Source organism: Colius striatus, chromosome 8 (assembly GCF_028858725.1).
Source record: "Colius striatus isolate bColStr4 chromosome 8, bColStr4.1.hap1, whole genome shotgun sequence".
In the NCBI taxonomy this organism is placed as follows: Eukaryota; Metazoa; Chordata; class Aves; order Coliiformes; family Coliidae; genus Colius; species Colius striatus.
The window spans coordinates 21,402,369-21,474,457 of record NC_084766.1 but is presented as its reverse complement, the minus strand read 5'-3'; the positions used below and the strand labels follow the sequence as shown (position 1 = coordinate 21,474,457).

General features: G+C 40.1%; 2 protein-coding genes across 3 annotated transcripts; one reads left to right on the top strand and one right to left on the bottom strand.

Annotated features, from left to right (window-relative positions):
• Nucleotides 1-788: 788 nt before the first annotated feature.
• Nucleotides 789-1,964, top strand: FGFBP3 (fibroblast growth factor binding protein 3). The gene is made up of 2 exons (XM_062001616.1): nt 789-874; nt 1,290-1,964. Exon 2 carries the CDS (start codon nt 1,363-1,365, stop codon nt 1,855-1,857), a length of 495 nt encoding a protein of 164 aa, XP_061857600.1. The 5' UTR covers nt 789-874; nt 1,290-1,362; the 3' UTR covers nt 1,858-1,964.
• A 16,924-nt stretch (nt 1,965-18,888) lies between these two features.
• TNKS2 (tankyrase 2) lies at nt 18,889-49,646 on the bottom strand. 2 transcript variants are annotated; one of them, XM_062000812.1, is made up of 27 exons: nt 49,425-49,646; nt 42,899-43,123; nt 41,851-41,946; nt 41,510-41,546; nt 41,121-41,196; nt 39,753-39,847; nt 38,518-38,584; nt 37,490-37,676; nt 36,452-36,573; nt 35,877-35,968; nt 35,712-35,790; nt 34,547-34,718; nt 33,925-34,004; nt 33,356-33,501; nt 32,762-32,927; nt 32,251-32,470; nt 31,725-31,834; nt 30,829-31,017; nt 30,054-30,306; nt 29,336-29,418; nt 28,625-28,745; nt 26,670-26,767; nt 25,964-26,038; nt 24,852-24,957; nt 23,049-23,235; nt 21,431-21,587; nt 18,889-21,126 (listed from the first exon to the last, which is right to left on the bottom strand). In XM_062000812.1, the coding sequence occupies exons 1-27, from the start codon at nt 49,624-49,626 to the stop codon at nt 21,064-21,066; spliced, it is 3,504 nt and encodes a 1,167-aa protein (XP_061856796.1). In that variant the 5' UTR covers nt 49,627-49,646; the 3' UTR covers nt 18,889-21,063. The 2 variants fall into 2 exon arrangements, with proteins under 2 accessions (XP_061856796.1, XP_061856797.1); XM_062000813.1 differs by having other exon boundaries at nt 34,547-34,598.
• Between the last annotated feature and the right edge of the window lie 22,443 nt (nt 49,647-72,089).

The window sequence follows — 72,089 nt, the reverse complement described above, 5'->3', positions numbered from 1 at the left end:
CCGAGCAGCGGCCGTGCGGAGAGCTTGCCTGTCGCGGGGCGATTCTGGTGAAAGAGAAGCAATTTAGTTCTTTTTAGTTCCTCCGCTCTCCCTCTGCTACCGCGGAGGCAGCGGGGAGCTGCTGGTGACGCGAGGGCCCGTTGTCTTGGAGCATGGGGGGAGGCGAGGGGGTGGGGGCAGCGCGCTAAAGAGTTCGGAGCAGATGGGCCGAGTACAGCATCACCCATGGAACTGAAGCACCTGTGGATTTTGAGAGCCCAATTCCAACGAGAGATTTCTGAAGCTGGCGTCTGATCTCCCATCCCCAAACGTGCAGTAACAAAGATCTACGTTCTCCTTAAACTTCTTTTTTGTTATAATACACATCCTCCCTATATAGAAGCCTGTCCCCACATTAACAAAACATAACCATCCTAGAATAATCCACGCTGGTATTTTACTTCTGAAACGAGAATCCGGTTTTGTGGTCTAACTCCACCAGTTACAGAGAAAGCTAAATTGCTTCTCTTCCACCAGAACAGCCCCGCGACGCGCGGCTCTCCGCACGGCCGCTGCTCGGCACCCAGACCCCACTCCCCCGCCACCTGCCAAAGGCGCCGGAGCTCCGAGATGGTTTTGCGGTACCGCCGTGCCGTTTTCTCGAACAAGAGGCGAGCGGGGAAGGGGGGCGGGGAGGTTCCCTCAAGCCCGTGCCGTTAGGGGACACAGCTCCCCGCGCTGTCCCCCTCGCTGGCGACGGGCCGGGGAGGGGCGTCGGCGGGGGCAGCCCCCGGCCATTGATAACCCCCGCGCCCAGCCCCGCCGCCGACAGCCGGAGAGCGCGACGGCCGCGTACGTGTGTGCCCGGGCACTTCCACCCAACCCACAGCGCACCGTGAGTGCCCTCGGGACACAGCGGGGAGTACTGGGAGTGAGCTGGGGGGCAAAGTGGGCTCGAGGGGAAACGACGGGGCTTTAGGGAGCGGTTTGCAGGGAGCCCGGTCTGGCTGTCGAGCTGCGCTCGCTGCTTCGATGCCTCAGCCGGAGGCTGCGGGCTCATGTTGCCCTGGGGTTACGGCTTCCCGGCCGAGGGGGTGCCGGGGCGGTCCGTCAGCGAAGCCGGGCACAAAGAAGCTCAGAGCCTCAAGTGTTACCACCCTGGAGGGACGCGCCCGCTCTGCGCCCCTCTGTCGAAACAAGTGCCAGTGGGCTGCGCCTGGCGCTACCGCGGGGCCGGCCCTCCCGCCGGGACGGGCACCGGGGCGAAAGCAGCGGGAGCAGCCGCCCGCCAGCGTCCCGTGTCTCAGCAGGGCGCGGACGATGCGGCGGACCAGGACGCTCCGTCGCTGAGGGACCGGAGGAGGCTCCCGCGGTCCCGACGAGATGCGGGCAGCGCTGCTCGCGTTCCTGGCGCTTGCCGCCCTGGCGGGGGCGAGCCGAGAGGAGGCGGAGGACGAGGAGGAGCAGGCGGGGCGGTTCTCGACGCCGGAGCAGCACCGGTGCAACTGGGAGCTGCGCAGGGCAGCGGGCGGTAGCGAGCTGCGGCTGAGCTGCCGGGCGCCGGCGGGCGGGGCGGCGCGCACCTGCGCCTACCGCGGGGAGCCGCGCCGCTGCCCCGCTTACGCCGCGCGCCGCCGCCACTACTGGAGGCAGATCCTGGCGCGGCTGCGGCGGCGGCGAGACCCCTGCGCGCGCGGCGGCCCCCTCAGCGCCCGCCCGTGCGGCCCGGGCCGGGCGCCGCCCGAGGCGCAGCTCCGCCTGCTCCCGCCGCCCGGCCCCGCGCCCACCACGCAGCCCGCGCCAGGCCCGGACCAGAGCGTCTGCGCCGAGCGGTGGCACTCGCTCTGCAGCTTCTTTGTTGGCTTCTGGGAGGGCTGAGTCGGCCCCGGCCCGGCAGCGCCCGAGCCTCACCTCGCTGCCCCCACCCTCACTCTGTCGGCTTCCCTCTCTTTCCTCTCCAATAAAGTGTAACTATTTTATGAGAAGCTCACGTAGCTCTTTTCTCGTCGAAGCCCCGCAGTACCGTCAGCGGTGTTACATGTGCCAGCTAACGGAGACGGGAGAGACTTAGGGATGCCTCATGCATTTCGGTACAGGGCCGTTTTCCAAAGGCCAGACACTGGGTGACAGCTATTCCCTCCCTAAACACATTGCTGGAAGCTTCGTGGTTAAAGTTACACTGAAATTGCCCAACTAGAAACCAAGACCCTTATACCAACGTAAGGAATGACTGAGACTTCACTAAACAGTCCTAGAAAAAAACCCATTCTTCCTTACAAAGATTTCACAAGCTAAACAAGCTGGTTGAGTCCTGCTTCCACAGAGCAGAACATCAGAGAGTGACTTCCAACAGGAACATGAGCAGAGCTGGGTGAGAAACCAGCCATGAAAAAATTCAGGAGGTAGGAAGCAGCAAGGTGCAGAAACAGGATCTGGGAGATGAACAGTGTTTCAGCCAGCTAATGAGTCAAGGCTAGAGCAACAGTCGTGCTCAGACAGAGTGTTGAAATAGGCAAGTTGTTTTACCACAGGAGAAGAGGGGGTTGAAATGTTAAATATCCATGTACTGAAGCACAATTCTGTGGTACATTTTGGTGAGAAAAGCACAGGTTTTCTACAGTCCCTATTTCTCTCCTTTAGACACATCACACTGATGGTCTGACAAGAAGGGACTATGATCTCTACAGCCCTTACCTGACTGCACAGCAACACCTTTTCTGCCCCGCTGCCCAGTACAGCTGTACAGAAAGCAGGGCTGCAATTGAGGTAAATGGGGGAAGGAGCTGGCCCCTTCCTTCATAAAAAAGGAAGCTCCTGAGGAGTCACTTGTGCAGAAACTGAAACAATACTTGTCTATAGAGAGGTGTTTGATTAAGGCTTACATTGATTTAATGTAAGATTGAGATCCCAGAATGACCCCTGCAGTCCTGCAGAGGGCTGCTTCTCATATGTTCCTCTCACACCAGGGGTTGCTGGTGGCTGGAGCAGAGCCCCAGGCAGCAGCAGGGCACCCATCGTATTCCCCTCACAGAAGCACATAAAACCTCTGACAGGTGCAGTTAAACAACCACATAAACCACAAATAAAGCAGACAGAGAAATGTCAAAAAAATCAAACCCAGCTTACCTCAAACATGAGGGTTCCAAGGAGCAGTCACATCAGGAATCACCAGGTGTTTTAACCTGAAGAATCATTGGGAAAGCAGCTGGGTTAGAAGGGGAAGCTAGCACAGGTCTTACAAGGCTTGTGGTCACTGCCTAACCTACTCACTGCCTCAGGAAAACACTCCTCTGCCACAGCTCTAGCATTAGAAATCGGTGAGCATTTAGCCATGTCACACGTGTTCTTATGGCAGCATTATTTGTGTGCTGGATTACAGAATGTCACCTCTCCATAGAAGGGGAATGGTAACGATGTGTTGCAATAGTTTGAATTTCATGGCTAAGCTGTTGGTAAGCTTATTAGGACAGTGTTATTTGGCCTCATGGGTAACTGCAGCACCCTGCAGATGTGATGCGACTGAGCCAAATGAGAATTTAACCTATTTTAAATGGAGCTTCAATCAGAGAATTTGAGGCTGATGAAGTACTGCCCAGGGACAAATTCAGTGTTAGTTTTGAAATTATGTTTTAAGAGCTGAACTACAGAGTGTTCAGAAAAGTTATGCAGTGAGAGCTGCTTATTGCTAGTCTTAAAGGTGACCTCTTCAGACAACCTCTAACATGCACCCAACCTTCAACATAACATGCTTCAAGAAAGCCACAGGAAAAGGCAAAAAGCCAACAACAGCACCAGAACAGAACCATTGCTTATGTAGCTCTGTAAGTGCATGTGTACCTTTTCAATCTGTCCTTTAGCCTTTCTTTTGCACTGATAATCTGCATTTTTAATAGAGAAGTAGTATTTGAGTTGAATCGCTTGCTTGCAGTCTTCAGACCTGGTTCATACACTGAGTATGGTCTCAGCACAAGTGGGAGTGGTTGGGAGGGCAGCCCTGCACATGCCCTGCTCTGCAAACCAGCCCTCCTTAGCTGCCCCAGGCACATACAGGTGCATCTGTGACTGGGTGCACTTGATTTTAAGGATGGCTGTGAGGACGCCACCAAGATCCAATAAGGATCTACCCAGCAGCTGTCATGAGCATCTGGACTGGTACATACAGCTTTTAGTACCAAGGTATTTTCCTTCACAGCAGGTAGCTTGGATAATCTTTAGCAGCACTATGCAAAAGCTTCATCATCAGTATATGTAACTCACACTAGTAAAAAAAAAAAAACAGCTCCTTTTCTTTCCCAGGGTGCTGTGCAAACAGCCCTACAGCGAGCTGCTGGCCATAGTGTCACACAGGAGCTTCCAGTAACACACAGCTTTGTTTTACTTCCATGGCACTGGCACAGCAGCTTTGTGCAGGGCCCTCAGAGCTTGCATTTCACACCATCAGATGCAAAAGTGGAACACCATGGCAACTGATCTGATTACCCACATCACCCTGTATTTGAAAACCCAGCGAGGAACTGAACAAGTTCACTGTTTCACTCGAGAGGAAGAAGAAGCGTGGAAGTTGTTCCATACTTCACCACATTATTCCCCCAACTCTCCAAAAGAGCTCTAACTCCTCCCTGTAGCACCATCAAGTAATGAAACACAACAACCCAACAGATTGTATTCACTGCATTCACTGTGGTTAATAGCACCAAAGTGTTATTGCTGAATGGCAACAAATACTCCGTTTTTGTACATTGGGTATTGCAGATCCCAAAGGCTGGAAAACCACAGTCAGATCCTCAGATTTGTTTTGAAGTAGGAAAGGCTGTCTTTTCGCTTCCTAATTCAACATTTTCATCCTCTCTTGTAGGCAGGTGAAAGCTGACACCACCAGCTAAGCCAACAAAACACAGGGAAGCTTTGTAGCCAAGATCGTCACCTCCAACAGAATCTGTTCCAGCCCTATGACAGCTCCACCACAAGACATCCTTGTTACTCCTCCAGATTTTGTTCAGTCACCCACATCTGCCCACACACCCACCCTGCAGCCAGCATTACCTCCCACGGCAGCTGTAGTGGTCCTTCACTGCTTCTTTGATTTCTGGCTTGGCTGGCTCCTGTCGTATTGTCTTTCTGCCCTTCACTCCTCCTAGCCCCCCAGTGTCCTCAGCAGGAAGAGCAAGCATAGCCAACCTGGCAGGAACAAACAGACCCTGGCTGCTTCCCCTACAGCCCTGATAAGCTCTCCTATCCCAGAGGCAGGTGGCCCTGGGCATAATTAAGAGGGCACCTTCCCCACGCACAGCTGGAGGTTGGATGATCTTCTCAAGGGTGCCACTGGCTAAATGTATCAGGATGTCAGGGCTATCTCTCAAGGAAAAGCATGAGCTACCTTAAAAAGATCAACTGACTTTTGAAACTCTGGGAGCTCTGACTCTGGAAGAAAAGTAAAATCACCCTTGTGCCACATTGCACACAGAGCATTGTTTTCTTTCCTTTGGCTGCTCAGTAGAAAGAGATGGTAGCTACTTGGAATTCCCAGTTCATCATATATTCATGAGACCATGCAGACAGATATCTCAGTATCTGGAGGTTCAAACATAATCTCAGGAGCTGCCAATACCATGTCTTGATTTTGCTTTGGAGATAACTCAGTGTTGTTGAATCTGGCTATGTGTTTAGTGCAGCTGGCTTTAGTTTCTATTTTTATACATAGAAAACCCTTGACCTTATTAAACAGCAAACTAATCACTTTCACCGTGTTGTGAGTTTGAAGGGACAATTACTAAATGTTACTGCAATTTGTGAGGTTAAAGCAGGCAGTAAGCTGTCTTGCTGTTTGCAACAATCTCTTCCTATAAAGTAACATCACAAAATTAATAAATGAATTAAATCTTTCTTCACTCTGTAAGAAGAGATGAACTAAGAACAGGAGTCTCCAAAGGTTCAGCATAGGAGGTATACTCCCAGTGATGGCAGCTTCAGGCAGACGTGTCTCTGCATTTCAGCTTCTGTATATCAGTTTAAGACCTTTGAGTTATGCTGGACTGAGGTGAGGGAAAAGTCCAGTATCCTCAAAAGGCTACAGTGCTCGGCCCTATCTGAATGACAGGACTGGCTCTTGTCCACTGAAGGATCAACCATCCATCCATTTTTTCTTGGGTTGTAACGGGAAATTGAAACTGAAATAAGCCAGTGCATACCAGTATATGACCACTTACAGTACACCTATTGCATTTAAGGTGCCAGAGTGTGACTGAGCTGTCATAAGCACAGTTTAAATGCTTACAGTTTTGGCCTAGCAGGCACTGGCTGTTGTACATCCTCAGTGGGTTACTTAGTGCAGCAGAGCACGAGTACTCTCATACACACCTACATTACTAATAGTGACTTTTTATGGAAAAGGAGGTGTGGCTAGTATTTTGGGTAACTACAGATGGGTCAGCCTCACCTTCATCCCTGGAAAGGTGATGGAACGAGACATTCAAAGCCCACCTGGATGAGTTCCTGTGTGACCTACTCTAGATGGTCCTGGTCTGGCAGGAGGGTACAACTAGATGATCTTTTGAGGTCCCTTCCAGCCCTTGAGATTCTGTGTGTGATTCTGTGTGTGACTTAAGCTTAGCCTGGGTCCCCTCCCTCATCAAGGCTGAACATTACATGGGCTGAATGAGAAAGTTCAATTTTCTATGAGAGAATGAGACCTAAAGAGAATCTGGCACAAACTGAGTTTAAACTGTTAGGTGTTTGACACAAACTGGGATTTAACCTGCTTTCCTGCACTACTGTAGGAAGAGGAGAGCTATATTTCCACCTCATTCATGCCTTCACAATTCCTCTGAGCACTTCACAGTTTCAACAAGTGAAATCTGGTCAGGCAGTCTCATGTGAACTGTCAGCCCTACCGACTGTACATGGCCGTGTTTGCATATTTGGTGTTTCCACATCTGATTGTTTGACATCCACGTTTTCTACCTGAGTTTATGACCAACCTGTTGTGAGGGAGTTTTCAAAGGGATATTTTGCTTTTGGGGAGTTGGGGTGCAACTTTAAAGTCCTCAGGCAATTCACAATTAAAAATAATGTGGAGGCACAAGAAACCACAACAAAACATCCATTCAAGTGGGAGCTGTTTGGATAGCGGAACCTGACATCTTTGGGAATTTCTCTTTAAATGCCTCTGACATATTCTAGGCCCTCCCTTGTGCTGTGAGCCCTGTCTGAGATTCACTGTAAAGCCAAGCAACACAAGAGGCTTTGTTATTTTGCCAAACACCAAACCCCTTCCTTTGCAATGATTTGGATTTTTAAGAATTGCAAGCTTGGTTCGCAGTTACGTGAATGCAGTTACATGAAAGAGGCTTTCAGCCACACAATATTACACAATTTAGATTAACTCTCCCAGCCCTCATGTGGAAGCTCAGCTTCCTTACATGGAAGGGGTCTGTTAAGCACGGGCATGTATGAAATATCTATGGCTTTTGAAATAATTCAGCCTTTTGGGGTTTAACCTCGTGCAGTGTGGGCTGTACTTGATGAAGTGTGTGCAGTTGGCATGGGCCTCTTGGAAGGCAAATATTTCACCTAATTTATTTCAAGCACTCAGGAGGTTAATGATGCATGTTCCTCCGAGGGGAGAGAGCGCTTGAGAGGGGCTGCAAGATGCAGCCAGAGCTCAGCCCCCACTCCCACTGCCTGAATAGCAGCAGGGCCCATCCACTGGCTTTCGAGCTCCCTGTCAGCTCAGGCCTTCCTATGGGAGTCATCCCCCTGTGCTCCAAGCAGCCCACGCAACCCTGGCCCACCCTGGCCTCCCACACAGCCCCAGCCTCCCCCAGGCACCCACACAGTCCTGGCACCCCTTTCCTGGGCTCCCTGGATGGCAGGGACAGACACTGAAGATGGCCCTTCGCAGATGCACACAGAAGCACACAGATGCTTCACTGACAGAAAAAACCCCATATAAATATATCTATTGATATCTATTTTTATATATGCATTCTAATTTTTAGCTATATATTTCAGAGCTGTGTCCTTGCTGCTGGCCTTGCACCTTGGATGGGTACATGCTTTTGGTAATGGCTCCCCTTCAGCGTGTGCCCTGCCTGAGACACACAGCATCCTTGGCACGCAGCTTAGATACCCATGTCACAGCTCAGTTACCCATGTCACACTCACTGGCAAGAGCTGTTGGATCAGCTGGAAAAGTTATCTTCACCTCTCAGGAGAAATCTGGGAATAACTGCTCTTTGTAAAACAAGGCTTCTTAGGACTAAGTTGTAGTTAATTTCAGACATGACATCATCTTCTATTCAAACTGTCACAGAATGAGAAAATCTTTGATGAAAGTGTCATGGTGAACATAAAATTAAATAGTTTCTCATTCCATGTTCATAAAGCACTGAAGTTTAATGACATCTGTTAAATATGTGTTTAACAAAAGAAGCACATAGAACTAAATCTGGTCCAATAAAAGAGATCCAAATCCTAAAATGTAACATTCTGTGCAATAACTTCTTTGGCACATATTTTCAATTTAATAAAAAATATCTGAAAGCATGTTATTCTGCCAATTATAACCAGAGCCCCTGTGTAGTCTGACTACTGATGTCAGCAGGTTTTCTTGCATAAGTGAAGGTCTTAAGTCCCAGAATGTCTATAGGGTTTGAATTCTCAGTTGAAAAAGAGCAAAAGATCCTACAGTAATTTTTGCTTTTTTCAGACTGCACTTTTAACTAGAAAATAGATGAGTTGTATCATCCTCAGAGAAGTTTAGTGAAAAGCTGGAGAAGAAAACCTAGTGGCTGACTTTTTAAAGCCGTGTTTCTTTTCAATTGAAAAAAGTGCTGTACGCTTTACAAAGTGTCCATCCTTGGGAGCAGCGTGATTTGTACCAACAGGAATAAGTATAGCCTCAACCTCCTGTTCTTGCTGCTGCTTTTTTAATTTTAAGAGCAAAATCTTTCAAAATTATGAATAAATTTACCACTAGTATTCTTTTGATGAGAAAAGAGTAACAAGGCAGCCACACAAGAAAGTATTATTTCATGTTAGTGAGACAAGATGTTGAGGATTTAGAGCTGATCTTTTGTCTCTGCTCAAAGACAAATGGTATAAAATTTATATGCATGCTTCTGTCCTGACAGCAAAGGGCTTCAGCAGGACTCTTGCTGAGAGCTAATGGCTCTTGGGGATGCTGCTCTCTAAAGTCTCTCGGCATGAAATGGTCTCTTGTGATTCATCTCGTTAATAGCAGCTCTAAGACTGCAGTCTTTTTGTTGTGGAGGTTTTTTTTAAGTTCTTTTATCTGCAGCTGAAGCTGCCTGTGTTCTCATTGGAGCTGAGAGGGTGTAGTGTGAAGATTTTCTCTCCTCAGCTCTATTCTCTCGCAGCCCTCAGCAGACGTCAGGGCAAGCGGAGGGCCCTATGGGAAGCAGGGCCTGATGTCATCCCACCCAGCGCGGGGCCAATGGCCAGCCCCTAGCCTTGGCCCCGCCACACACGTACACATCCACAGCATCTTAATAGCTTCTGGGGGCTTTACAAAGCTTCAGGAGTACATAATCAATAGCAGTGGGAACGTGACAGTTTGTTTCAATGGATGTCTCTGAGGCAGGAGCTTTACAGTGCTAGAGTCACGTAGGAAACAGCACCAGAAAATAAAAAATAGTTGAGTTTGAGAAGTTATAGTAGATCTCAGGGAGATAAAAGCTCTTATTTTCATTTCTGGGAGATGAGGCAGCCTTGTGGCCAGGGCCAGCCATGTGCAGGGGGCACCTATGGGGATAACACCGAGAGGCACTGGCTGACATTTTCTGCCAGTGCCAGGGTGGTGGGAAGAGCCCAAATCACCTGGCACTGGCTGCCTTCATCCGTTTAATCTGGCCATGTGGCAAATATGGCTTAGGAACAAAATAACATCACAAAAATTAGGAGTATACAGCCAAGGTAATCTGTCACAGCTTGCTCTGCCTTTAGGTGGGCACTCACCTGCCATGATCATGTGTCATTGATTTCTCCGTGTTCTGTGCTGCCCAAGGAAATTCAACTCAGATGATTCTGTATGTTTCTGCCCACAACAACAGCATGGTGTTTTCTTTCTTTCTAGGTACTTTCAAGTTATTTAAACAAAGATGCCAGAGCAAGTAGCCTCCTCTTGGAAATTTGAAGCTAATTTCTAAATGAAGTTAATGAAGGTATTTCCATCATGCATCACTTGCAGCCAAAGTAATTTGCTGTAGAGAGAAGGCACCAGCTAACTTTAAATCAGAATGGAAGAGAGTGTAAAAAATTGGAGTGATGAAATCAGAAGATAAGGGTGGAAAAATCATAATTTCCTGAAGAAGAATAGCTTATTTACTCTTTGTTATTACGTAGGCTAGGTAAAGATTAAATACATATCAGCACTCTTTGTAAATTTGCAGTAGTCATTCCTTGCATACCCTCTTGTTCCTATGCTTCTTGGCAGTCCCGTTCACCATGTGCTAGTGCAGTTAACCCTGAGATCTTACCCTGAGCCCAGGGAACACTGCTGATGCCACTGGCTGCAGCAGCCAGCAGCTGCCCTTGCAACTGGAAGAGGCGGCCTTGTCCTTCTCTTTTTTTCTTGCTGTTGCCCATGTTTTTATGTCAACGCAAAGTGTTTGCACAGCCACAGAGCAGATGAGGTACGGCGACCAGTCTGGGTTGAAGCATTTTGTGTCAGGAGAAGTTTTGTCTGGGTCAGATCCCCCAGATGGTCATATCAGCATCAGAGAAGGGGTGGCACAAGAGTTGAATTGAGGGTCCAAAGGCAGGTCAGGGAAGGGATGGCACAGGAGCTGCAGTGAGAGTCCAAAGGCAGGTCAGCCTGGCTTTTTCAGCGACAGAACTGGTGAAATCTCATTTTAAGCAGCTCTATATCTACAGCATGAGCAGTTTGTTTCTTGCAACTGAATTCAGTCAGGGGGCTACAGAGATTCATTTTTACTATATTTCCCCATATGTGGTCTGAAGAAAAGGTGATTTCCAGCTAGCTAACAGCAGCGTTTCACTGAAGGCCAGTGAATCACACAGCTGAGTTAAGGCAATGCAGCGTAACTACCAAACTCCCCACTCACATTTGCTACAGCATTGCCCAGCAGCAGCATGGAAAGGCCATGTGTCTCTGGCTATAAAGATCACCTAAAGCCTGAAATCTATGCAGTTACATGGAATTAACTATAGTTCTGTTTGCCTTCTCTCTGTAAACGCTCTGAGCTGTATTTTCTGAGTTTGGGCCAGGCTGTGGGGCCTCCTGTTGTTTCCAGGGGCCTGCTGTCGTTGCCCCTGTGCAGCTGAACCCACCCTTCCAGCACCCTGACACAGCCTGTGTCACTTACGCTGCTTACTTCTACCTGCAAAACAAAGCTGGATGGCAGAGAAAGAGCTGTTAAAGGGGATGATCACTTGGAGAAGTTCAACCAGTTAGACTATGGAAGAGAACAGGATTATTTTTTTTTCTGGGATGGCAAAAGCCATCACACTGGCAGGAGGAGCAAATAGCTTCCCTGATAGTATCTTGATCCGAATTGGAAGGAAACACAGTCCTTGGCCATATATTTAACGGTGCTGTAATGGTCTACCTAAGTGGTATTTTATATCCCTCACAATCTCTCCTACCCGTACCAAAAGGCTAAAAGCCACCTTAGGGGCTTGAAGGGATGATGGCCACCCTCAGTGGTCTGTGCTTTTGTACAGCATCTTCCAGTACTGGTCATACTCTTCCCCCATCAGCCCTCACCTGCTTTGCCATCCCACAGGGCCCCACAAGCCCCCTCTCCCACCCCTGCTGTTAGACTTGCCCTAGTGCTGACCAAGGCTCCATGTTTCCAGTCCAGACCCTTCTCTGTCCCCCAGGAAGAGACTTTGTCCTGTGCCACCACCCAGCACCCAGCTACTGCCCAAAAAAAAGAAAAAAAGAAAAAGGTGGTTCAAGTCTTGTGTCTATTTGGGAGGAGAGATAAAGGGAAAGGAACAGGTGTTTGATGCTAACAGCGTTTTAGTTAATTTTTTATTGACTAAATTAAGCTTTCCAAGAATGTCAAGAATTGCTTGAGGCTGTAGAAAAGTAGCTTGGGTCAGATCTTCTGTCTGTTTTCGTAGATTCTAATAGAAGTGCATTAGTCATTCAACTTGGTCTGTATGTGAGCTCATTCCGAGTGAAGAGCATCCTTCTCTGAGTGAAAGAGCTTATTACAACTGCTGCTGCTCTTGATTTGCATTAAGATTATAACTGGAAGAAGTTAGAGCAAGAAGTATGATTTCTACTAGGTCTGTTAATGCAACATGGCTGTGTCACTTCCAGTAGTGATTGAAAACCAGTAGGATGTAGAGGGAGAATGTGTCCCCCTCCAATCTATTAAAATGAGCCACAAACAATACTAATGTGGTAAGTCCGGGCAATATGCAAATGGCTGCATGTCCCAGAAACCCTAATCCTATCAAGAATGCAGAAGATGTTTATTTGACCGTCTTTCACAGCTCATAAATCTATCTGTAGCAAAGCCAGGCTGCCAGATGTCATCCAGTAGCACTTCTTTGAGGCTGGCAGCCTCAGCATAGACGCCTGATCATGCCTCAGTAAAGACCAATAAAGAGCATTGTTTGTGTGGCCTGAGAGCAGCTTCTCACATTTTGCTACAATAGAGGAAAACAGTGGGAAATGTGAATGACTGATTGGCGGAACTGGTGGTCTCACTTGTGCTGCTTTTCACACACAGAGCTATAGATTTCACATGCGTTTTACATCGTTAGGATGCAGATTTATCTATCTTGGTCTTGACGGTGATGTATATTTTTCAATTCCTTGAATCTGAAAATACATACAAGCAAGCTGGATATAATTCCTTTTCTCTCAGGCAGATACTCCTTATTTACTTGAAATGACTTAAACCAGCAAACAGTTCTTATTATGATGCAATCGTCTCCTTATGACATTGAGAAATATCCTATTTCAAAGCAAGTAAAGTTCTCTAAATCAAAGACCTCAAGAGTGCAATTTAGTTTTTTAACCAGTACCAACCAGAATTCATCTAATTTCTATGATAAAGGTGGTGGTGAAACACTGGAACAGGTTGCCCAGAGAGGCTATGGATGCCCCATCCCTGGAAATATTCAAGATCAGGTTGGATAGGGCTCTGAGCAACCTAATCTAGTTGAACATCTCTCTGCCCATGATAGGGGAGTTGGACTAGATGACCTGTAAAGGTTCCTTCCAGCCCAAACCATTCTATGATTGTTATAATTTGCTTTAACAGGGTGCATATTAAAGGGCCACAGCAGAATTCCCAGAAATAAAAATAATATAGAGCTGCCTACTATCTATAGGTATAGAGATCCCCATGGAAACTGCTGTTGATTGAGGATGTGTGTATTCCTGCCACATGCCATCCATGTCACTCAAGCATTTAGATGATGAAGCTCCAGCCACACAGAACAGACTTCTAGTGCTTCTTCAGATTGGGTATAGAGCCTACAGCAGGGCAGGCTTTGAGCCAAGAGGCTGAAGGCCTTAACACCAGCAAGTCCTTGTGGTCCCTAACAAGGGAGAAGGTGCAAAGGGCCACTGGTGAGAGCCCTAATCTTTTGGGTGAACAGGGGCTGCCATACTCTTTGTTTAGTGACACCTTTGATGGTGTCACCTATAGCAGTGATGATGTGGAATGTCACAGGCAGCCCTTGGGATCGCTCAGGGAAGAGAGGCAGGTCGTCTGTCTGCCCAAACCCTCCTGATGTGGATAAGCAAAAGCGTAGTTCAGCAAGTAAATTGTAGAGACAAAACATGTACAGCCTTTTCCCTACAGTATTACATGTCAAACCCCATTCTGATCTCAGTATAAGGGAGGACTAGTGGTAATGAGGCGAGAGGTTTTTTAGGTATTCACAGTTAAATAAAGTAATTCTACTGGGTCAAAAGAGACAAAATGCTACAAAAAAGAAGAAACCAGAATAAAGCAAGTTTGAAAACTAAAGGACATGCTTAATGAATTTGCTTGGGAAATCCTGGCCATGTTTTACCTACAGAATTGGATACAAAAGGGGAGGATAAATTGTGTCTGAATTTGAGAAGCCAACCGTTCTGGTCACTAACCTTAAAATACCTGTATTGCTAAATTAGGGTACGTATAACTAAGTTCTGATTAACTTTTCTGAGAAGAAGAGAATTGTGATGGAAATACATATCATTTCATCATGTTTACAGAGTGAGAAAACTCATTATGCTAAAGTAGTAGGTCAGTGACTCCAAACCCAATATTTTAACAGTTGTATTTCAAAGCTGTTGGACCTTGAAATCCCCAACATCTGTACTGTAAAATCAGGGCAGTGAAGAAGACATATTAAGCATTATTTTAAAAAGGTTTTTCTTCTCTTTTTAAGGAAAATACATTATTTATTGATATTGCAATAAAATATCTGTAGTAAATAACAGTGCACTCTATTACACAATTAATAACATTTAAGCTATTAATTGTACATCATTACTTCTTCTTCTTTAAAAAAAAATAAACACAACCAAAACTTGACACACGAATTATTTAACTCCTACATCTTGTTAAAGTCCTTTACTGAAAAGCTGTCCTTTTCTGTGAATGGGGAGGAGAGCTTCAGAAGACAGAAAGCAGGCACACTTAAATCCATAGCTATTTGTTTATGGACCACCTTGTACGAGTCCTTGGCTCTTAAAAGTTGCCACAAGTACAAGGTTCTCATATCTCTGGCAAATTACTGTAGGGATTTCAGTATTTCAGACAGACTACTTCCCTACAGCAGACACACAGTACTTACATATATAACCATCCTAAACTGGCTTTAAAGCATGTCCCTGAATAAACCTTTCCATTTACAGTAAGGGTGAAATATTCCTTGTAATTGGTCCAGGTCTGAAACTAATGTCATTTCTTGCATTTCACAAACATCAGTTCCTTTTACTTGGTGTTTTTGAAATGACAATCGCTCAAGCGCACTTTGAAGCACCGGTGGTATTTCGAAAGAAGTGCCTTGGAATAGGGTCTAATACACAATTACATAAAACAAACAACTTTCCCTATTTTTTGTCCAATTGTGGATAATGGGTTATTCCCACCTGGGACTAGTCTGCTCTAAGTGCTGCTATTGAGGAGTGCCTGAAGTGTGGTGGCACCAGCTCATTGCTGCCACTCCAACTTGAGTCTGACCATACAAATGCTAAGAGGCTTTTAAAGCCATTTAAAAAGCTTACATAGCATAGATAAATAGAAGTTTCACTCCTATTTATATAGGACTTATATAAAAAGTTCACTTCTGAAGTGTTTTATTTCAGAAACTCAGCAGTTTCATTTCTCTTTCCCACAGCTGAGCAGCACTTTGCTCTACTTCTTTTCCTTATCATGAATTTAGTGCCTTTCATTCTAATTTTGTGTACACAACTTCAGGTCTTCTGGTACACCGCTGACCAGATTTTCCGTGTCAACTTGTCTGCCATCACTCTCAGAGCTGCTAAGACAATCCCCTAAACTCTTTTTTTAACATCCATTTTTTCTTCAAGGTCTGTCTGTTCTGCACCTCTAGAAATCCATGTTCCAAGTAACACATTAATCTGTTCTCCGTCCCTAGAGCCCTAGTCAAAGAGAACCTTTTCTCTTAAAATCTGGGTTTTGCAGCTTCTAGTATACCTTTCCATTTCTCACTCTTTAAAATCAGCTTTACTGTTAGTCCCTTTATTTTGAAGTCAGATGTATTTCACTGGTTTTAGAATCTTCACATTAAATAACACCTTCTGTACCCCACGCTTCTGGGGCCTCATGTTATTTCTAAGACTGTGCTACCTGTGAAACTGCTTCTATTTGTATAGTTTTCTCAACATTTGGGTCTTAGTAAGCTAAAGCAAAGTTCTCCTAGTTATTTTCCTAAATCCTGAATTATGTTTTATGAAAACACATGCTTTAATGAATATATGTTGTTCAAAATGAAGCCCAAATCCAAATCTAATTTATTCTACTGCACGTTTGCAATGCTTCAGTATAATACTCCTAAACAGGGAACCACTAGCTACGAGGCATTCATCATCACGTGCAGATTATTTAAAGATGACACTTTTGGACTGCTTGCTAATTTTTTCTTGGTTCATTGTATCGTAAATTACATCAGTACTTAATGTAACTGCTGTCACTTTGACTACTTCAATCATTGCAAACTATTACATACAATATCCTCCTCAGCTGGGTCATAAATATTATATACACTAATGGATTTACTAATTTTTGTAAGAAAATACACTTTTCCCTTTGTTCATTTAGTTGGAGTTCTTTTTACACATCAATCCTATTTACCTGCTTCATGTATTTACCCACTCCTTTATCAGGCTAGGAAGCAATTCTACGCCTATACCCATCCATCAATCAATGCTGCCCACCACCTCACAAAAATGAACACATTTCCTGTTGTGAAATAAGCTTCCAAATACATTGCTGGAAGATGATACCTCTTTGGAACCTGAGTAGCTAGATAACGTAAACCCATACACCACTAGCCTGGCAGTGACTACTTTCAAGCCCACTTCTCAGGCAATTTCTCTAAGCTTCACCATTCAACATTAATCCTTTCCCACATGTATCAAGCTAGATCTGTAAATAGCACTATCAGCTGACATGGGGCTGCTTTCCCAACTACAAAATGTCACTCGTGTTCTCAGACATTACTGCACTTCCTTTTGCTCCTTAAACAACTTGAATCTATTTTAAATAGTAAGCTTTGCAAATGCTCCTGCTATGATCTTTTGAAAACTCTGAGTGGTCCTGACTTAAAAAGGGCAAGTGTTGCCGTGTCCCTGGAGCTGCAGGAGGAAGCGCCCTGGGGCCCTTCCCCTTGGAGACCCCGCTGGAACCTGCTGCAGCAGAATACATTTAAGAAGCTTCATCAAGGTTACACATGGAGAGTTGGATCTGAGCTGCCCGGCTGCGTAGCTCACCTCCCCACCTCCATCCTACCCCTCGACAGAAGCCAGGCAGATCGTTTAACGTGACACACTTCAATTGAATTGGTGTGCTCTGTACTGGGGATTTCCTGCTCGTCTCTGAGTCAGTGTGTCACGACTCATGTTTTTAACAACTATTGTATAGGACCTTTGCCTTCAGTTTTTAAATCTTTTTCTTGCACACAATATTTCCCAGGTCTAATGTTAATGTTTTGATTGGCTGCCACTTTCTCTTCCTAAAGATGTGTGTTCTGCTCAAGAATGGCTATTTTGAAGCCCCTGGCATGTCTATCCCTCAAGGCATGGTTGCTTCTTTAACTCAAACCTAAGCTGTGAAGTTGACATACAACAATTTTAGTTATTTGTACTGCAACTTTCCCCTGCTTGTAGAACTTGCCCTTCATTCTTCATGGGTTATTAGGTCTTTTATAATCTCTCTCTTCCTGTCTGTCATCTCTCAGTAACCAACCTTGCCCCTTTTTTAGGGCAGAACATGCTAACTTCAAACCTGTCTATGTGCTTTTTCTTTTTCTCTTGCATTCTGTTCTGGCTGTCTGCAGGCTTTTTCCTCACCTCGTGAGTCACAGGCAGACACCAGAAACTCTGATACTCTCAGAAGTACTACTGCTCATGCACACTGGAGAGGGGGAAAAACAAAAAGAGGCAGAGGCCTCTCTCCAGACCCTCAACTACTACACTTCCCCTCCACTTCCCGCTGCAGTGTTGGGGCAGGAAAAGCACAGCTTCAAGGCCAGTGTTGGGCAGTGTGGGCAGGCTGAGAGGACTGGTCAGGGAAGGCAACACAGGAGCCTGCTCTGGGTGTTGCATTAGAGTACAAATCAGGCCCTGATATTGTTTTACTGGAAGGTAGAAGGCAAACCACCCATGGGATCCTGCTGTTCCTGCCAGCAAAAGAGAAGATCTGTTTTATTACATGAAATTTGGGAGATGGGCAGAAGGGGAAACGGCTCCTGGGCTGCAGCACACGTACATATAAACACACAGCATGGTGGTTAATGAGTAAGTTTAGGTAGAAAAGACTGGGGCAACTCCTCTTATAGTTATTTTCATCCAAAAAAACAAGTGCCAACATACCTCTTGAACATGCACCGTACGGATAACCTGAAGTTGTTCAGTTATCTATGATGGAAGAGTCTGGGCAAATGTTTTCATTTTGAAGAACTAATCCCTAAGTCATGAGTACAGTTTTAAAGCAAAGAAAAACCTCTAACACTTTCAGTTTGCTTACTTGCAGCAGTTGTTTTTATACTCATTTCTTAGTTAAAAAAAAAAAAACAACACAACAAAGTAATGCAGTATGGAAAGTTAATTTTTTTACAACCTCAGCTGGTAGCATGTTCAGTAGCAATTTTATTAGAAGTTGCACTCCCAAGACACTTCACATTTTCATCACCCTCAATCTTACTAAATATTTGCTTTCCTGCCCTCTAGTGATCGTATATATTTAAATCTCTACACAAGTCTGGTTTTGGAAACCTCCTACCCTGTAAGTGGTCCTACTGAGACAAAATTATTTACTTACTGCAATGCTACATGTGATCTGAGCAGTACTTTCATTGTAGCTCATGTAGGTACCACACTGCTACCTATACAGTTATCTGAAAAGGTAAAAAGTTTCAGGCGACTCTTCATTTTACAAGGCGGTTTCCTTTTGCAGTTTAGGACTGTGTAATGGAGTTTTTAACACCACAAACCGAGGCTTCCTTTGAGATTTATAATTAAAATATCTTGAGTGGTAGCTGAAGTTGCCAACTCTATACCAAACCACAAGATTCCACAGTATTTAGTTTGTCATCCACGTGAAAAGCTTTCCCAGTTAATGCAATCCATTTCCCCTCTAATGATGGAGTTTGTTACCATATAGTGCATGTGTACATTTAAAACAACGGTTTGACATGTTACACCTGTAATTACTCCCAAGCTACCAGAAAACCAGTGAATTAAATTTATTTAGTGTTAAATGGATATGGAATGTTACACAGTACATGTAAAGACATTTCAAGATGAGTAAAGCAGAACTAATTGCACAAGAGATTAAAGGTTCACCTCAATGGTCAGTATTATCAAATCATTACAGCTTCCATCCTCAGAGTGCAAGGTATGTCATGCAAAAGAACAGCTCAAAACATCCCCAAACAGACAAAACCAACATTGTGGTACCACTTAAAATGCTATCATACCGCAATATTTTACAAGACGTTAAGTAATCATTCATAGAGAATGAAGCATTTTAGCAATAACAAAAAAGTTTTAAACATACTTAACAGATTTTGCATGAACACCAATTCCAGCATTACTATACCTAAGGAAGAGGCAACATGCTGGGAGAAAATACCTAAAAAAAATTCAAAGCCTTTTTTATTCATAGTCAATATTACTTTCTCCAAGAGTTATGCAGTCTTATTACTCAGATTCTCCCCAGAACTGAGTGGGGTTCAATACATTTTTACATAGAGCATAATCACATAACCACCACACCAGCAAGAAGACAATTTCATTATCTTGACCAGTTACTACATTTAAAACCATGGTATGATAACATGCCCTGCTAACAACTTGTCTTCTGGGACAGTGTCCTGCATGTAGAAATAGAAACCAACTAAAATACACTCCTAACCACTTTAACCCCAAATGAACTATAATTTGTATTTACATATTTTAAAAATATGTAGGTAAATCCTGCAGATGGAAGAGAAGTAGAATACACAAGAAAGCTACGCTAGGGCTGATCGAACTGATCGGTGCTTTCAGTAACCCCCAAAGAGGCCTCAACAGTGCGGTCACACACGTTCTGTCCTTTTCCTCCACCTGAGTGGCCCTACCAGGGTGACTGAAGGCAGGTGCTGCCACGGAGCAGCTGCTCACCCTGTCTCCACAGCCCTGGCCCAGCACTGGGCACAGGGAGCGCCGCGCTGCACCTGACCGGCTCCACTCAGCCCCAAGTGCTGCCCAACATACACACTCTGCTACGCACTCGCTTCCACTACAGCTTCAAAGTGGACATGGAAGAAACACAGAGATGACAGGATGGTTTTAACATTTCCACCTCGCAATACTCATCCTGAGGGCACCAACAGGTAGATTAACTTACCAGAACAAGTATACAAAAAAAAGGCCAAGGTGATTGCCCTCATGTTAGGAATAAACTATTTAACTTCCCAGCTTAAATGTAAGCAAGAGGAACCCAGGAAAGACCTCCTTGAGGTTAATTTTCCAACTACACCCAAAGAAAATAACTTACTAAAACTGTAACTTGCAAGGTCTACTAGCCTTGAAGTGAAGATACACGTTAACTATATCTATAGTTAAATAAAAAAACTTCAGAAGACATTTTTCAGAAATAAAATATGCAACTCGAGGAAGTAGGTGGAAAACCACTTTAGTATTCAGCTGGAACGTGCTGTTTTCATAGCCTATCACTCAGGAATGCCTATTACATAAATAAAAATACCGAACAAAAATCTGCATATTCAATCTAGAGCTGGATATTTCTAAACCTCTTCAGATAAAATTTGCTCTCTCCCTCACAAGCAAGTGATAAACCCTGAAAAAAAAAATCTATTGTGCATGAGAAAACACAGATGAACAAACCAACATCTGGGAAAAACGTTTTGTACAAGGTTGCAGATCTAAAACACTTATATTACAAAGCAATGTAAATAAATACCAGGCTAGTACAAAAGCTCTTATTTACAGTTTTACAAATGAAAACGTTTTCAGTGTAAATGCAGTGTTTTAAAGAACACAATATTAGTAAAATGAGTTCCTGTATAGAGCATTACAATTTCTGCTAAATTTCAATGCAGTACTATATAAAACCATTGTTTCAAGTTAACCTTTGTTTATAATTTAGTACAGCCAAACCCCAGTTTATGCCTGGAATGGTATCTGTTAAAGTGCTGAAAAAGAGGACATTTCAGAAATTTTAGAAAAACATACTGTACACTATTAAAGCTTTATCAAGTCAAAAATGGTATCTTTTGTTCACATTTGCTACAACACAACCTGTGGATGAAAGTTTTTCAACAACTTGTTGGAATTAACAGGGTGGCAGCTGCCGGTATCTTCTCATCCAAAGACTGATGGTTTCCCACAAGTCGTTTATCTTAAGCTTCAGTGGTGGCTTCAGGTTTCATAATCTGGTAGGTAATCAAGTATTCTGGATAAGCCTGGAAGAGTGACACACATTCTTTACTATGATTTTATTTTCTGGATAAATTCAGAATGTTTGATAGAGAGGGGAAAAAAGTACCTATGCCAAAGAAAAAAAGACAAAATGTCCAGGTAAAGTGCTTGCAGCATTCTGAAAACAAGGATCCTTCTGCCTGCAACCACAGCTGGAGACTGTTTTCACACAAAAGCAGGTTCTAATACTTTAAAAGTTGGAAAAAAAATACCCCCCAACACTGCATGCTTAAAAAAAAAGAAAGTAAGAAAGAAAAGTCTGAAAAGCCCAGCCAAAAAGCTGTTTACCTGTTCCCCTCTGTAAATGACATATTCTGCCAATGCCAATCCATTTACGCTGGGTCGCCCAGTAACCGAGTGATGTCCTGGGGGGGAATGAGCCATTTTCATTGCACTGAACTGCAGGAATGACTTGCCCAGTGTTACACGACAAAACAGCAACTGCCTGTTTCAGAAGAGAAAAAACATCATCAATGCAAAACACTTGAGAAGCTCCAGAAAGACTCTCTTAGTAGTCTGAAACTTTCACTTGAATAGTGGAACTTTAAAGCCACTGTAGTCACACTTTGTAGTTCCCAAAATTCTAAAGTTTGGATTTGAAGGACAGAAGTTAAGCTCCTTTTTGGAAAAGCAATTTTGCCCGAGGAAGGGGTTGGTAATAACACTGAAAGACATCGATGTTAGTTACTGGAAACAGCATAGTTAACAGTGAATTCACACTGCCACTACCTCTGTGTGGATCTTTTTTGGTTTGATTTAAAAAAAAAGTCTCTGGGGGTGCCTCCTGACTCCCTCCCTTATCCTAATGATTCACCTGGGTTCCAACACTAGATTTGTATCCAACAACCAAATCTAGGCCAAGTGCAAACTCTACATCAACACAAAATACCTCATGCTACTCATTATTTTCAATATAAAAAGACAGAACAAGGATACTTATTTCACAGAATCATAGAATGGTAGGATTGGAAGGGACCTTTAGAGATCATCTAGTCCAATCCCACTGCAGAAGCAGGGTCACCTAGATCAGGTCGCAAAACATACGTTATTTCGTAACATATGTGCCACTGCAATGGCAAAAAACCCTGAAATTTTTACATCAATGTTTACATCAATGTTATGTGCCATTTTGCTCAGCCAAAACTTGTCCTTTTCTAACTCTCTGCAGAATACAAATGAAAAAAAATATTCAAAACCCTACGAAGCATAGAAAGACTCTGATGGTTTCCATGACTCCAGAAGATTATTCTCTTTGAGAGTGCCAGAAAAGACTAAGCAAAATGAAAACGGGCAGAGATGCAAGGAAGGAAACTGGCAGAGTAACCTTATCTGTGTACTAATGCAAAACGGTATGCAAACAAACACACAAAATATTCTCCTGGTTGAAATGACGGCCGCTACCACAATTAGCTCCCTGAGTAGAGGTAGGTAACTTTGTTCAGACATAAACACATGTTCTGCACAAATGTGGATTTAAGAATTCTGTTAGTGGTAGACAGTCCACAAACCCACATCTATTTTTTTAGAAGCAGCAGAGATGTGGGGACCGACTGCTACAAACTACTTTCTCCTCAAAGAAATACAGTATCACTGAATTACTCCTGTCTCTAACAGGTCATGAACTAAACCCTCATATTGCTGCATCTTTCACACAAGCATCTAGCAGATACTCTTCACTCTGGCTACCCTAGTCTGATTTTTAAGAGCAAAAGTTTGGCTAAATGTACTGATGATGCTTAAAAGCACTTTAACACTTAGAAGTTTTCAGGAAGTCTATTAAGCCCAGCATATGGAGTGCTGAGAAGGTTTGGTTACCAAGCAAATTGTTTTTCAGAAAGACTCTGCTGGCTTAATGGTCTGTAAGATAATATACAAAGGCAATATCAAGTTATTTTGAATGACTTACCTGTGGCAAACATAACAAGATCTATCTTTGTGAATTGGGCATCCTGTGCCACCTCCAATTCCATACACATATTGATTGCTTTTGGAAGAATTTTCAGCAAAATAAATCCCAGCTCCAAACATGCCACCTATGTAGGCATGTCTCTCATCAAAGCCCTTGTGAATAATTGCGTTCACAAATGGGGAGCCTAAAGGAAATGAAGCAAAATACTGAGAATACAGGATACAGATTTTAGTATGTGCCACAATTTAACCACCCATTCCTATCTTTGTTTTTTCTACAGTCTTTCTACATACACAAGGAAATCAATCTCCAGAAATTCTGACTTCAAGCCATTCTGACAGAGGTATCACACAAATGACAGCAGTTGGGAAGTGCACATTTTTAACAAAGACTTACAAAGGCTAATATCAGAGGCAACTCTTCCTGCAAGGCTCTATCAATTTGCACTCTCATTGGCAGAGTTTCATTTTAACTAAGACTTACTGAATGCATTGCTACACAAATCCCATCTTCTTCCTAAGTAGATTGCATCTATAGAGTAACAAAGGTAAAGCAATATTTACACACTTGCAGTGGTCATAAAATTTAGCCTTAAAGAATAATCAGTTCAAAATGGTTGGATTCTGCATCTCGATACCTGCTACCCATTGTCATGAAAATGCAAGGTTTTTTAGCAATGATCTTTATAACAGTGTGTATATATATATGTGTGTGTATATATATGTATATATATATATATGAAAGATATAAGAACATATTTAGAGAAAATATGTGTTCTAGGAGAACACATCATTTCAGAGTTATGTTGGGAATTAACAGTGAAAATAATCCAGAGCCTTATCCTTATCCTACAGCCTAAAGATGATAAAACTGTATCTAATGCAGAAGAACATTCCAGATATGGATGAAAATAAAATCCCCGATGACAATTGGCGGACATCTTCTGCTAGTGGCAAAAATGGTTAAAGATATATATTAATGCTTAAAAAAAATACATATAAATCAAAGACTTAAAAAAAGAACACTCATAAGACATTAATTGCTTCACTCCAGGGACAATTTTGTTATTATCTAACTAATTTAAAAGACTTTCCTTTTAAGATAGGTCATTTCATTAAAAGGCTGTTTCCTCTTACAGGGGTTCAGACCACAGTTGAAAGACAGGATTTACATACCTACAAGTTTGGGCAAGCAGTTCATTATTGTGTTACTGCTGTTTCCAACAGCAATGTATTATATTGGGAACTATGTAGCTTTCCTTGTAAGACTTTACCATGAACTTGCTGAATTTGCTTGTCAGGACAAACTATGTATTTGTGCACAGCAGACCTGTTGACTAGCTTTCATTTGCTAATTAAAAGCTAACTTTTCTGGAATGATGAACAAGAATTAACATATTAAGTTACAGAAACAAAAAAGTCCCACCCTAAACCCTAAGCAGAAAGAGTTTGAGTCTTAATAATTTTGGTTGTAACTGATAAGCCAAAATTAGTAGCTTAAGTAAGGAGGAGACACATCCCTTAATTTAATTTTATTTAACAATTCACAATTGCCAAAACGTTTTCACTTAGAACTTTGAAGTCTGTTTTAGGGAAAGACAAGAAGATGCACATTTCAGAAGAAAGATGCAATGTGTTTTATGTCCCTGTTGTGACATATAGAAACACCTGTTCATACTAAACTCATGCAAAACCTAGAACCTAACTCCACTGAGGTTTACTTCATTTGAGCCAGGAGAAATCCTCCAATAAAGAGTGTTGATGGTGAAATGAGTTCATAAGGTACATTTCAGTATCTTACCATGAAACAGCATCCTTTCATTAGCATGGTTATGATTTTCTTCAGAGACCTCTTTCCTCCTGTGAGTATACCTTTCCCACAGTTTCTTGTTGCACACTTTCTGAATCTGAAACAGTCAAAACATAAGCTCTGCTCAGAAAAATTGCTTGCTTTACCTGACAGACGTTTAACCTATAGCAGCTATACCACAGTACTTACACTGCCAACAAATACTTTCCTTAACTTGATGAAACATAGATTCTCTAATTTATCCTGCACAAGTTGACTGTTATAGAATAACTGAAGTAAAATATAGCTATATGCTTAATTAAGAATCAATTAATTTTAAAGATCTGTTGAGCAATATTTCTTAATTTAAATTAGCAGGCTTAGTCACAATTCTACTGAAGATCATTCCAAACTTAGCTTGATACTAAATCCTAGCAAAAATATCACCTGGTAAACGAAGTGTTTTCCATGAAGCCTTCTAGAACACTTTTAAATAAAGTAAATGATACACTTTCTGCAGAAGTATGCTGGCCAATGGCAAAGCCTATGTATGTAGATACAGCACAGTAATTCTCCTGGGGAAACTGGAACATCAGTTCAGAAAAAAAAAAAAGGTACTTACTTGTAAATCAAAATCTCTATAATTTTACTGAAAATGACCATTTATTCAGGGAAAAAAAATGAATGCAAACCAAAATTCCACTGTATTGTTTAAAGCAACATCGTGTCTACTGCCTGCTGTTTTAAGCTGCTTTGGTGCTAAGTCAAGCCAAAACACATACCAGTCTTACTTCCTTGCCTCAGCAGTTTTGCTTTCACTTCTTCCCTGCCATTCCCTCAACAAAACCCTATTTTCTACAAAACTTTCTGCAGTTTTCTGTGAGGTCCTTCTATATCAACCTGTCATAATGTTTGTTAATAACTATCAACCTGTAATTAGTTTTTCCATATAATCATACTCTCTGAATTTCCCTCGAAGATGATATTCTTCTTGTATGTGTCTCAGAACAGCAGTCTCTTATCACATTATTGAGGTCAACAAACAAATGTAGAACATTTTATGTATGTTGTACTTTCAGCCAAAACTCTAAAGATATGATCACTGAGCATAAAAACACAAGTACCTTTAGGATGTTGTATCTGTTGAAAACACCACCAGCATGCCCTCCATCTCTGTGCTCTCGCACAGTACTCTGCATCTGAAGATGGAAATTTTAAGGAGTATCACTTTGTCTCAGAACACATTCAAAACACATATCCTGTACTTTCACATAATCAAAAGAATTAATTCTGTCTTAATAAAAAACAGACAAGAAATTTTGAGGCAATGATTTTTGTGAAGTAATGCCAGATTTCGTGGCTGCGTGTGAACTCGTTTAATGACTTTATTTTTTAAAAACAACCCCATACCTTGAATAGTGCATGGTCTGGTTTGAAAACTGAAAAATATGGTCACTAATGTATTTAGAATATTGTTTCTTCAGAATTTTGTCCTGTAGGATTATGACACTTTGGAAGGAAGTGACTTAAAACTGTGTATAACAAACAGGCAAGTGGTAGCATAGAATTTCTATGTTCTGTCAAAGAGTACATCTGTACATTATATGTCTTAAAAATACTCCAAACAGTAACAACATTAAGAGAAAAGTTAGAATCCGTGCTAATGACATATGTTTAGTGGTGCAGTCAAAGCTGGAAACGTGAAGTATCCTTAAGCAAGATTTTCATAGGCTTAGAGACATTAGTTGCACTGTTGTTTAGCAAGACTTCTTCATCTACTTCTTTAGTAGGGCTAACAAAAATACTGAGAAACTACATAGAAAGACATACCTCCTCTTCTACTGACTGAAATTCCTTATCTTCAGTGGAAAGATCTATGAGAATGGTTCCGCTACCAGAAGTATTTAGAGTCAGGTATGGGTTAAGTCCTGTGAAAGTAACAAAACACAACAACAACCTGAGAAATTACTTAAGACTGCTGATTTGGAATGATCATCAGGAAGAGACTTTTCTTTTTAAAGTGATGATTTTCTCAAAACACAGTTTACAAGATGAAGAGGATAGCTGCTAAGGAAGGCAGAGATTTTTGCAGATGTCAAAGTGTGATCCTTCAAATCACTGCATTAGTTCCAAACAGGGCTTTTTTCCAGCATTTTTCCAGCACACCCATACATTACCACACATAGACCATAAATGCCACGAGAAACACAGACACAGAACAGTAATAATAATTTTCATTGATCTGTGGATACTGATCAATCACTCTCTCATCAAGAACAAACATTTCAGACACACTAACCTATTTGTCTGTGCTTAGCTCAGTACGTTAGTGTACACGGCAAGGAAACTCTATGTATGCAGTTGGTTACTTAAGATTTCATTCCATCATGAACAAGAGAACTGACCTGAAGATATTCAGTATTGAATATGCATATCAAAAATATTCAGTAAGGATATTTTTCCCATGGATCATGCAGAAAGAGCTGACTAAAGAACTAAGATAATCTGTGAACCTGAAAAGCCTGAGCCTGATACTGAACTTTTAAATGAAACTTCTGTCTCATTCCAAATTAACAAAAAAAAAAAACCTGGAATTTTACACTGAATCGATTGTTAATCTGCATACAGATTTCAATCACAACTGGCAAGTAATGGGAATTTAATTACTGGACATAAGAATGCAAGGACAGTATTTATCAGGTGGGGTTTTTTTGCCCACAGCCTTTCCAGACACTAGACAGGTGATCAAGAGTTAGATGCTGGGTCTGTCATCATCTCTCTAGAAAGGAATAATGCATAGATAAGAGAAATTACAGGTTCATGTGCAATCAGAAGCCTCATGTCAGCAGCATGCAACTGGAACAGAGTGTTCAGGAGCAAGAAAGCACCAAAACAACGGCCATACAGTGCTTGGAACAAGATGTCAAAATACCAATACAAACATACTTGACTGCAAGAGCACAATGGCAAGGTTTAGAAAATGGGAAAACAAAGCAAACAAAATCTTCCCTGTTCAAAAAACACATCCTAGGCAAAAAAATTAAGAGCTGTCAAATATTCAGTTTAAGTACGTATGCCCATGGTTTACACACAAAAAGTATAAGGCTCTTTATAGCAAGACAGCAAGAGTCTAGAAAGAATGGGAGTGGGAAGGGTGAAGGATTTAAATGTTTAACATTCTGTGTATCTACAGGATATTAAAATATGTGCAAATATATATCTACTAAAAAATACATCAGTCCTACTTGGAAGACAAAATCAGTATGTAATTAATTATTAGTTGTGTAAACTTGGAACTCAAATGGGACAGGAGGCTGAACTGACACCTTAAAAGTAGCTTTTATAAAAAATACCTAATTGATCTGTCAAAAGTCATCTGTCAGAAGAAAATTATGACTATTCACTTAAATACTTCATTACTACAGAAAGGATTATCTTATTGATTGCTTAATACTGCTTTAATTTACAGCTTGGTATTGTGACTCTCCTTACTATGGAGCACAGATTTTAGAATGAGAATTTACAGATTCTCAAGATGTCTTGAGGAAAAAAAATTCCTACCAATTCTAACTAATTTATTCAATTACTATTGTTTAGCTGTGTTTCATTGGAAGTTATGTTTCAGTGAGACAAGGAGAAAAAAAAAGCCATTTGAAGTGCTACGTTATAGGACAATTTTATTAGTTACTCTTTTGAATGAGACACCTTTTTGAATAATCAAAAGCATTTATCAAAATGGATTCTATAAAGGCAGTGTTATACAATAATTTGGAAGAAACACATACCTTGCTGTCCAGAAATGAGTCTTTCAACTCCTTTAATGATTTTATGCCTATGACCATAAGCATTGATTCCAATTTCCTTCAGTTCTTTGTGTCCCATTTCAACCAATACATCCAGTGTTATCTGTAATGAAACCAACACCTTTCTTTTGTATAACAGCATAAACATACTAGAACAGCTGTCAATGACAGTTAAGACGTACCACACAATAGCTGAGATAAAAAGCAAGTGTGAGCAAAACCAGAACACTGTAGAACTTAGTGTATTATTCTCATACTTGACTTTCAATCAGTTTTCTCCAAACTTTTGTCTTTATTGAATAAATATGCTACAAACTACAATGGCATAACTTGTAAAGATCAAGTTTCTAATCGAGAAATACAATTCTCTAGATGTATTCAACCCAACAGAAATAAAACCAAATCACTACTCAAGACTACTTATTTACTCCACCATTTATACCACTGAAAAAAACATAACATGCCTACACTCAAACTGTTACCACCATTACTGTCCCCCTTTATTTATATATACATATACTTTAATATTAATTTATATTATACAGTAATTAAAAAAAATCCAGTTACACTCCTTTCCTTTGTTCCACTTGACTTGCACACATTTTAAATATGTCTCATTACAATATTCTAAACAGTTAGTATTTATTCCCTTGCTTTATAGCTAAGTATCTGGAAATAAATACAGCTACTTACCTGTTCTCTCTCAAATATGTCAATTAGATGTTCAAGGCCGAGGTTCCGCACAAACTGATTTATGCTAAAATCCACACCTGAAACTGGGTAAGAGGAAAAACTCACAGTAAATATTCACATAAGTATTGTAAAATAAATTATACACATCTCACAGGGTCTGTGGCAATAATGAGATAGAAATTCTGGGTGTTTTGAAGATGGGGAATAAATATCTGTATCACTAACCAGTGGCAACTACTACTTAATCTACTGTAGTACTCTTTCTACCCATCTCAAAAGCAATCTTTCTGCTCCTGTGAGATAAGCAACTAACTAGCTATTAAAAATATATGTTTGAACATAAAATATTTTGAGAACTAAACAGTTATAGAAGTAACTTTTTCAAGATACTTGATTTAAGAACAGCCTCTTAGAAACCACAAACATTTTGTGGTAAAATACTGCTTAGTGTGGAGGCATTTTCATTTGACTTTTATTTTGAAACACAATTCACTATTTTGTTCTGTACAGCAAAAAAGAAACATTATAAAGATTCTGTAAGGGGAAAGTACTAAAATCATATGCTAAAAGGCTTTTAGACTTCTGTTCCTCGCTAAAGACATCACAGGGGATAGTGATACTGCATATGTCATAGTAACTGTGTGGAAAACTTCATACTGTGTATTCTTTTTACCATAGGGTAGAAAACGTTATTCATTCCTACCTGAGAGAGCCTCACCTTCTTTTTTCTCCAGAACAGTAGCTCCCTCTGCACTGTTTGTACCAACAACAGAAGGAAGTTCAGAAAAACTACCAGACAAGTTGTCAAGACTACTTGCAGCAGACAGACTGGATGGACTGGATGAAACAGAAGACAGGGCATCAGCTGTAGAACCCGTAGTCTGAGACACACTTATAACCTGAGGCTTGTAGCACGTTGGTAAGGCAGAAGGAGGCATTGCTGCTGTCAATAATGCACTGACATCATCTGCCTGAAGAGCAGAAAACAACTTATAAAACAGAGAAACACTTGGACACGACGTTTATTCCTAGAATGCATTATCATTATTCCAAACTTATTCAGTATACTGCAAAATAAACACATATTGGAAAAATATGCATTTTACAATGCACATTGCAAATGGCCTTTTGTGCCAACAGCATTCATGAAACTGTAAAATGTTTTGTTTAAGAAACAAAAGTTACTCTGAGAGTAGTTTATAATTTTATTACAGTACTTAGGAAAAAACCTGTACCCAAAACCTAACAGCCAGATAGTTTCCTAACTTTCTGTCGTTACAAAGTTTGCTTACACTTGACTGCCACATTTCTTGTATTGGTCAAATCATAATGACTTTTCTTACCAGGTATGTACAATACCAGAAAAACACAGTATTTCATATTTTGGAGAAGCTGCTATATGACCATTTTTTTAAATTAAAGGGTAGTTTTCAGACGAGGTGCCACAAACAGCAGGTAAGTAGAGATTTCCCAAGGACAGTCCCATCACTTACAGTGACCAGGTCCAATGGCGTTTGCCCTTCTTGGTTTTTCAGAGTAGGATCAGCCCCATGTGCCAGTAACAAGGCACAAAGTTGTGTCCTTCCTTTCTGGGCTGCTTCATGCAAAGGTGTGAAAGCCCATTTGTCTGTAGCATTCACACATGCATTATATTTTATAAGTAAAGCTGCTACATCAACATGCTGGAAAAGAAAAATTTCTGCTAAGTTCCAAGGTATCACAGTGCATTACTAATTCCAAGCTATTACTGATACTTTTCTGCAATCCTCACTTTGAATTTTCTTAGAATACATTTACTTTTGAATTATAATTTTAAAAAGGTATTTAAATAAGGTCTTTTTGCTGGTATGTTATAGACAAGGAAGAAAAGTTATGACTGCTTCTCTAGTGAAAAAAGGACAGACTAAACCAGAACCCCAGATCCAGGAGAATCTGAAGGAAAAAAGCCTGAATTTGAAGTTGCAGTTTGGAAACTACTACAATTGTTTTGATTAAAGAGTTGACCCAAGCACAAAGACCCAGGAAATCCAAAAAAACAACCAGTGCCTCAACATCAGCTGCGTAAGTGAAAATGAGATCTTGTTGATAAAATCTGACTGGCACGATTAAAAAATGCCTTTATGGAACACCTTTCAGGCTACTGCCTTTCTAAGCATTCATGTTCAGAAAACTCAGTTCTGTAAGCTACAACCATGACTTTATAAATTCAAAAGATTCTTCACCTATACAATGAGCTGGCTATAATACTTTTGTTTTCACTTTACAGATAAGATTACAACACAACTCAATGACAAAGCTCTCTAGGGAGTATTGACTCACAAGGCTGTTAATGAGATGTATCACTTTATTTTTTAAATAAATAAACCATTACAAAGTTTGAGATATTTACCCCATAAGATGCTGCATTATGCAGAGGAATCAAACCTCCTTTATCCTGTGCATTCACATCTGCTCCGTGCTGTAATAGGTATTCTGCAACCTCCAAATTGTTGTAACCAGCTGGGAGGTGGCAAAAAGTCAGAAAAAACCAGAACACATTAAAAAAATATACATAAACATTCAACAAGCTGTACAGAAGTAGTAATTCACCTAGATTGAAGTTGTCAATCTCAGTGAAGACAGTACTACCTATTAGTGAGGAGAGCTTCCCACTGTTTAAGAGTATTTGGTTTTTAAAATGTCTGTCAATAAACAACAAAAGATCCTTTTTGGCCAGACAAAACAGGAAATTAAAGTCACAGAACAGTTTAGAAGAGCAATGTAAGATTAACATGCAAAAAAATACTAACTATTTTTTTAGAAGAGAAAATATGGAATCCTCTAGCTTGAGACTACACTTTAAACTTGCTTAGACATAGAAAGTTCAGCCACAGTAACCAGCAACTCTGATCAAATCAGCCAATTAAAACAGTGACCTGCTAAGTGTAGTGGTGTGGAATGCCGTCCTTGTGTGTCTCGGCAGTTGACATTGTCAGGTGAACACAACTTTTTCACTCGGGCCAAACAACCTTTCTTTGCAGCATCTAATAAAGCTGCATCTCCTCTAAGTAGGTCTTGAATATCAGTATCACCATCTTTAACAAGGTCCAGAGGAGTATTTCCATCTCTGTTTTTCTTTGTAGGGTCAGCTCCATGCTGTTCAACATCAAAAACCAGTGGTAAGTATACAAGTAGAATAAACACGATGCATCTTAGGCATCCTATGCCTTCTTCAGCAAATACTCTCACACACTCGAATCCTTTAGAGTGCCTCACATTTACCATGCAAGAAGAGGTAACATACTTGCTAGTAGTATCCCTTTTACTGAAAACATACATTTAACTACAATCATTTAAAAACCACAAAACACAAATCAATTTCTCAAAGAAGTCCAAGCAAATTTCAGATTGAACATAAAAGTAACTGCTCTCCAGCATAGGTAATACCTGTAACAGCAGTTTGCAAATCTCGTACTTTCCTTTTGCCGCAGCTTCATGCAAGGGAGTGAATTTCCACAGGTCAGCTACATTGACAACTGCACCGTGTTTAACTAGCAGTTCTGCAACTTCATAATGACCATACGAGCAAGCATTGTGTAAAGGGACAAGTCCTCTGGAAAAAATAAAAAAAACCCCAACTTTAAAATTAGGTTTTCCCCCTAAAGTGACACAAATGTAGAGCACAATGCACCTTCAACAATCAAATCAGCAACAAAGCCTTTTGATTTAAAAAAAAGTCCACAATAGTCAAACACATTAGGAATATCTACTGCCAAAGTGGTAAAAAAGCAATCAGCAGTGGCACAGAAGAGAAGTAAAAACACAGGGCTAGAGAAATTCTTGTCATTCTAGCCTCAAGTATTGCAAAATGTTTTTGTGGCTATTTTGAGCATCTTCACTCTAACAGAACTCACCATGACAATTAAAAAAAAAAAAAAGGCGTCTGCAGAAAGACAGGATGCTCCTCAGCTATCAGACACCAGAGAGCTGACAGATACCAGCCATTACAATTGCCAAGAAGACATACATTTGAGTATTTACCCCTTATCTTTTGCATGCACATCAGCTCCGTGCTGAAGAAGATACTCAACAACTGACACCCTGTTGTATCCAGCTGCAAAATGCAGCGGTGTAGACTGCCGTCCTTCGATATCTCTGCAGTTCACACTTTGAACTGTACACAGTTTCTGTGAAATCCCCAAAACAAAACATACATCACTATACAGTGTTGGCATGCTTTCAGTTTAGTCATTAATGTTCTTATGTGCATCTAATCTGGAAAAATAATTTTCATTAAAGAGAAAGTTCATTTCTTATCTATATTTACATCAGACCTTTACTTTTCACAGACTGAGTCCCAAGGAATAAAAAATTAACACTCCCTCCTCCCAAATCCACCCGTGTGACTTATTTACGCTTCTTACACAAGACAAACTTAGGGAAACGGTGAACATTACTTTTTGTCATCTGTAATATCTGTGCAATACAAAGGTTTTAGGACAGTAATCAAAGCTTTAAAGCAGTCAGTGAAGGGCTGTTTAATCTCTTAAGAAATTTTATATAATTTGAGATATAATTCACTCTTATTTGTAGCACAGGTTCAAGCTTACTTTTACAGTATCCACATCTCCTGCCTTTGCAGCCTCCAGCAACTGTCGATCTGCATCAGAATTGCCTAACGGGATCCCTTCTGCAAAACAAATGAGGTTGTGTGACAGGTAAGTGTATGAAGTTGAGATAATTTACTAAAATGGGAAATCATTTAAGTATTTGAAGGTTTTCCTTTTAAAAAAAATAGTTAACCAATTGTAGTAAGGAAAGACCAGACTCATCTATAACTGTAGCTACTAGCTCTAGTGGCAGTTCCAATCTTGCCTTTAGGAACATTCTTCCTGTCTATTCTAAAGCACTGTTGACCCAACTAAACATTCTTATTTCTGTTTCAGAATTCAATTATGCCTGGTGGCTATATCAAGAAACATTCTGAGCATCTCTGACAATCTGTATAGCTGAATACTAGAGAATAAATTGTACTGTTAACTACATCTAGAGCAGGCTCTCTCCCTGTGCACGTGGTTATGGAGTAAGAACTGCACAATCCAATACTGTCTCTTTAGAAAGTACTTTTTTTTTGACTTGTGTTCACTGTTATTTCTTGACAGCACTTGAAATGGCAAGTAAAATGAAGCATCACATGACTTCAGAAGTGGATCCTGAATGTATCAGTTGTACCTTGTAGTAACTGTTGCACACTTTCAGTCCCCATTTGTAAGGCGGTAAAGCCCTGCAGAGACACAATGGAAGGGTCACATCCAGAACTCAACAGCAACCTGCATGTCTGAAGATGACCACAATGTGCTGCTCTATGAAGAGAAGTCTGGCCAAGATTATCTAATGCATTAACCTGAAAACAACAGACAAGAAATATCACAATCAAAACATAGTATTAAAGCTGTTTTCATTGCTGACTGGGAAAGTTTCTTACTTTAATGAAAAGAACTTAGTGTGTTTCCAAATGCCATGGCATTTCAAAAGAAAATTTGAAGAAAAGTAGTCCATAAAGTATATTTAATGGGGAAGAACAGTGCCCTTTTAGAGGCATGTGAATAATTCAACATAAATAGTTACAGCAATTTTACCACATACAGAAGAAGGTCATTATTTTGCTCATGGCAGCACAAATCTTCAGTGCCAACACGCAGAACAGCTTTTACCTGCATTAGCTTACTGTGGTTTTTCAGACTGAGGACTTCCTATATGTTTCAGTTAAGGTCTATTTAACAATTTAGAATTCTGCACCCAATTGTTACTTGTTCCTACTCTTCCTCTGGTTTTACATTGCTTTGGAAGCTTCCCCACAGTTAGGCTGTAATCAAATTTCCACAACAGAGAGATTTAACTTCTGGTTTTGAAGGATTCATGCATTACAGAGAGCATCTTCTTTCCACTATTTCTTTTTTGGCCAAAATTTAAACTAAACACTGTGTTATGATTTAACATTTTGCCTTCACTGTAATTTTCACTGCACACATCATATAAAGCCTACCTGTCAATTCAGCTTCTTGTTGTTCCTATATATCCCCTACTTCCCCCCCGCCTCGCTTAAGCATTTCACTAGAGCTGGACAATGAAGCATTGAATAAGACACTATATAAGCTTTCAGTTAATAGTGAGAACTACATCTGCATCACTTCTAAAACAGTACCAAACCAAGAACTGTGTCTCAATGTATGGAACTGTACTGATGGATTGATGGCCCATGTATTAAGTGTATAAATCTATGACCTTCTGAAATTAGTATGTTACAAAAATCTGTGTACTCAGTTCTCATTTCTCATGATATGAAAACTTATATAGAAGGCAAACTTCAACAAAAAGTATGAATAGTAACTCATACCTTAGCTTCATGTTTCACCACTACTTCAACAACATCATTATGAGCCTTTTCTGATGCCACATGCAGAGGAGTCAAGAAGCTTTTTTAAGGGGAAAAAAAAAAAAAAAAGTATTTCTCAAAATCTTCTGAACAAACACTTAGGAGTATTCATTTGTAACAACTCACTCTTTTGTCTTTTCATTGATGTTGGCTCCTTTCCTCAGCAGCAATTCACATACTTGTTTTCTCTTAGGATATGGAGACGCAGCAGCACAATGCTGAGAACATTAAAAATTGCAGTATTAACAACTAGTTAGCAATACACAGGTTTTACTGCTTGCTGATCAGCTGGCAGCTGAGCTGGCTGTGTGCCAAGTCAACAGAAAAAAATAACACCAAATACATAAAAGCTTATTAACGTGGGACATTCCACATGGGCTTCTGCATTTACTCTGGTATTTTCCAGGGCTCCCTCTTCAGTAACCGCTGGAAATCTCAAGCTTTACCAATAACTAACATCCATAGCTTGCTGTTGCTTAAAACTAGTGTATTTTACAGAAAAATAGTCATTTAGACATCAATTTAGACAACTAAGCAGGCAATGTAGATTAGTCTTAAAATCAACATTAAGAACAAAATATTAATCAAATATTTGTTTAATCAAACAGATTACACTGACCTCTTTAATTCTAGACTAGTACCTAGCATACCTACATTAGCCACAATATGGGCAAAATAATTAATAAATCCAGAGATATTACCAATGCTGTCTCATGTGTTTGAGGATGCTTGAAGTTCACTGTCTCCAAAGAAAGATGTTTCTTTATACGTGCTACATCTGATTCTCTTGCAGCCTGTAGCAGCGAGTGACCTTTGAACTCATCTTTAAAAAGAAATGAATACATAGCAGGTTACACTCCTTAGGAAGGATGAAGGTTCTTTTGGTTTGATAAAAATACTCATTCTACTCAGCAGACCATGGCGCAGAAATTTCCAACTCAAGACTTAAGCTTTTACATCACTTGACAGAACTTGTTATCTAAGTCAAAACACTACAGGAATGTGCTTTGTTTATAAATCACAGCCAGAGATGTCTAAACTGGCTGAACAAGATCTATTTCACTGCTCTAGGTTTCACTCTTTACAGATGTACAATTTCAAGCATATATAAATCTCTACTTCTGACCTGCCTTGCAAAATCATTTTTAGATGCTAACGTGAAGTCTTGTTTAGCAAGATTTTTTGTACCTATCCCAGACAAGTTATTGTTTTACCACTCAGGACAGCATTTGAGGGCATTGTTTTCAACTCCTTAAGTTTCCTGAATGAAAATGAATGCCTTTCATCAATTTCTTTGAGCTTACAGCAATTGTGGCATATTCAAATATATCCAGCATTCTAAAGTTGTTTTTTTCTTTTTTTTTCCCCCAAACCAAAATACAGTGGAATAATAAACAGTATTTCAACAGTCACGATGCAATGACAGAAACAAGTATGGAAAATGAAAAGTGTACTGGCAAGGTTGTGAGGAAAAGCATGTATTCAAGGAATAAAAGCTACAAAATGGCCCATCAGAACCACCTGACTGTAAAACTGACAATAAAATTATCCTAAGTGTCGACAATCAGAAAAATCTAGCAACCTCAAATCATAAACTAAGAAACACACTGTCCAACATTGCACAACTGCTTGGAAAGTGCAAGCATTTTCCAAACCTGATTTCTGGTAGGTCACTGTTTAGAGAACCTAAGTACATGTCACAATCTGTAACTGTAGAACTGATCTCACTTTATACTCACATGCTAATCGTTCTTTTAATTGGGGTGTCGGAGCCAAATCAATGGTGCTTTTGTTGTGACAGTTCAACAGTGTTGGGTCAGCACCATAACTTAATAAAAGAGAACACACTTCCACCCTGTTCTTGGAAGCTGCCTCATGCAAAGGGGTGAATTGCCACAGATCCATTGCATTCACACATGCTCCATGCTTGAAAAAGAAAGGGGTAAAAAAGATGTAATATCAATACCAGATCATTAGAAAAAGACTTCTCTTTTTAGTTCTAAGGCAGAAGATTGTTAAAATAAAAATCAATGCTTGTACACAAACTATACCCAAGCCACTGTCCAGACATTCACTTTCAATACAACACATCAGCACATTGGTCTTTAATCCTCTAGTGTCTCACGGGTACTTATGTCAGCTCAATGAAGCTGAAGGCAGGCTACTCTCTTCAGGCTTTCCCCATCATCTCCAAAGCAGATTGACTCTGCTACAGGTAAAACTGCAGAAAGAGTCTAATCGATATCAAATCACCTTAGAACAAGTTCCTCTTCTTGTTGCTCTAGAAAAAGTCTGGAGTGAAGAGTTTAACTAAGATTAATACATGTTCTGTGGATACCCCCCAAGATATGAATGTCAAGATATCTAGGAGATAGGCACTCAACGCTGACTTCCTCAAAACATTTAAGTAGAAGGTTCTGCAAATAATATTCTTGGATGATTAATATCTGTGTAATTCTTCCTCAGCAATGTTCTGTATGCACCTTAAGTTCTGTCTGTAAGCAAGTCTGACAGGACATGCTCTTTCCCATTGCTGCCGTTAAAACTGTAGTGATTTGCAAAATAAAAGAACATTTATAAGGAAAAAGCTTCCTTGCGAGCAAAAGATTCTGTAGCTCCATCTTAATAACCACTAACAAAAGCAATGTATCATTCTTTAAGTTTTGTAAATCTAAGTACAATTTTAAAAAAACCAAAGCAACTTGCACTAGACTATTTTATAAACTGTTATTCAACAATACACTTTTTAATCTCTTCAAAGACCAACCTTTACTAGAAGCTCTGTTACTTCATAATGACCATAGGAACAGGCATTGTGAAGTGGCACCAAATCTCTATATAAGAGAGAAAGGAATAGGATGATTATCTTAGTATGCCTAGTGCAATTCCAAATGCATCTGTAACATTGCAAATGTACTCTATTCACCTTGAACATTTTACAAAAATATCATCAGAGCTGTTCAAATGAAGTTGAGGAGAAAAAAGAAGCTGTAGAAGAACCCAGAAAATCCCATCAGTATATTTTTGAACAATAAACATTTAAGATAATAAGATGATGAGAAATTCATTGCAATGTCTTACTGCAAATGAAAAGATTCTGCTCAAACTCAGAATCCTAATCAGGAAAAGGTATCTGCAGGGGGTTTTCTGGAGTGACAGTAATTATTTCCTTTTTCACAAGAACATTGTAAGATTATCTTCTCCCTTGGTCTTACTGGCTGACGTTCTGTACAATAACTGAACAATATTCTACAGTAAAAGCAGAGCTACAGAGGTTTTAAAGCCAGCTTCATACTCTCTCAAACATACTGGTCTCAGAGGCAAGTGACAAACTGCCCAAAGTGAATACTTTCACTGTGGGCTATTAATTGAGAAATGACAGGAGTGAATTACAATCCCAAGAGGACAACTAAAGCTGTCTGCTCAGGCAGCAATTTATGGGGCTGTGTTGTGATTCTAGGGAAAAAAAGGAGGAATAACAGTTTTCATTATCTTTCATGCACATAAACACATGTTTTCAAAATAATTTTTAATTATATTTCATGTAACTAAATAAATCTAGCATGTCTGTATTTCACTACTTTTCCTGATATAACTAAACGCTTAAAAATGTCCAAATAAAAGCTCTGGAAAACAGATCTCCACTTTTTATCACATTCTTTGCAAAAAAGAAATGCAGAAACTTAAAAATACAAAGAAAATTAAGGTTTTCAATCATGAAAATATTCGCTGGCTTTCTAGTGTTGTGTGAAAGTCTTTTATTAAACAAGAGATAATGATTCGGCTAGTGAGACCTAAAAGGCAGCCCATGGTCAGCTCTATTTGCATCCTATCCATTCACAAGTCTTATGTCTGTACATCTCACAGTTTTATCGTAACAATGAGGGCTAAAGGCATAATGGCCTCACGTTAGAAATGCTTCATGGTTAAATAGTATTACTATTCTTTATCTGAATTTTAACAAATTCTGTTTATTGTGAACAAAGAACAAAATACACCTACCCTTTATCCTTAGCATGTACGTCAGCCCCGTGTTGCAGTAAGAGCTGTACTATTTTTACACGATTATACCCAGCTGCTAAATGCAAAGGAGTAGACTGAAATGACAGAATGAAGAAGTAATCAGTAACACAAAATGAAGGGTCAATTTTACATTTCTTTTTTTTCCTCCAAACTTGTTGACAGCACTAATTACTGAAGTCCTTGAAATACCATTCTACTATTCTATGAAACATCTGCAACATTAAAAAAATCCAGACATTTGATAACTACCTTTATTGTTTACTGACTGTTCTTGCAGCCACAAACACAAATCCTGAATTTACTCCATCATTAATACATTCTGGCCTTATTAAGGGATTTTTGAGTCCTGCAGTCTTTTAGCCTACCATAACCATAAATACTTTTCTGGGATAAAGTGCCTTGTGAAAGGGGAAATGGGATGGCCATTGGAAATTACGACTGCTAAAGAGGCCTTCCTGCCAATCAATAGATTAAGTTTAGAAATTACCAGTGAAGATTGTTAAACACACTTTTGTGTGTAGTAACTTTATCTTCTAAATTCTCACTCTTCACAGGGCAGTTGGATAACTGCTCTATTTTTCCAGGAAACCCACACATCAGTGGCACGAAGTGCTACAAATCAGTGAAGAGAAATTCTAACTCCTTAATTTACAAATTCATCAATTGAAATGGGTTTGTATGGTTCCTAGAGGACAAGTCTCTTATCTGGTAGTTAAAGAAAATAGAGACACAGGGGTGTTTTGGAGAATCTCAATATCTCACCACAACGCCTTAAACAAGGAAACTCATTTGGTGAATTAGGTGAATGAGTACTTGTGCTTAATGAGCACGAGGATGCCAAAATCTGATAATAATGTAAAACTTTGCTAGCTAGGGGCAGAACTCAAGAGACTGTTTGGGATTTTTTAAAATGGAGATTGTGAACATTTTTCACACAGTTCTTTACCAACACTTATAGCACTGAATAGTTGGTTCCTGAAACAGCAGAAATAACTTGCCTAGGGTGTATGGCAAATAAGGGGCCTGGGTGTATCTCTTTGTGACAGTGACAAGAATCTATGCAAAGACCTCCCTTTGTCATTGGAGATATGAAGGGCCAGCAAAAGTCTCAACTGAAAAACTGCTTGTTTATTGCTCCTATATGGAAATACCTACATTGTTTTTCAACCTTAAAAGGACTGACAAAAATATTAGCTGTCTGCTAGAGGGATACAGTCTTATTTCCCCATGTATATTAAAGAAAATAAGACAAGATTATGTATTTAACATTCTTAAAATCTGGTCAAACAATAGCTGTGAAACATGTAAGAGGAAATTAATTGTAAATCAGGTTTTAAACAAAAATACCTTTCTGCCATCACTCGCGTGACAGTTAACGTTTAATGGTGTAAGAAGAGACATCATCTTCTCCTCATTTCCACTCCTGAAAAGCAAGGCATGAAATGGGCAGAAATATTTTTATTCCAGCTTTTAGTAGCTTATTATGTTGTTTTAATATTTTTCCATGCTGTAACATTCAGCAGACCTGTTCTGAAGCAATGTACTCAGTTCTGTATTGTAAGCATTAAAGGGAAAGTAAAAATACATTTATATAACTTTTTTTGTAGCTTTATTCACAAATTACAGCCAAAGGTTAGCATCTAGATGGAATGTCAGCTCAAAAGCCAATGTATCTATTCATTACCTACCATTCTGAAAATACAACTAAATTACAGATATCTTCCACACATGCCTACCTGGCACTTTCTAAGAGTTCATCTTTCTTGTATTCACCTGGAAGACAAAACAGAGCTTTTTTAGTTGTAAAATAAACTTCCATATCTGTAAAAAAAACACTGCCTACCATCCTCTTCCAAAACTTTACAGAACATCAGTGCTAAAAATTTGACAGTCTGTTAGTGAACTAGCACAATAAACTATTTATCCAGAACATATCCCATGACTGAGATGATGACAGCCGTATGGGAATTCCTCTTCAGAATTTTAAACCACAGAGAAATTAAAGTATTATCAGGAAGACAAAACACTATTTTACATTCATTTGACTGTTATTAGTCATCTCAAGATTATCCCTTACCAGTCAGCACTGCTTTTGCAGACGGGTCAGCTAAATCCAAAGCTGTTCTTCCGTCTGTGTTCCGGATAGCTGGCTCGGCACCATGCTGCAGCAGTACTGCAAAATGGTAAAGTTTTCCATGAGAAAACAATTCTGTAAGGCAAGGCTTCAGAGATGTTGCTTTCAGCTTAGTTATGATACAAATGAAACATCCAGTTACTAATCCTAACCTCCTCTCTCAAATCTTTAACGTCAGAATACCTGAATAGCATCTGTGGACAGTTTAAGTAGGAAAACATGCCTAGACACATTTTATGAGAAAAATGCAGAGCAGAAATGGAACAATCACAGACGAGCAGGAGGCAGTCTCAGTTGAAAGACTGGGACTAACATACCACAAAAACCAGTCTCATCAGGGTGAGTATGCTGCCTCAAATTGAGAAGTGTCTATGCTTTAAACCGTACACAGCAGTAGCAGGCCATGCATCTTGCACTCACATTGGGGCCAAACAGGCCTTGTCATCTATACAACTCTCCAGACGTGCTCCTTAATAAAGTAAATGAGAGCAAATGGCATAATCAAAAAATGTCTTGGTCATGTATCTGACTTTCTACCTTCTCCCAGTTCTTAACAACCGTGTAGGCAAAACAAGTAGTCAATATAATTCAAGTTTAGCTCCTATCCTTAACCAATTTAACATGGCTACTACAAATAAAGACAGAATTAATCCAATATAAACCAATTTTGCTCTTTCTACTGCTCTGTGAGTAGCAGCAGAATGCAGCATAAGAGACTAGACGGAGGTTAAAGAAACTCTAGCTCCATCACCTCCATTCTGAGCAATTTTCCCATTATGTCAATGTGAATTTTTATACTTAGACAATTGTAATGTAGAGATATAAAAACTTGTTTCTTATAAAACTGGCATATGAATTTAAGTTTATCAAATAATTCTAGTTTTAATCCTTAAATCAGCAATAGCTTCACAGAATAAAGGTGGTCTCTAAAAGGTTCTTAATTTTTCAGTGCAAACAAGTGCCAGTCACAGGAAGAATGAGAGAAAATTACCAATGCAGACATCTGTCTTGCCCTTAATGGCAGCTTCATGAAGGGGAGTGTAATTCCAATTATCCCGAGCATTAGGATCTGCACCATGCCGCAAGAGAAGATTGACAACTTCAGCATGACCAAAAGAGCAAGCATTGTGAAGAGGAATAAGCCCTCCATCATCTCGTGCATGGACATTGGCACCACTTTGAAGTAAATATTCAACTACATCCTTCCGACCAAAACCTGGAACAGATAAAGGGAGGAAGGGTGTTAGGGCGGTGTGAAGAGAATTTCCTGTCCCACATACACAGACTAAAACAACAAACTCAAATAACCACTCTACATAATGATCACAACTGTCATTTGTTACTAAATGAGTATTTACATACCAAGGCTATTTTTGAAACCTCTAAAAATTAAGATTAAAAATAGTAGAAAAAAAAAGTAACTATTAGTGGAACAATTAATATCTTGACAGGACTCCCATGATTCCACAGTTTCTTGAAAATATAAAAAAAATAACAAAATGCTGCCCACAAACCCTTTTAGTAATTTTATTTGGCTATTAAAGTAAAAAATATTTGTATGACATTGCTGTTCCATGGCCAGTTTGCGGATGGACCAACAGATGAGCCCTGTTAGCTGTAAGGATGAGACTGGCTATAATCCAACGCATGTACAATTCATATTCTAAGCTTTTTCTAAAAGAGTTCACATAGCATCAGAAGTATTTTGCAGAAACATGTTGTTCTTTTTTAAAAAAGCAAGTAATCAGCACTGTTCTCAGTTTAAATCTAGAAGCACGGCTATTTGCCTTCTAAGGAATAACTACCATCATGTGCACAGTTTCCATCTTTGAAATGATCACTTAAGGAAATCCTTGGAGACATAGGAAATTCATCTGAGACCATTCTCTATTGAAGACATTTATTAATATTCACAACCACAACTTAAAGATATTCATGTGCATTTTCAGTGATACCTAAAACGTTCATAAATATTTGATCATGACTAAAACACAAAAATGCTCTTATACACTGAGGCACTTTTCTACAAACCTGTCATTCAACTTAGAAGACAAAAAAATATGCTCACTTGTGCATTTGGGACTAGAAACATAAATAAGGTGAGTTCCTTATAAGACAATTCTGTAGCTGCTATTGCTTAATTTCAGATGTATCTTGCACTTTATTTACAGTAAACCAGGACATCAAACTGTATCTATGTTTTCTCTAGTAAAAGAGGCCAGAATGACTTTCGACTTCCGTCTGTAGCCATTATGTCCATCTCGTTATGTTCCAAAGGGCACTGTCTACAGAAATATCTCAAAGGTCTCATGAAAACCTCTTTTGGGTCTCAGAGATTATCAGGACAAGCAAGACTCGTATTTCGATAGGTATCAGCCTTGTGCTAAGTACCTTCTGGGAAATAACCCACATATGCAGGACTTGGCCTCCCTTACTTTGAATATTTGAGTTGCAAACTGTTTTCCTGAAGAGCTTAAGAACTGAGTGGGGATGAAGTCTTGAGCCTTTCCCTCTGACTGAATTAATCACACAGTCACGAACAGCAAGGATATTCAGATTGTAGTAGATTTAAAATTTTGTCACAAATCATCCATGGAACCTCAGTAGGTAGATACAAGTACTCACAACCATAACCTAGAAAATGATGTTTACTCCTGATAACAACACAGCATTTCAGTGACAAAGTCACTGAAGGATATGAGAAATTGTCAGCATTGTAGTTAAAACTGAACTATTTCACAGCACACTCTTTGCTAAACATGACTGTTTAGTAAATCCTTTTCCTAGATTGATAGCAACTGAAATCCTGGAGCCCAAAACCCAAACACTGGCATTATTAATTTCTGGATCCTACTTGCCGAGAGGAGATCTCGTAGACAAACCACGCATGACAAAAATAAAAAGGTCAGGAAAGGTATTTGGAAAAGCCTTTGTTAAAACCCCTCTTTCTTCCTCTTCCTTCAAAAGTATGCTCGGGACTCACCTTGCCCACTGATTTAAGATTATTATATAAATTAACTTATGTGATTTTTTTAAATCTCAGAATGAATTCCAAGGTATTTTCAAGTAACAGCACAAGACTATACTGGTGATGTGCTTCAATTCTTCGAATACATTACCAATAACACAAATTTTAGCTTGCTAGCACCTTGACTTCGCTAGAGCACATACTGTACAGCAAATTTCCTTTTGCATCTCAACGTGACTGTTACCCATCTTACAAATAACAGAAGGCATCTGCCTGTCCTAACAGAGAACAGGAGCTCAGCACACTGAGACAAGAAGTGGACCAGATGTATGATCCATGCAAAACCAATTTATCTGCACAAGCACAGTAAGCCATATCCACTTCACATGCATGCATATTTCTGCTGCCAAAAAACCCCCAAACCAGTACCTATACAACATATATCCATGCAGCCATACTGTCTATAACTTGAAAACTATAAATCTAAATTTATATGCAGCATATTTTTCATTCTTAAATAATTTTAACTTTCATAACTAGATCTTATGAATATATTTCTTATGTGTCCTGCTGATTTTTTTCTTAGGTCTTCAAAATTTAAAAAAATTCTGTTTCTAGTTTGAATGTATACTCAAAATTTGCTAAATTCTTCAGGATCTACTGGGATGAAGCTTTTAACAACTGCCAGAGTCCTGCAAACACATCATCAAAGCTGCTATTTGACAACAGACTGCTTGATATCTTCTTTCAGTACTAAAAATGCTTTCAGCTTTAGTTATGTTAGAAAAAGCCTCTCATCAAATTTTCTGCCCAGAAGTTACATGTTTGGTAGTCCAACATCACTCATTCTTCTGCAGAAAGCATTCCTGGCCCTGAAAGTGTTGATGTATAGCCATGTTTTTGAATGTAAAATGGCAATCTGAGCAGGAATCAGCACAATGATTGAAACCAGCTGCAGTCAGCTTCATTACAGGCATAGAGAGCTCACCTGGATGCTCTCTATTTAGTATACAGGTTCAATACAACACAGTGCACAAGCAATCCACAGCTTCTTTCTGGGCAAAGTTTGTATCCATTTTGAAAATACCACAAGTACAGCAACATCTCTAAACCACCTGTAGTTATTTTAATGTTGAGACAGGCTCATTTGCATCACACCAATTTTTTTAACTTTCCAGCACTGACTACACAGCAGGACTTCCTTGAGGAGGCATCTGTACAAGAGGGCATCACACATGGAAAGAAATATTTTCTCACTATTTTTTAAAGGATATACATGTACAGAGAAGGTGGACAAACTCTATACAATGGTCCCGCCCTCCTTTCTCTTCTTTCCACTGGGAGTGGAAAGAGGGGAAGGCCTGATACAGGGATGGGAGCCATGACCTGCTCTAACAGCTCCTCTTTGCCTTTAGTCCACTGTTGCAAAAATCACATCAGCACTAAAAAAAAAAGTCCAAACCCCAAATATTGTAATTTTTAAATGGTGGGGGCTTTTGTTGGCTTCTGAAAGTCAACCAGAAGACCAGCTGAACAGTGTCACAGTTTGCACCTGTGCAAGAGAACTGTCTCATCACCACAAATCCTTTTTCCTTCTGTCCTACTGAGGGCCTCCAGTTGACATTCTTGTACCATCTATGACAGCTCACTGCACTTGTTTCCCCAAAGTTACAAACTTCTAGCTGACAAATCCAGAATATTTATCACAATAGAAACTCGTACATTTTAAAATGTATTTATTTACAGTCACTGCTGTATCATAAGCTGACATCCATCTAATTCTGATGGGATGAAAATCCAATGAAAACCCATGAGTTTCAAAGTTTCCAGTGCTTTTTTTCAGTTGTTTACCTCAACTCTGGTAAAGGACAAAGCCTTTGGACCCATGTACAAGATGAAAATCACATTTCACATGATAACCATTATGGCATTTTGTTTACCTGCATGTAGAAACTGGAAGGCTCATATCAGACCACATTATGCTCCAATTCTCTCCTGCTTTGCCCAAGGCGTTCATTTATTTGGTGAATTTCATTTTGCAGGAAAGGCATTTTGGTTCCTGTCAACTCCCTAAAACCTTGCGATACTTTGAAGTTTTACATAAATTGTGATGAAAAGGATTGACTTAAAGTATATGCAACTTATGGTGAGAGAGGACTAAGCCCATCATGTTGCAAAGTCTGGTGGGCTCTTCAGCTTCAGTATAGCTTATCTACCACACACACAATTACGTACTGCACAATCCAAAGAGCAACCTTAGGCAGAACCTGAATACATATCGTGTTTAATAATGACACATACCCAAGGGGTCTTGTTTGCATTTTAGAAAATATATTTTCATAGAATGGTAGGGTTGGAAGGGACCTTTATAAATCATCTAGTCCAACCCCCCTGCAGTAGCAGGTCCACCTAGATCAAGCTGCATAGCAACGCTTTCAGGTGGGTCTTGAAGACCTCCAAGGAAGGAGACTCCACACCCTGCCTGGGCAGCCTGTGCCAGGGCTCCATCATCCTCACAGTAAAATAGTTTTTCTTATGTTTAAATGGAATTTTTTGTGTTCCACTTCATCCCATTACCCCTTGTCCTGTTGCTAGATACCACAGAAAAAAGGGATGCCTCAACCTCCTGACATCCACCATTTAGATATTTGTAAATATTAATAAGATTCCCCCTCATTCTCCTATTCTCTAAACAGCCCCAGTTCCCCACCTTTACAAAATTGCTATATAAGACCTAAGAAAAGACTTAAAAAACCAGATTTCAGACCAGAAGTCCAGATCCCAGAATGCCGTTAGAAAAAAGGCAATGCAACACCTAGCTTCATATTTCAGCTCCATCTCTTCCATGAAACAAAGTCTTGAATGAAATTAGTCAGAGAAGTTTTGCAATGTGTTTTCTAAGAACACCTAGCCACCTAAGCTAAACAAAGCAAGAACTTGCTTTCACTTCCTGAAATGCAATTCCTTTAGAGACAGCAGACAAAAGAAGCTACTATTACTCTGATTGTGAACCATGAGGGGGAAAAAGCAAAGTAAAATAAAAACAATAACCCCCAAACTCAGGATTTACTCATATCCATCTTTTACACTGAGTCTACTTCAGGTAGTCTGACCACAGCAGAGTTCTACCTGAAGCAATGGAAGGGTGTTAAATCAAAAAATTAAACAAGTATTTTATGTAATACATTAACCAGAAACTTTTGCATCTCATACAGTCTTGTGAGAGGAGCAATTCTTTTCTCTGTATCAAGTCTGAAGCAGACATAAACATGGTAATGGTCTGTTTCATATCAGAAGGCTAACAACTACACAAACAAATATTCCTTTTTTAAAGAAAAAGCTCTCTATGGATCCACAGCTCTGTTTCTTCTAAGTCAAGACAGACCACTCATGTACAGAGAGACAAACTAGAGCACTATACTACATGAAGATCTCCCTCCTGGACCCAAAAATCAACCGAACAAAAATCAACCATAACAAAAACCCAAACTCCTCACTTCTCCAAAATGCTGTTCAACATACTCATTTGTTTAGAATTTCAGAGTTTATTAGTGACACGGAGGGACTGCTGCATATAAAATGATAGCTGCAGAACTGTTTCCGTCTTACAGGGTATTTCGAGTTGTGCCCTGGGCTCCTGTATTGATCAAGCTTCTTAAATCTGTGAAATGTAGCCTAAAGAGACTTTCAAGAACCTGTTAAGTGTATTGAATACATGGGAAAGACACTTTAAGTAGAAAAATTTTCCAAAACACAAGTGCACTGCACAGGTGATGTTGGTTTATGTGCAGAGTTCAGGGAACAGTGCACTACAAAGAAACAGACATTTTTATTACAATCCATGTTGTTTAGCTGAACAGAAGCTGTCATCTTCTGCAGCCGACAGTCTCGCAGTGCTACATCTAATGCCGTAATCGAATCAAAACAAACAACATGAAAACAAGAGTGACAGTCAGGTCTTTGTCTCAAAAGGTGGGACACAATCTTTTGGCCTGTTGCCAGTGAAAGCAGTTGTTCTGTGATGTCAGTGTTTGTGTAAGTCTCGAATTAACAAAGTCTGTTTGCAATAGAATGCAAAAAATACTCTTTATGAGCGAAATTCTCAAAATGAGCAGGCCTGCTGGAAACAGTACCTGGGACACACATCACCTGTCACAGCACGAACAATCTAAACCCCAGTCCAGATGCTCTCAATCATCTAACGATTATTTAATAATAACAACAACAACAAAAAGGTAGAAGCATGACGCCACTTGTACCGCTCCACAACCACCATCGCGTGGGTAATTCCAAGTCACCCACGCGAGAGCAGGAATCGCTCTGGAGATGGCCACAACCACGGGACGGGCGCCACCGAAGCGCCCCGACCTCTCGCTGCGCACAGGCCCATCCCCGCGGCGACATCTGTGCGGAGCGCTTCTCCTCGGCCCGGCTCGGCCTTGCCCGGGCCCCGCGGTAGGCGGCGGCGCACGGCCCAGCAGCGGGCCTGGCCTCAGCGGGGCTACCCCCTCGGGCTCCCCCTCCTCCACAGGGACATTCAGGCCGGTACCTGCGGCAAAGTGCAGCGGGCTGGACTTCCTGCCTGCCGTGTCTCGGCTGTTCACGTTCTCGGGTCGCACCAGCCGCTTGACCCGCTCCACGTCTCCGTTCCTGCAGGCCTCGAAGAGCTCCCGTGCCGGCTCTGCCACTGCGCCGCAGCCCGGAGCCTCAGCTAAGGCGGCCACTCCGCCCGCGCACCGCCGCCCCGCCATGCCGGGCCGGGCCGGGCCGGGCCGCGACCGCCGCAGGCGGCCGAGCAGCCCGCGCCGCGCCGCTCACAGCCCGCGGCCCTCCGCGGCGACACCGCTCCACACGCTCCGCTGGGCGGGGCGCTGGGCCCGGCGCATCGCGGCGGAAGGATTCGGGTGGAGCAGCCGCGCCAGCAGAACCGCTGCCGGCCTCACTGCGCAGGCGCGGCACTACCCCCGACCCTCCCACCCACCCGCTGCAGGCCGGGCGCTCGAGACATGGTGGTGAGCATGCGCCGTGGGGTGGTGAGCGTGCGCGGCGCGGGGGAGCTGCGCGGCTTCGGGTGGCTGAGAGCCGGGGATCGTGTTTAGACCGACGTGACCTCGCGAACGTCCCGTGTTAACGTGGCATGTCGCTGCCTGCCGCCGTCCGCGAAGCCGGAGAAGATCTGAAACGGGATTCCTGTTCACGTGGAACAGTTCTTCAGTGTTTTTTTCAAAGTTGAGGGGAAGCAAGATAAAAGACACCACCGGCATTACCCGTCGTTAACGTGCTGCCGGCTCCTTCTCAGGGAGAGATTGAACAGTGCCAACAGTTTTCCCCAGAAGAAGAGAATGTTCCTTTAGTGCTTACAGCAACTGAATGTGGATTAGGAGGTGACAGCTGTTGAGGGATTTTTTTCCCCTGTAAAATACCCAAGTCTGCATTTTGGTGCTAATAATTTTGTGATAGTCACGTAGGTATTCACATATTTCCTGATCCCCATGTAGATATTCACATAGCAAAACACATTGCTCAAAAGGAAGTTAAGTGTTTGCATAATAACTATTCAATGGAACTTACACAATATGAATTAGTATTTTCTTTCTTAATGTCAGAAACAGTATCATTAGTTGACTTACCCAATTGAAGGTCTTGGGAATGAACAGTGTTGCCTTCTCTCTTACAAGCCTAACAAACCTGATGGAGAAGTTTGAGCCTAGATGGGACTAACTAGAGGATTCATTCGGTAATTCAGAAATGTATTTTTCCACTCATAAAAGACTTCGGAAAAGTAGTTGAATAGTGTCAGTAGCTTCTTGTGCCAAAGGCAGGGAAGATGTGCCTCTATTGAACTTTCAGACCATTGTTGTAAAATAAATGGCCTAAGAACCAGAAAAGAGATCGGGCTGCTAATTTGTGCAGTCTTTTCTGTTAAAACATCCATATCTCTGAAATCAGGCAGCCACATCCAAATTGCTTACCCCTGGTCGATGCTAATGCCTAAACTGTGCCCAGGATTATTTTTTTTTAGGGAGTAGCTCTACCAGGACAAGAACCAACTACAGTTAACAGGTCAAAGTCCAGTGCCTGTGTTTATGTTCTGGCATTTTTTAGTTCACTAATCTACACATAACCACAGGTGAAATGTGACAGAAGAATGCAGCCAGCTCAACGACAGAAACCACGTGCTTTGACAAACACGTTGTGCCATGGTCATGTGTATTTTCTGTGATCCCGCTGCTTTTTCTCCCCATCACCATTTAAATCACAAGCTGTGGTTGGCAGGCAGGGAGAAGTCAGGCTATGACCAGAGTCCCTCTGTCACCTTTGTCACACATACATAATTCATCCACTGCTTTACATGGGGCCATAATGTTCTGGCATAAACTGTCATCAAATGTGGCTCATAGGCCTGCAGTCATCTCAGACCTTCCCAGCTTCTTCAAAATATGCATTATGAAAACTGTCCTTTCTATACGCATGCTCCATAGTCTGAAAACAAGACCTGTAGTACTGCTACCCTTTTTTAGCCTCTTTAGCATAGCTGGAAAAAAAGATACAAGCTCTTGAGTTCATAAACCCTTCTTCAGGCCTTCTGCCTTCAGCAGAAGTAGCAAATGGATTAAGTTAGCTGATTCCGTTGCAAAAGAAGGAACCATGTATCTAAAAATTTATGGAAATGTAAATACCTCTGTAAATGCAAACATGTCCTACTCCTCAGGTCTTCTAAAGGAGTTCAGAACAATTTTCACTATAAAGTCTGTGTATGTTTCTTTCCTTGGCAAAACTAATTATCAAATACTAATGAAAAAAAAGATAAAAAATATTTATAAAGAGCATGATCCAAAATAATCAAACTCCCCATTCTTTTCTTATTGTTATACCAAAACCATACTATTATTCTAAATTAGCTATAGTTTGACTTCCTTTTCCAGTATGGCTTCCTGATAGCTTGAGTGTAAAACTGTGGCACGTCCCTGTAAAGGGAAACCAATTTTGAACAATATTATACTGTAAGTGCAGGACTTAGCCTTGAATTTAGTGAGTAAAAGACCCTCAGCATACTTTAGGATTGGCATATTAATAGCTTTCACACTGACTTTTGAGATTCATGTCATGTAAAATAAACATATTTTAAATTTTATTTTATATTTAATTTTATTCGATCTTTTGTACAATTGTACAATTGTATGATTAGGAAACTATATCTGAATTATATGTCAAATCCCACCCAATATATGTGGTAGGAACGTCTCTAGAAGCAGCAGCGGGGTTATAACCCATCTGATCCTAGCAACACCTGAGAGGCTCAGCCATTGGCAGCTCAGAAACTTTAACTGCTATTTTTTTGTGTGTATTTAATTTGTGATACAAAGATAGCCTTTATTTTTGCAGTGCATTTTTGTTAGTGGCATGACTTGGCGTAATAGAGGCATTAAAGTATTTTTGAAATCTTCTTAAATTGTGTTTAGAAACACGCTTTTTTGGGCGCTAGAGGGCAGAAAAGAGAAAGAAGGAAAGAGAAAAAGGAGACGGGATGAAAGGAAAAGAAAAAAAATAAAGGAGGACTGTTGGATATGGACAGACTAAAGGAGCCTTAAAAAGAAACCTATTTTCTTTCTGTTTAGGAAATTAAAGTTTGCTTATGGGCAGAGACATCATCCATGTCAATCTACAAGGTAGTCCATCAGATTTAGGATTTTCAGCTGACAGCCCACCCTTTTGTGATCATCGAATCATAGAATCATAGAATGGTAGGGTTCGAAGGGATCTTTAGAGATCTAGTCCAACCCCTCTGCAGAAGCAGGTTCACCTAGATCAGGTCACATAGGAACATGTCCAGGCGGGTCTTGAAGACCTCCAAGGAAGGAGACTCCACAACCCCTCTGGGCAGCCTGTGCCAGGGCTCCCTCACCCTCACCCTCACAGTGAAATAGTTTTTTCTTATGTTTAAGTGGAACTTTTTGTGTTCCAGCTTCATCCCATTATCCCTTGTCCTGTTGCTAGCTACCATAGAAAAAAGGGATGTCCCAACCTCCTGACACCCACCCTTTAGATATTTATAAATATTAATAAGATCTCCCATCAATCTCCTCCAGACTAAACAGCCCCAGTTCCTGCAGCCTTTCCTCGTATGAAAGATGTTCCATTCCCCTAATCATCTTGGTGGCCCTGCACTGGACTCTCTCCAGCACTTCCCTGTCCCTCTTGAGCTGAGGAGCCCAGAACTGGACACAGGACTCCAGATGAGGCCTCACCAGGACAGAGTAGAGGGGGAGAAGAACCTCCCTTGACCTGCTGGCCATACTCTTATTGATGCATCCCAGGATGCCATTGGCCTTCTTGGCCACAAGGACACATTGCTGGCTCATATTTAGCTTATTATCATTTCTTAACTCTTTCTAATTGGTCTCTGCAGTGGTTTGCCTTGCTCTTGTAAGCAGAGTGCTAGAATTAACAGGACATTTCATGTGTCCAGAAATTTAACTTACACTGAAAGGAGACTGATTTAAAATTTATTCAATTCGAAATATTTCTAGGTGAGAGTTGGAAAAAGAACACCAACCAACAATAATGCTGTACATCAGGAATTAATAAAACATGCCTAGAAAGAAAAGAAACAGAAGTGGTCTATTGTTTAGTTACTAAATTTTATAAACTATAAATGAAAACTTTCTCAGCGCAAGCTACTTTTTCTGAACGAAAAGAGAGGCTGATCAATTTAAGAAATCAAAGCAGTACAAGTTGTACAACAGTGAATATATGTGCACCTGTTTTTTTAAAGGAACTTCCATTCTCTGTTCCCTGTGTCATCTAGTCTCTCAAGTAATACTCATTTGGAAAAAGCAGGAGCTGGTTCTCTCTCTCTGCCAGTCACTCATCTGTAGTTAGTGGTATATTCTATGTGCTAGCTTTGTTTTACCAGCAGATGGGGGTAGAGTGGAATAAATATAAAAAATATTGTTCTGGAACAAAAAGGGGATTTCATAAGATGAAAGGAGACTTGGAGACAGTGAAACACAGAGACCCAGAGAGGAGGGAACATCGAGCCAAGCAGTCCTTCTAGAAGATAGGGTATACACTGCGAGTCGTTGACAAGATGTACTGGTAAGTGATTGAGTTACTGAAATACCGTATCCATGTATGCAGCAGCCAAGATAGTTGTTCAGCAGCTTGGTGACCAGCTGTGGAGATGGCAGTTCACATGATATGGTTCAGAGAAAATTCTTCTTAGTGGTAGGTAGAAGCTTGTGATCCTGACACCAGAAGCACAGATAAATGTGTGTGAGTTCATGAAAACTAATTACACAGGGAAAAAAAAGCACCTTTGTCTCAGGATTCCTGTGATTTCTGAAAAATTATTCTGGTTTTGTTGTAAGACTGCTAGACAGAAACATGTCTTGAGGCCTTAAAAGGAGCTTTTTGTTTATTTTTATGTAGTTCCTTAAACATCGCAGAGGACAGAGCGCTTTTTTAAAAGCATAAACTTCACACATGCAATGCAGAATTATGTAGGCTGCCAGCATGGGAACATGGCAGAGAACTGGGAAATTGTTATTTGTTATTAGGAAGAAAGCCACAAGCAGCAGAGGAGCAGTGGGGCCAAAGAGTATCATTGACTAAGGATGCTATCAAAACAGCTTTGTTTGTATTCCAAATAGGTAGAATAATATGGAAAACCTAAAAGCAAATGAAGGCAAACTAGGATGTCTGTCCAACTGAGACATATTCTGCATTTTTTTAAAGCTGACTGAAATAAAAACCAACAGTGGGCTATTTAGGATACAATCTGTCTAGAACAGGCTGAGATGGGAAATACTCTCTTGGAAAAATCATCTTATAGGGAGAAAATTTCAGAGGAGTAAGAACTAGTGAGAGACTCTCCATGCATTTAAATTGTAGTTCAGGTGACATTATTCTAGCAAATTTCAATATTAGTTTCCTGTCCTAATTGTAAAAAAAAAAAAAAGGAAAAAAGGCTTTGGGGAGGTTCAGGCCTATTCACAATCTACCCTGGGCATCTAACAGAAATGTTCATGTCCTCTGAGTAATCAACAAAGCAGTCAGGTTTCTCACTGATGTACTCTTAATTGTCCCCTGAAGCACTTCGCCTCCCTCTATTCATGGTATAAGAAGCCTATACTTTTAATTTGGATACCTATAGTATGGGTTTGGTTGCCTATAGTATGTAATGGAAATACCATACAAAGTATGCAGTGTGAAGGAAAGCAAAGAAGCAACTAAATGCAATGGTTTTTTGTTTTTTTAAAAAGTGATAATGTACTGCTTCAAGTACTTGTGCTTAGATTGGCAAGATGTTATTTCAGAACAGATCTTTGAGAGGCAATTTCTCAACAATTCAAATGATGGCTTCTTGGAACAGCTAGTTCCACAGTCTGGGGGGAAAAAAAGAAAAGAAGAGGCTATTCTTAAGCCTGAGCAACACAGTTTCTTGGTTCAAGAAGTAATTGGATTTTCACCATGAAGTAATAATGATCAAATCCAATGAATTTCAATATTTCTAATGGAAGGTTCCTAAAGAAAAGTAGTACATGGCACTGATTCAGAAGAGGAATTGTGATGAAAAGAAGGAATATCATTACTGTAGTGTTCAAATTGGATATGAAAACAATTAAAATTCTTACAGTGAAGACTTACCAGACTTCATTCCAGAATATGTTTATGTAGACTTTTGAGTGATAGGAAATAGGTTCAAAATGTTATTGGAATCACACTCTAATGGTTACAAATTGTTGATAAAACCCAATAAAAAGAGGTTTGTATTTTGTTTTGTTTTTAAAAGGAGAATTATGACAAGCAAACACTATAACTAGTGCACTGTGGGTGGTCAAAAAGTTAAAAAAATAATTGCATGTTTCAACTGTCTTAAGAGCAAACTAAGCCACAAAACTGAATTGTAAGCAAAAAATTAATTTGGCTTAATTTTGAGACTGTCATGTAGGTCTTTGGTTTCTTATGTATTACCTGGCTACATGTACAGGAAAAAAATATCTTCCAACAGTTTCACTGATGCTATACAAAGGGTTTATTGGATTTTACACTAGATTATATTACTACAAAGATTCATTGAGTTTCTTTAGCTTAAGGGTGGGCACTGGAACACTACAGCAGGCTAAATTTTTATCTATATCAGGATTTTATGTATTGTGTCTACATAGGCCACAAGAAAAGAATCCTCCTTGTTTTGCATTCATCTACTGACAGATTATTAAAGTTATGTTCAAAGAGACCTTACCAGCTACAAATGCTGATATATGACCAAACTTCAAACTGTTCAACTGTTGTGATTTTTATTTTTTCACCTGGGTTACCTTTTCCATGCAGGTTCACAGAATTATCAAATAGACTCCACTTTCATCTGCTCACTAAAAATTGCTATTAAAACATTTAAAAAGTAAAATATCTTGGGCTTCAGTGCCACACACAAAAAGCATTTGGAAAGCAATTTTGAAATTGATTTCTTAACAGAAAAAAGAGTTGGTATATTGGTAGGCTTGTTTATAGACAATATTAGACATGTAAAGGATGGGAAAATATTAGCAAATTGAGTATTGTTGCTTTTTATTACAGTGAGTGATGTAATATAAGTAGCTATGTAGCATTCATTTGCTTACATACAAAATATTTGTCTGGATTTTATATTTTCAAGCAAGAGAGGGAAAATTTTGAGCACTTTATTCAAATATTTTTTGCTAGGATTATTTTTGTGATCCACTTCTTTTTGTAATTATAAGCAACTGAGTGATATGTTTCTTCTGCATAGGTTATAGAAAGCCTTATAACAGTAACTGATGTCTTTATTGATTCATGGAAGGTACTTTTTCCAGTCATTCCAGAAAATTAATGTGGTTTTTTTTTTTCTTATATTGATTGTTGAATTGTTGCTTTATGGTTATTCTCAAGATTGTGGTTGAACAGTGATATAATCCAGATACTCAAAAATAGCAAATAGTAGTGTCTGTGTTTCACCTGGGACTTCGACTGTTTTGCATGGCATGTACCCACTGTGTACTTGGCTAGTACAGCCAGTGCCTAACTAACACCCGATAAAGTCCCAAATAGATGACAACATTTTTGAGTGTATAGGATGTTGGATTTTTTTTTTTAGTTATCCAAGGAAATATATTTAAAAGTTACACTCTTTGTATTTTTGACATGATTGAAAACATTTATATAAAAATGAAAAATAGTCTCTTTTTACTTTATAAAGTTACATAAATGCTAATTATTGCTCATAAGATGAAGTTACACAGGATGTCATTTCAACAGCAAGGTCACTTGGGGTTAAAACTAAATATATCTCAGGTTCTGTCACTTTGGAGTCCCTCCAGAAGAGTGCATGGTCATCCTTCTCCCTTTCCTTTTCACTTCTTTGCCTCATCTGGCTAGGCCCATTGGTCTTCAAGATGTGATCTCTAAGTACTCTGCTGAAGGAGACTTCTACCTCACCTGATCAGTACATGCCCACTGAGAGCCTGTTTTACATTCCAGATCTACCTCATGACCCAAACAACTTCAAAATTGGAAACAGATCAGCTGAGTGGAAGATTAGTTTTGTGTGGAGGTAGTGAGCATGATTAAGATCTTAAAACCTTTATGACATCAGAAATGCTATCCCTACACACAATACATACACACAAAATAAAAGCCTCATAGGCATGCAACAGTGAAATAGCTTTCTCCCAGTAGTAACTGTTTTTCTTCAGAAATAATTTAATTGTTGATCCTTTCTTTGTTGTCTGGATAGCTCATGCAACAAAGCTACAGAAATCCAAATCTTTTGCAAGTGCTGGACACTAGTTGGCCTCATTTGTATTTGTTCCAAGGTAAATTGTATCCCTTGAAAAAATATATGGAATGCATGCTAGTTGCTGGGAATTATTTGTGTCACTTGAGTTAGTGTGATGCAACCAGCAAAGTCCCTAGCATCAGCAATGTATTCATAGTGGTGCAGAGCACTGTAGAATTTATGGCAGCATATTCAGGAAAGTACACAAACGGCTCAGGGACTTTATTTAGGCACTTTAGACAATCATCTAAGAATTTTATTGGGAATATCAGTTTCCCATTTTATAGCTAGATTAAGTGATCTGAAAGCAGTTTGTTTGCTCTAGAGAAGATCTGTGTTACCAAAGGGCAGACTTCTTATCAGAACAGCTGATATATGCCTGCCCTCCTGCTTCTAGCATTTTCTCTGAGACAAAATCATCACAGTAAGGAAAAAACAGGAGGTCTTAAGAACCCTTCAATTTAGCCAAAATACCTTTTAGCAAAACAAACTTGGAAGCAAATAAAATCATACTACTTCTGTGCTGTTCTCATTTGGCATCTCATCAGGTAATACAGAAAGGGCAGCTCTGGAAAGTTGGATTCAATTTACAGAGACCATGAAGTAGAAACTGTCTCTAGTATCTAACAGCACAGCAACACTAGCTTATGGAGGAGAACTGCTTTGCTTTCAGTAGAGAACACATGGAGTCCTGAAGGTGTATCCCACCTTGGCTAAGGGCTGAATTAGTTTTTTTTTCCCCAGGTGGGCTAGCTCTGGCTAGTAAAGTATGATAATATTTTGAATAGCCATGTTGAATTACATGGAAAGACCTGTGTATGGGAAGTTCAGTAACACAGTGAAATGCTTTGCTAAATAAGCTATCCGAGTGCCAAGGAAAAGAAATTAAAGGCCTTGTGTCTGGGCCAGGCAGTTCTGCTGGGGGAGGCCTGAAGTTCTGCACAGAAAGGACAGAGAAATAAATAAATCTTTCTTTAGACTCCCCTAGCTAACATTCCTCCGTGCTGTTTTATTTATATATGGGCAGATTTGTAATGCACTTTGGTACTGGGCTCATAATCATTCTTAAAAGGAAAGTTTAATAAGGCTTTGTGGAGAAGAAGCAGCCCTTATATGAGATTGGAGACATTATGCTTCAGTATAGTAGGAAATTAAACAAGTATTCATGCCCCTTGCATTGCTGAAAAAAGCTATGGGAAACTGTAATGGTTAAGCCTAAATTGTGCATTAATGACTGCCCTGAGACCACTCTGTAAAGCAACAATCTTGTCAGTTACATGGTGGCATGGAAGCACTGCCTGAGAGATGGAGTGAGTTGGTCCCTCACAGTGCTGGGATTCCAGCGCATGGGGCCACAAGACTGCAGGCTGCAAGCAACTTGTGAGGCAGCAGGATAGATAGAAGATGAACAAGGGTACAAAAGCAGCATATATACAGCTGTTTCATCTTTTTTTTTTTTTTTTTTTTTTTAATGGAGGTAATTCACCTGTAGAGATGGTAGATGAGTTCACTGTAGATAGGTGAAAGTTAAGTCAAGAATGAAAGAGGAGTGAAGTGAAAGGAGACATACTGGAAAGTGATGTTAGAACCACCCAAATAATTATATTGGCCCAATGGAATAGTTACAACCTTGCTACTGTTAGTGATCTGAGCATTAGAACCATGTGAACTCCAAGATACGTTCCCACACAGGCCAAGCTCATATTGCTATTCAAACTAGACATCTGTATGTATGGACAGAAGTCATCTCCGGACAACACTGAAACTCATCCTTTTGGAAAGAGAGGCCTAAGGACCAGATGTGACCTTTACTTACTGAACTACTTCAGAAATATATTTCTTCTTTACAAAGGAACAAGGAATCCAAGTTTGTGTATGTTTGTATTTTGCAATTGCCTGGTTACTGATTTTTTAAATTTCTAAGTTACACTTTGTCCAAATACTTTAGACAGAAGATTTATGGGCAGCTATTTTTTCTTAGGCAAACTGCCAGTGTTCTCTCTTAAATCCCAGCTTCATCTCCAGCTGATCCCAGCACAACTGTGAAGGCTTAGGTGACTTCATACTCCCTGGACAGAGCCTCCAAATTTATATTTTGTAAAAGCTTGACATAGCACTCTGTATCTATATTGGGAGGACTTGTGTAAACCAGCTAGAAATGGGGTCATTGTGAATAGTGGCAAATTCTGCTCTTTTGGCTTCTGATGCCAAGCACTCTGATATATCTTGGAATACGGTCAGTGCTGTTTGGAAACCCTGCCTCCTGCCCACTGTTGAGGGAAAAAGAAGTTGAGTGAAGAGAAACCAATACAATGATGTGCATTATGTATCTAAAAGCTCTAAACAAGGAATTTAAAAGTATTAAAAGGTTTTGATTTTTCAGGTCAAGATGCTGCTTTTGTTTTGATAACAGCTGGCTTAGAAATATGGCCAAGAAATTACTTTGTAATTCTACACAATGGCTATTTGCTACCGGGATCTGCAAAACACCAGGGCACTTAAAATTAATGGGTGGAAACATGAATGTAAATGTAAACTATGAATCTCAAACAACAGAAACCAGTGAATACATTAAAAAAAGTTACAGAATTTGAGTGGGGTGGAGGGGAATATTTTCACCAGTGTGACAATTATTTGCACTTTGTGGCAGCTTAATAGGAAAATTTACATTGCTCATCTTATAAGAAAAAAGTTTGTAAAGAAAAGGAGAAACACGTTTTCCAGGGACTGATCAGAGATAAGAGAAAGGCCTTTCATGATTTCTTGCTATCTGGTGTTCATTTCACATTCTGCCTTCAATTTAGGGATCTCTAAACAGCTTACTAACTTTTTCAATCAGCTATTGGAAGGCTTTGAACCATCATATGGAGAAATGTGACAGGTAGGGAAACTTTTTTTTTGTTTGCAGTTTAGCTTGGACAGGTTGTGCTGTACTGTATTCAAACAGTGACTTGACATGGGCATTGACATTCCAGACTAAATTCAGAAGGAATTCAAGGCAAGGCCACAGAGACCTGCAGGGATGCACTTATATGTCCTGTTCCTTTCCTGTGCGCCTTTTACTACCTTATATCATTCTCACATGTTTGTCTATATGAAACTAACACCTTCCTATTTTTAAATGGCTTCTGAATTTGATCTAGACTCTTTCCTTTGGAAGGTATGTTCATGGTTATGCATTTGAGCTGCTGAAATGGAGCTTGTTGCAGCAGACCCATTGACATGCAAACCTTAGTTTTCCATCTGACATGTTAGCGTATGGTAAGTCTAATAGCACAGTTACAGTGAGGCAACCACTTTGGAGCTGACAGGCTGCTAACCACTTAAGCTGCCTCTCAGTTGTAACTGCTCTTAGTCATTTTTCAGGGCAAAGAAGTTCATCTGAAGTCCTGCTGTGGCTTCAGCAAACCTCTTTGACTTAAAATTAACTGTAAAGACTCACTGAATCAATTCTTGTCTGTCTTCTTTCAACTACAGGTGAGAGGAGGCAAAGGAGGATCTGATCCCTTCTCCTCACGTCCTCAGGGCAAGAAGAGCAGGCTGAATCCCCTATTAACATTCTCTCCAGTAATCTGCCTTTCCTCAGTGATGAGTTTTCCACTGTGGAGTGTTTGTTGTGCTGGCTCACACAGCAGCGAGACACACAACATGCTCTTGGGACTGGCACAGCTCCTCTAGCAGGGACAAAAAAAGAGTAGTAGTGGGAGGAATGGGATGGCAGGAAAATGTGCCTCTGAAAATGTCATGTACCATTTTAGCTCTCACATTTTCCTAATGCTTGTGTTGCATCACTTGAGGCACAAGGCAAAGGGAAAAGAGCAAAAGAAAGGTAGTGGCCAATGTTACCTCTGAATTAGGACCCTTGTACTTAGTGCTGCTCAAAGACACTGAAAGTTGAGGTTTTTTTAAAGTAAAATCCAAGAGGGAATTTCTGGCAGAGTAGGGATATTTGGATAAAATCAAATGTGCCTACAAAACACTTCAGTGAAAATATAGATTTTTATGAAGACTTAAAACTTCCCTTCATATTTAGACAATGTATCTAAATAAAAAGATTTTTGCTTAGTTCTTTCTTGGCACATGTTATATTTAAACTATGATATCTGTGATTGGAGAAAATGACCAACGTGAAGTGGCACTTCTCTCTTCTAGTTCCCCTATGGGGAAAATGTAGGACACCATAGCAAAGTGCTGTGTCAGTACCCATTCTGGGACACAGAACAGACACAAAACAAAGCCTTTGAGATATGGAGCATGTAACATTTCCTACCCTGGCATCTATTTTCCTCACCACCATTTCCACCTGCTCTCTGCCTCCTACTCCAAGTTAGGCCAAATTTAATAGATAATTCCAGGCATTGCTATTCAAAAGTGTCCCATCAGGAAAGAATTTTTCTGATTAAGGGGGGGTTGGGAAAGCAAACTAAGCATTTTCTCAGGGTGTAGGCTCATATCTCTTTTATCAACTCTAAATCCATGCATGAACTTTTTGCATCAGCCATCCCATCACCTACTTTCTAAACCAGTCTGCCAGAGACAAATTTGAGGTGGCTGAGTAGTCAATTATCTGCAAGAACGAAGTCTCAGTAGGTAATTTAACTCATCCACTCATGAGACTTGAAAAGGAAGAAAACTGGTTTTAGATGGGATGCTACATATCAGCAGTGGAGTCATAATACATTTCAGTATAGTTACCCTGCTAAAAGTATGCCGACTCAACAGTTAAAATACTGTACCTTCAAAGAACTCTGCAGTAGTTTGGTGTTGGGGCATGGGCTATAATGAAAGTTATAAAGTTATGGAGTTAGATGAAGACGGAGAAAGTTAGCAGTTCATCTTTCAATTGCCTTTGGCAACAGAAAAAGAAAAGAAAAGAAAAGAATGCCTATATGACAGCAAGCTTGAGCAGGGAGGAAACCGAAACTACAGACTGTAATGGAGGCAAGGTCAAAATAAGAAGACAGGATAGAGCATTAAATTAAGCATGATGTGATCCCATGTATGAGACTAACAAATTGCAGTATATGTAACTAACAATAGTATAAAGTTAAGTAAAATGTAAGGTAAGCATAACCATAGTCTAGTGTGAGAGAAATTAACTGAAGGCCAAATAGATGGGGTGATATTTTAACACAATAAGGTGTTGCCGCTACCGGCAACACCACCAGGCTGCCCGCACAGATCTCTCAGCCTACCCCACGGAGGGGACAAGGATCACCACACACTCAGCATGGATGATACTTTATTCCAACCCCTTGTTTACACCATGTGCCTTTATCTGCTAGCACCTCCACCCCGTGCCCACATCTTCTGTACCCTCCACCCCTCGCGTTACAACCTGAGATCTTCCGGACACCTACTACAATAAGGTTGATGTTTTAAGTAGAATAAGGATGGTGTTTTAACACAATGAGGTTGGTGTCTAAGTTGTTACAAAAATGAAACTTTGAGGGCTTATGCATAGCATGTGATCCTTAATATTACCTAATCATCATGAATTGTAGCACGTATACAGCATTTTGGAAAAAGTATATAAGTGATGATTATGTGACAATAAATTTGGAGTCGATGCACATCATATTGGTGTCTGGTCGCTCCTGTCTCACATAATGAAGAAGAACCCCTGCAGTTTGGCTATAGTTTTTTGGAGTGTATATAGTGTAAGTTTCTTTCCCTCCTGCTAGAAAGTCTTGCACTGGTTCCTTGTTTCATGTCTTTGACGATATGACTCTTGATAAGGCACAAAAATGTCATCGTTCAGCTGTGAAACTTATTCCAGTATTAATCTGCAGGGAAAGTAGCAGATTTGCACAGCTGGTCTGCTGACCTACTTCTTCATCCATAAACACCACAAATGGATTAAATAAATATTAGGCAATACTTCTTGAAGCTATAATAAGTTTTTTATAGTGTTTCTTTTCAGCATTGCAACAGCTTAGTGTTGGTTATTGCCATTCAAGCTGATGGAATTACACTGGCACCAAAGTACATATCTGAAGGAACCTTGTGCACTGTTAAATTGGTGCAAACTATTATGACTGTGAGGATGATGCACAGTGGAAACAGAATTCTCTCAAAACTCGGAGCACACCCCACTGAATGGCTTTCTAAGCATTTCCTTGCCCCATCAAGAAAAGACTAGTAGCAGGAGGTTCAAGTGGGAGTTTCCACCCTTGTTATTACTTGCATTGTAAGGGTTACACACTGAGTTCAGGGAAAGATCTCTAGCAGTATAATTACTCTTTCAAATTTAAATGGGTAAAGAAGTGAAATGATCCTAAGAAAGAAGACCTCAAAGACCCGGGAAAGCAAGAGGAATATCTCTGTTGACTTAGCTACAAACCCATCATTAGAAGTGTCAGGCAGCAAATCATGGCAGGCACCTTCTGTATTTATATGGCAAGAAGTAATTCATCTCTTCACATTAGTGTGATGTGCTTACACTGGAGTAGGTCTCAGGATTTTCAGAAAATCTGCAGTTTCATTAGGCACAGTTGGTTTTAATTGACATTGCATCCATCTCTGATAGGTTAATACAGTTTAAGCAAAATAGAGATTAATGCCTTATTTTGATAAAAATGGTAGAAAAACAGGTTTTCCTCATTTCAACAAACTGATGTTTAAAAAAAAAATGTTTGAGTCCAGGAAACTCCCTCCCTTGGACAGAATGACCTTTACCTGCAGGAGGGACTGATTTTTGTCTTCGTTTCTATATATGGCTATCAAAAAAACCGCAGGGCACAAGCATGAGCCTGGAATGCAATTTACAAATGCTTTTGTGTGCTGTAGACCATGTGATGTATATTTAAAGTTCTGCATGGCATTTAAAAACACAGAGGACAAAACTAATGCTTTATTACCTGTAAAGCTTATAAGAAGCAAAGCATACTGTGAGACATTACACACCTGTGGGTCTAAGGCTGATGTGGACCTTTTGGTTTAGAACAAGATCAATGCCAGAAAGCATGGGCACATATCTGTGCATAGATTTGATAATAGTTAGGAGTATGTTTAGACTTGTGAAGCTTTAGGATGTAGCATATGAATCAGCAGTCTTTTTTTTTCAGATGAACAAATAATGAATCACCACTTCTCTTCCTCTATCTGTACTTACGTTGTATTACATAAAAAGGCCAGTTGTACTATTTTATTTTCTGGTATTATACCTGCAAGGCATTCATAACCTGATTTGGGAGCTAGCAGCCCTGATAATAAGGTGTCATTTCTAAAACAGAGATATTCCATTGACCAACACCCTGTCCCACTTTCAAACATTACTGTGCTATGACTAGCAGAGAAGTTTCTCCTCAAATACTTTCTTCATGGGATAGTCAAATTCAGACTGGATGAATGAGTTTTAAAAAGTTAGCATTCTGGGTTGGTTGGAAACATTTATTCAGTTTTACTTTGTAAATATTTTACTTCATTCCATCTCTTACTCCCAAAGGACAGAATCACAACTTAGATGTGAGATAAAGTTAATGCAGGACCTGTTTTGCTCAATGAACAAAGTTGCCTGGTTAACACGAAGTAACTAAAAAGAACAAGCCAAGAAAGATGTGTGTGGGTTAGATTAGCATTTGAGCAACCTTAAGTAGTTTGAAGCAGATTTTTATTGGTGTGGTGCAGGAGCACCATGGTAAAAGAGCAGCTGTGGTTTTTTGTGTGTTAGATGCCGTTTTAATGGGCTTCAGAAAGAAAAAACTGAAAAGTTGCCAGCCTGAATGCTTGAGACAAGGTAAAGTAGTAATGAAAATTTAAATGCCTTTTGCTAAGCTAAGAGGGCAATAAGCTTTGGTAATAGATTGAGAGAGATAAAGTAGAAGCATGATGGAAACAGTTTAGCAGACTTGGAACCAGAAGGGATGTGAAGGTGAAATGCAAATTGAAAGCATCAGAAGTCATATAACCAAAATGATCTAGAAAACGAGACAGGAATATGGATTCAGCAACATGTATGGAAATAGAGATGTGGAAGATATTAAGATATAATATCAGAGCAAAAGCCTTCAAAGAGTTTTGAAGTTGGCCTATCCATGACAGGTGTCATTTGGAAATGGAGGTAGATGTTAAATCGAAAGTCCTGAAGGCCTGAGAAAAATATCGCACAAGTGCAATATCCCTTTCATAGATGACTGAAATCATTATATGAGAGTGAGAATGATTTCAAAAAATGGCAAATTTGGAACAAAGAGTGATAAATAGAGAATCCCCCAACCCACAAATAAAGCTTAACTTACTGTATGCCAAAATACTGATGAGATTACCGTTTCCCAAATGAACCAAGCAGCACTGAAAATATGGCACAAATTTCTGTGTTCATAGGCTTTGCCACAGCAAAGAAAGAACTTCTGCTTGTGTTATCCCTAACACTAGGGATCTTGTTGAAAAACTTGAAAGAAAGGTAAAGGGAGGTGATTATTCCCCTCTATGGGGCATTTGTGAGGTTGCATCTGGAGAAATCTGTCCAAGTATGGATCCCTCAGTAAGAAAATCTCACCAACTAACTGGGGTGAAAGCAGCAGAGCATCATCAAGATGGAGAGGGGACTGGAAAGTACTGCACAAGATGAGGCTGAGGGAGCTGAGTTTGCTTAACTTGCAGAAGAAAGTTAACAGTGGGTCAGAGTACAGCCTCCTGCCACTGAAAGAGGGAGTAGAGAGAAAATGGAACCAGATTTTCCCCTGAGATTTACAGCAAGAGGAAAAGAGGAAGCAGTCACGTGTTGCAGCAAAGGAATTCCAGATTGATAAATGGAAAAAATGTGGCTAAGCATGTACATGGGTTGCTTAAAGCTGTGGACTGTCTTTCCATGGAGGCATTAAAAGCTCAGCTGGACAAGCAACCTGAGCAGACAGATTTAACTTTGAAGGTAGTCCTGTTTTGAGGGGGAGAGACTGGTCATTTAGACTTCCAAAGGTCCATTGCAACCTCCATTGTTCTATGACTATAATTCCCCAGAGAAGCAGGCAAGACTTTTGTTACTGATTAAGTCCATTTAAAGATTGCAAAACTGACTGTAAACATCATTGCATATATGGAGCAAGCACATTTTGACAATAAACTCTCTGTCTTCTGGGAAGCAGCATCCAAGAATAACCCAAGGAAACCAATTTATTGCAAATATGTTATTTGGGTCACAGATCTTTCTGCACTCAGAAGCTGTAACTACTTCTTGTCCCATTGCAGGATGAAACAAGACTGATGCTGTTACAGCACTTGAATTTAAGAGCTTCATGCTTTCCAGCAATTCTCAAATTAATCTCTTCATGAAATATGACTCTTGTGAAACATATATATATATATGTTGTGCATCCAAAAAAGATTACTAGGTCAGATCCAAGGAAAATTTTATTTTTTGCCTGAAGTGATTAGAAATTGGACTAAATATGAAAGAGAAAAGGTTCATTCATCCCTTAGACCTCTGTCATAGGGGGGCTTTTTCCCCCCACATAGCAAATCCAAGAAAAACTCATCACAGAATTTCACTGTATTGATTTCCAAGCCCTGTTCTTCCCTTGTGATATATTAGACAATAAGAACCTTGTAAGAGAACTTAAAATATAGGAATGGATCATGTCTCCGGTGTCAGAACAGGAAAAGAAGTATTATTTGGATCCTTCAAAGGCTTCTAAACATTCTGGGTGGACATATGGCAGATGTTAGCTATGCTGCTGTCTGATATAGCAGTGCTCACTCAAGAAGCTTTCATTCAACATGAGACTTGTGGGAATGAAAAATCATGTGGCTCCTGCAAGATTGTAAGGAGTTGTTCACACATAGATAGAGAAATCACATTTTTGCTTGAATGACTGCAAAGAATGAGAATGCTTCCCACGCAGCAGGAAGAAGTGTCTGCTCAACCAACATTTGCTTGGTCACACAGAATCACACATAAACTCAATTGCACAAAGCAGCATTTCACTTACTGTTTTCTCTGGAAAAAGTTACAAATCAGCAGAGGTAGTTCCTCCACCTGAGACTAGGAAAAAAGCACAGAGAATAAACACCAATTATCTATACACAGCAACATGATTTATATTTACGAACCATTTGGCCACAGAATCTCAAAGTTCAACCTTTTTGGCTGTATGGTAAAAAAAAAAAAAGAGAAAATAAATGTAGTTTCAAAAAATACTCAAGTATTCAATTTCTTTCAAACACCTAAAAGGGCTTTTGCAGTCTCAAAAACTGGTCTGTACTCATAAGCCAGATTTATAAAATACATATATGGATTTAGTTTCCTGCCTTCTTGTGAATCCTTCATTGGAAGTTCATGTTATTCCAAGAATGAATACCTACTTTCCTGGTCTTCCTTATCTCCATTTTTCCCCCTTTTTACTCTTAAGTAGCAGCAATTTGTAAGTAACATGGCATTGTCTTTATTTGATCTGTTGCCTATTCTACATACAATCTAATTTTAAAAGGCTGCATTTTGCATAAAAGCTGTTAAAAGGAATCTTGCTTGAAATATCATGAATTTAATACAAGCACATTACACAAAAATTCAAGCAGCCTGAGATACATTTTCTTGCATTTTCTATCAGTTGTTTCAGAAAGCAATGCACTTCTCTTGCACTATGCATTTCCAAAGGAGTGACTCATCTACCATTGACTAATCTGTCATTAATCACTCAATAAGATTAGACATTTAAAATCAATTTCTAGCTTCTAATTCAGTTCAAAGCTTTCAGTTTCAAGGGATTTAAATGCCTTAAATTTAAATGCCTTTGAATTTAACCTTACAAAATTTCTGGCAAGAAATTTTACTTGTGATTTAAAAAGAACTAGACCTGGACACCTTAACAGTGCTTAAAAAATTAGGCCTACATCATATCATAGAATCATAGAATGGTAGGGTTGGAAGGGATCCTTAGAGATCATCTAGTCCAACCCCTCTGCAGAAGCAGGTTCACCTAGATCAGGTCATATAGGAACATGTCCAGGCAGGTCTTGAAGACCACCAAGAAGGAGACTCCACGCCCTCCCTGGGCAGCCTGTGCCAGGGCTCCCTCACCTGAACAATAACATAGTTTTTTCTTATGTTTAAGTGGAACTTTTTGTGTTCCAGCTTTATCCCATTACCCCTTGTCCTGTTGCTAGACACCATCGAAAAAAGGGATGCCCCAACCTCCTGACACCCACCATTTTGATATCTGTAAATATTAATGAGATCCCCTCTCAGTCTGCTCTTCTCCAGACTAAACAGCTCCAGATCCTGTAGCCTTTCCTTGTATGAAAGATGTTCCAGTCTACTAATAAGAGTGATTATACATCTAGTTGCTGCAAGAGATAATAAACTCCATCCATCTTTGCATAATTACTCAGTGAGTTTGGCTGCATGTACTTGTCTCTTTCTCTTGGGGATGGGCATATTCTGATGGCAAATCTGTGAAAAGGCCTGATTTCTGCAAGCAAGCTGCAGCTAGGTGGGACACTGATTTACTGTCCCATCAAAGTCTGAGATGTCTAATATTGTATAATAATGCAATATTTAGAAAAGTTAAACATTTCTGGAAAATTACTATTCCCATCCCCGACTTTATGTAATTTTGGCTTTTTGAAATGTCTAATTTTATTTTTCATCTTCTTTCTTTCAAAATTTGAAGATTATTCCAAATGCAGCATATTCAAAACAAACATGATTTAGCAGCAACTTTGTCCTGGATGATACCAACAAATAGGCTCTTGAAGTCTCCCAAAGCATAGCAGTATCATTGTGATAAAGAGGTGTTCTGTGGGCACTGCAATACTTTTTTTCCCAGACTTTCTGAGATTGGTTTCTTAACAAGTGTTTACAAGTTACTGGTGTCTTCTTGCTGAGGGCATCCCAAAGGCTGGAGCATGTAAGGTGTGGTTGAATCATGATGAATGGAGCAATAAAAATTCTGAAAAGATCTAAAACTTCTTTATTCCTCAGATGAATTGTGCAAGTGCTGAAGAGAACCCTAAACCTGCAGCAGTTTCCCAGGACAAGTTTTCTTGCTATATATTTGTAACCATTGGGATTTTGTTTTAGTTTACCAAAGGGCTCTGAGAAGCAAGTAAATAACCTTCTATTAAGACTGAAAAAGGCTTCTGCTCACTTTTCATCAAGTAAAGCACTGATTTTAAATTTTCAAAGGCTCACAGGCTCAACTCAAGGCTAGAACTTCACTAGCCTTGCTATGTACCTGAATAATTACTATTTGTATCACAGTCACAATCATACAAACCTGCTGCCCAACTTCAGAGATAATACACGTTGACAAAGATTAGTCTTAGTAGCAGGGAACAGATATTGAACAGAAGAGCGTAATTCAAGAAAAAAACTAAAAGGCCGTAGTAAAGCTTTTGTGACAGCACTGTCCCCTGATCTGATGGGCTGTCTGTTATTACAGATACTCTTTCATTGAAGTTCTGCTTCATTCACAGCTGTTGAGTAATGATGCAGGAAGCAAATGTGTGCCAGACAAAAGAAGGTAAATGCTTTCTGTTTTCTAGTAACCTCAGTGTTCTGCCTTTGGCTGAGCAATTGGTTTTAGACTCAAGCCCAAAATCAAATAAAAAACTTCCCTGTTAAATTGCATACTGTAACTGCATTGAGCTTGTATTGCTCTCCCACCTTGCAAACAGCAACAGTTTTTCAAGGGATGCATTGCTATGCAAGTCAAATCAAGATTTATATTGTTTTCTCTCTGGACTTTTTCTCCTATAAATGTGTTTGTGACAACTTTGCTCTCAGGAATTGCTTGCTTATCTTTGCCTCAAAAAGTTTCAATTACATGCCAAAGGCTGTACAACTTTTTCTATATCCTCAAGTGCAACGTATCTCCTTTCTTCCCTCTTGGAGCTATGGGGACAGCAGAGAAGCACAGTGATCTTAAAGTAATAAAGTCAGAGTAAACCACAAAAATCTTGTTTAATTAATTAATTTCTCAACACAGACTGAAGAAAACAGCTCTTCCATTCTACTCTTTCGTAAAGTGACCAGGGCCCACAAAAAAATGACCAAAGCAGCCCATCGCTGACTGAGAGCTGACAGAAACGCACAGTCACTGATTATCTGCTCTCAGAGCTGCTGATTGAAGAGCATTGGTTAGTTCAGACAGGTGAAGAACAGCGAGACCCCCAGAGCTGTCTGCATATAAAAACATTCATGCCATATATTTGTCTTTGAACAGAACAGTGAAACCAATTGTTACAGAGCAATCTCAGCGAACTGCTTGCCAAGTGAGCCTGTGCCTTACATTGCCTCTGGATCCTCTGGGCTGCGAGCTCTTTTTAAAAGCACACATTTAAAATTTGTGGAAACTATGGTGACTACACCAAAGCTGCATTTACTATAGCTAACTTGTGGCAATTAGCTTCTTCCATTTACAGTGCAATGTTTTCAGGGAAAGACAAAGAACTAGGCTATGTGGTCAATTTGGGTTTCCTTATTATAGAAGCACTTGGAGATATAATTCCCTTAATTTTATAATCCACCCTGACTCTTCCAATAATATATTTCTGCCATTGCTTCTATGTGCATCTACAAATGTCAGAAGAGCTGATGTGCCACAAAGTGCTGTCAAATGCACGGTAAGACAATGATTTATTTTCCTCCAGTGCTCCCGTTTTAGTAGCCTTATTTGAAATGTAAGATAGACGGACAGATCTACATTTTAAGCTGCTGATGACAGGAGAGCTGCCAAACCAAAATAACTGGAAACCTGAGTCCTCTATAAAAAGCACAGCTAGGGAACCATCATTGGCAGTGCAAACTGGTCTGCTGCCTCAGGTAACCCTCTGGGTTTGCCTCAATGCAGAGACATCTTGGATGAGGAAAGAGTTACCCTGGCTCAGCTCAACAAGCACTGATTGTGTTGGCAACCGAAAACTGGGGCATTAGTCCGCGGCCATGAACGTGTTCCAGTTTAGCAAGTAGGCCTGAAGTTGCTGTATCCAGTCCATATTTACTGACTTGGGCAATGATCTGCCCATGAAATGCTCTGCATCTCACTACTGGGTTTTTTGTTAAGCGTATCACCTTAAATGATCTGTCATAATGTTTTCAAAGTCGATAAAACAGAGATTTTAACACAATGGGAACACAATGTTTTATAGTGGCAAACAGTGCAATGAGCTGCTATAAAGCAGCAGAAACACGTGTAGCAAAGCCTTGATTCCTTTTGTGCAGGCTTCAAGCATGGAATAAAATAATTTCCCAGGTCTTATTTAATGCCTGCACATAGGTAGTGTGATACAGCAGCTCCAGCTGCTGCACGTGCTCCTCAATAACGTGGCAGCCCAGCTAAGTGCTGCTGTGGGGAAAGCTGCATGGGCAAAGTTTCAAGTAGTAGAGGCTCATAAAACTGCTCCAGAGTTATTCACTCATTTTTTACAATTGAGAAATAGGGGAGATTTGGTAAGTACCCAGTCCTCCCTTAT

Bases quoted from the DNA above. Each gene is read 5' to 3' on its own strand.
- FGFBP3 (XM_062001616.1), top strand. From the start codon at position 1,363: ATGCGGGCAGCGCTGCTCGCGTTCCTGGCGCTTGCCGCCCTGGCGGGG.
- TNKS2 (XM_062000812.1), bottom strand. From the start codon at position 49,626: ATGGCGGGGCGGCGGTGCGCGGGCGGAGTGGCCGCCTTAGCTGAGGCT. The intron at 31,835-32,250 runs GTCACTGTTTTA...GCCACCTCCCAG, and splicing joins CACACCACTACACTTAGCAG to CTGGTTACAACAATTTGGAG. The intron at 21,127-21,430 runs GTAAACAGCTTT...TCACTCTTCCAG, and splicing joins TCATTTACAGAGGGGAACAG to GCTTATCCAGAATACTTGAT.